The 70972-nt window shown below is 34.7% G+C and overlaps 8 protein-coding genes across 17 annotated transcripts; 4 read left to right on the plus strand and 4 right to left on the minus strand.

Moving 5' to 3' along the window:
- Window positions 1-8704: 8704 nt before the first annotated feature.
- LOC136776412 (putative nuclease HARBI1) lies at window positions 8705-9689 on the plus strand. Its single transcript, XM_066731923.1, has 2 exons — window positions 8705-8907; window positions 8986-9689. The coding sequence occupies exons 1-2, from the start codon at window positions 8772-8774 to the stop codon at window positions 9540-9542; spliced, it is 693 nt and encodes a 230-aa protein (XP_066588020.1). The 5' UTR covers window positions 8705-8771; the 3' UTR covers window positions 9543-9689.
- A 279-nt stretch (window positions 9690-9968) lies between these two features.
- LOC136776377 (uncharacterized) lies at window positions 9969-11774 on the minus strand. Of its 2 annotated transcripts, none has more exons than XM_066731848.1 (5): window positions 11640-11774; window positions 11177-11566; window positions 10777-11075; window positions 10453-10646; window positions 9969-10360 (listed from the first exon to the last, which is right to left on the minus strand). In XM_066731848.1, exons 3-5 carry the CDS (start codon window positions 11051-11053, stop codon window positions 10022-10024), a joined length of 810 nt encoding a protein of 269 aa, XP_066587945.1. In that variant the 5' UTR covers window positions 11054-11075; window positions 11177-11566; window positions 11640-11774; the 3' UTR covers window positions 9969-10021. The 2 variants fall into 2 exon arrangements, with proteins under 2 accessions (XP_066587945.1, XP_066587944.1); XM_066731847.1 differs by having other exon boundaries at window positions 9969-10372.
- A 1552-nt stretch (window positions 11775-13326) lies between these two features.
- LOC136776166 (uncharacterized) lies at window positions 13327-15023 on the minus strand. Its single transcript, XM_066731543.1, has 2 exons — window positions 14662-15023; window positions 13327-14591 (listed from the first exon to the last, which is right to left on the minus strand). The coding sequence occupies exons 1-2, from the start codon at window positions 14879-14881 to the stop codon at window positions 13327-13329; spliced, it is 1485 nt and encodes a 494-aa protein (XP_066587640.1). The 5' UTR covers window positions 14882-15023.
- An 854-nt stretch (window positions 15024-15877) lies between these two features.
- Window positions 15878-21377, minus strand: LOC136776272 (uncharacterized). Of its 7 annotated transcripts, XM_066731686.1 has the most exons (11): window positions 21245-21326; window positions 18604-18701; window positions 18483-18526; window positions 18321-18407; window positions 18123-18200; window positions 17562-17778; window positions 17359-17475; window positions 17209-17286; window positions 16951-17115; window positions 16371-16867; window positions 15878-16296 (listed from the first exon to the last, which is right to left on the minus strand). In XM_066731686.1, exons 3-9 carry the CDS (start codon window positions 18516-18518, stop codon window positions 17039-17041), a joined length of 690 nt encoding a protein of 229 aa, XP_066587783.1. In that variant the 5' UTR covers window positions 18519-18526; window positions 18604-18701; window positions 21245-21326; the 3' UTR covers window positions 15878-16296; window positions 16371-16867; window positions 16951-17038. The 7 variants fall into 7 exon arrangements, with proteins under 7 accessions (XP_066587783.1, XP_066587778.1, XP_066587776.1 ...); XM_066731681.1 differs by having other exon boundaries at window positions 18483-18701; window positions 21240-21377; XM_066731679.1 differs by having other exon boundaries at window positions 18483-18701; window positions 21300-21350.
- Window positions 21378-23809: 2432 nt separating this feature from the next.
- LOC136776167 (putative nuclease HARBI1) lies at window positions 23810-25021 on the minus strand. Its single transcript, XM_066731544.1, has 3 exons — window positions 24735-25021; window positions 24516-24662; window positions 23810-24371 (listed from the first exon to the last, which is right to left on the minus strand). The coding sequence occupies exons 1-3, from the start codon at window positions 25019-25021 to the stop codon at window positions 23810-23812; spliced, it is 996 nt and encodes a 331-aa protein (XP_066587641.1).
- A 2237-nt stretch (window positions 25022-27258) lies between these two features.
- On the plus strand, window positions 27259-28456 carry LOC136776168 (uncharacterized). Its single transcript, XM_066731546.1, has 3 exons — window positions 27259-27531; window positions 27638-27757; window positions 27869-28456. The coding sequence occupies exons 1-3, from the start codon at window positions 27259-27261 to the stop codon at window positions 28454-28456; spliced, it is 981 nt and encodes a 326-aa protein (XP_066587643.1).
- Window positions 28457-36288: 7832 nt separating this feature from the next.
- Window positions 36289-37624, plus strand: RpL19 (ribosomal protein L19). Its single transcript, XM_066732179.1, has 4 exons — window positions 36289-36340; window positions 36680-36786; window positions 36885-37048; window positions 37250-37624. The coding sequence occupies exons 1-4, from the start codon at window positions 36336-36338 to the stop codon at window positions 37574-37576; spliced, it is 603 nt and encodes a 200-aa protein (XP_066588276.1). The 5' UTR covers window positions 36289-36335; the 3' UTR covers window positions 37577-37624.
- A 150-nt stretch (window positions 37625-37774) lies between these two features.
- Prp8 (pre-mRNA processing factor 8) lies at window positions 37775-49779 on the plus strand. 3 transcript variants are annotated; one of them, XM_066732178.1, is made up of 11 exons: window positions 37775-40277; window positions 40373-40504; window positions 40660-41443; window positions 41682-42020; window positions 42240-42345; window positions 42413-45652; window positions 45780-45949; window positions 46192-46339; window positions 46414-48455; window positions 48536-48690; window positions 49384-49779. In XM_066732178.1, the coding sequence occupies exons 3-11, from the start codon at window positions 40674-40676 to the stop codon at window positions 49536-49538; spliced, it is 7125 nt and encodes a 2374-aa protein (XP_066588275.1). In that variant the 5' UTR covers window positions 37775-40277; window positions 40373-40504; window positions 40660-40673; the 3' UTR covers window positions 49539-49779. The 3 variants fall into 3 exon arrangements, with proteins under 3 accessions (XP_066588275.1, XP_066588274.1, XP_066588273.1); XM_066732177.1 differs by lacking the exon at window positions 40373-40504 and having other exon boundaries at window positions 37775-39845; window positions 40003-40277; XM_066732176.1 differs by lacking the exon at window positions 40373-40504.
- The last annotated feature ends 21193 nt before the right edge of the window (window positions 49780-70972 follow it).

The raw sequence follows: 70972 nt of genomic DNA on the forward strand, positions 1-70972 counted from the left end.
CCAGGAGCGTAAAGACTCGGTTGGGCACCCCCCAACTCTCATCCCAGGAGCGTCAAGATTCGCTTGGGCACCGCTCTTTAAGGAATTTAAGGTAAAAGGGGGAGGCCACATTTGTACCCCCCCACCAAAGGAGTCAGAGGGGGGATACACGCGACAACTATCGGTAGTTAGCGATACCGACAATCATCGATGGAATCTCTCTCTCTCTCTCTCTCTCTCTTTCTCTCTTTCTCTGCGTCCACTGCTTAACGTAAGAGTGGGCCCACGTGTGTACCCTACGAGTTTAACGTCGGGGGAGGAGGATGCGCATGCGCACAACCGCTCGAGGAGAGGGGGCAATTCCCCTACTTCCCTTGCCCCCGCGGGACCCCGACCCCCTCGTCACCCGGTCATAGAATCCCCTTAGCTACTCTACTCCAGTTGGATTTCCGGATGATCCCCTAACCAATCACGAGTGGCGTGTGAAGTGTGAACTGCAGAATTATCCTGCACTACACGGATTATTGGCATATCTTCGGCAGAATACACAGCACGAACACTTGGAAGAAGCACCTCTTCAAGGATCGTAATGTAGTCTGCAGAAGACATCTTAGGAGGAATCTCAACCAATTCACCTATCGTGCCTCCTGACACCCACCCCCAAACGCCACACGTGATTCGTCCAGAGCGATCACTCTGAACGACGTATTCGGGGTTCATCCGAGAATCGCTGGGCCTCCAGACGTGAAGAAAACGTCGGTCAACGGATGGTACAAAAACCTTTTCATCGGTCCAGATCACCCTTTCCCATGTTTCACAGCTGGTCGCTAAATTTTCTAATGCAAACGCGACTCTTTGTTCTCGGTGCTGAGGATTAAGAGTAATCTTGCGGGCTGGACGATAGCAATTAATGCCGGCCACGTTAAGTCGCCGCCTACCCGATCGTTCGGATAAAGGAAATCCCGTCTCAACAATTCCGTCAACTACGTTCCCGAAGGGGTCTCGCGAAATGTAGTCCACTAGGAGTTGGTCCTCTACCGGTTGTGAACCAGCAGGTCTATGATTATTTGCACGGTGATCAGGCAATGCGTTACCACCGCCGCGCTGAAAAGCGGTAATCCACCGGCGAACGGTTTTCACCGAAACACCTGTAAGCGCTGCAATTTCTAAATTAGATTTTCCAGCCTCCCAAAGGCCTACAATTCGCCCCCTCAACCAAACTTCGATATTCGGTGCCATTATACGCGAAAACTAATAGCAATGCGCGAGCTCTAACCACCTAGAGTGCAATGAAACAGTTTATCAAAAAGAAACAAGCTATTCAGTGGTTTGTTTACATGCACTTCCGATCAAAACAAATGCCGAAGAAGCGAGCTCCTGCTCATATGGATTAGATTACAAAAAAAGCATAAATATAACATTGTATATTTTAAGGTTTGCAAAAATATTTTTGGAGGCAGTAGCAATGCTTCCAAATAATTAACAAAAAGAGAAGATAATAATGCTTTTAAAACGAAAAAAAAAAAATATCTCCCGCGGGACTCGAACCACCGACAAAAGCGCTCTAACTAATCTTCGAGGCAAGCGACCTAGCCATTGAGCCACGAACTCTTCATGACCATTGATCAAGATTTCTTCAATGTAAATGATATTTTAAACTGAAGGATATTGAGATATATTATTATCAATGTGTAACGATTATAAAAATATTTCTCTAATAATAATTAGTTAAGTGTGCGCGTTTAGGATATTATTCTATACATGTTAAAATTTAAAAGAAATAACTCTTCTTAGTCTGATTAATAAACGAGTGAATTTTATTAATTAAAATTATGTTATACTTACAAGAAAAGTTACATAAGTGGAAACCAGTATATTCTTATATTTAAATGAGTTTCTTCTATAATGCCAATAACTTATTGGTTTAAAAAATTAAAAGTAAATTAACATATGTATATATATATATGTGCATTACAGAATATCACATAATAATCCAGACTTATAATGTTAATTGTACCAAACGCTGTAAGCGACAATAATCTTTCATACTGACGTTTGACAGTGACAGGTGCACAGTATTTTAAAATCCCCGCTGTAATCGCAGTCTTCAATGGTGTCGCCTGAGAAAATCTTCTTTAGAGAGTATCCATTGGCGTAGAACTGACCTAAACAAGGACGGACGAATGATTCTTACCGAGCGAGAGAGATAGCCATAGGCAATGGCACAGATAGAAATAAGCCTCGGGACGCCTGGCTTGCCCTGCTATGCCGTATAAAGCTCTCTCTCTCGCACTCACGCATTTAGAGCGAGATAAACTAACTACTATAGTTATCGCGTTCCATTCCCCTATCTCCGCCTAGCAGAATAGAGTATACAGTGAAGGATCCTAAAATGCGGTTCCTAAACGCATCAAGGGACGTCATTTCTGCCGGTCATTGTACTTTCGGTACTACCGTAGTACCCAAAAGCGACATATCCTATAGCGTAGTACTATTTTGGGTACTACGCTATAGTCGCTGCTGATACTATGTACTGGTCGGCGGAAATACGTCAGAGGGTAGAGACTGTAGAGGGACCGCAATATAGATATTTCTAATTACTAATTTCAAAATACATAATGCATGGTCCGTGAGCCAAGACAAATGTTAGTATTATTGTATCGTACATACATACCGCAAGTTATAAAGAAATAAAGTGACAGTGTTAATCTTACTGACAGCTGATATACTGATGGTATAAGTGAATAAATAAAGTGACGAAATTTGTAAAATGGACATAAAAATAATTTTTAAAAGTATATAAAGGACTGAACATTTTAGATAAATATAACAATAAATTTTATAATATAAAATGTAAGATATAAATATTTTGTGGTACTTTGTGGGATTTTATTTCAGATTAAATTATAGTAATGTGTTTACTATGTCACTACTGAGGATGGAGCTATGTGGATTGAACATTAAAATGAAAGGAATAGATTCACCATATTATGGTTACTGTGTCATCGCTGAGGATCAAACTGTGTTAATTGAGATGAATATTAAAATAAACAAGTCAACACATTGGGTAAATACGATACAAATAAAGAAGCTGACAGATTACATTTGTAATTTCAAATGTAAGATTTTATATAGTACTTTTTGGGATTTTGTTTCAGATTAAATTATTGTAAAGTGTTTACTATGTCAATGCTAAGAATGGAGCTATGTGGATTGAACATTAAAACAAAAAGAATAGATTCACCATAATGTTATTTCTGTGTCATCGCTGATGAGGATAAAACTGTGTTAATTGAGACAGATATTAAAATAAATGAGTCAGCAATTTAGGTAAATACAATAATAAATAAAGAAAATGACAGAATAGATATATAATATAAAATGTAAGATGTTTTATAGTACTTTGTGGGATTTTGTTTCAGATTAAATTATAGTAATGTACGTGTGTTTACTGTATCACTGCTGAGGATGAAGCTATGTGGATCGAACATTAAAAAAAAAGAATATATTCACCATAATGTGGTTACTGTGTCATCGCTGAGGATCAAACTGTGATAATTGAGATGAATAATAAAATAAAGAAGCTGACAGATTAGATATATAATATAACACGTAAGATATTTTACAGTACTTTGTGGGATTTTATTTAAAGTTAATATATGTAAAATAAAATTTTTCTTTTCTTTTTACAATTGTATCTATATTAATTACTATATGTTGCAATCTCTTAAAATTAAGCCTCTGCTTTTATTAGCAAACTAATAGTTCCACACGGCAGTGATGCCAGAATCAAGCTTTTAGCAACAAAAATGAAGATAAGCGCTAGCCAGCAGCAGTATAGAAAATTTAAAGGGAAGCGGTACAAACACAACTATGCCTGGAGAGCATAGGTGTGATTTGGACTTCAGGCAACATTGGCTTTAGAAGAAGAGCGACTACCGCTAACCGTGACATTTTTACGTGTCATCCGTGTGAAGTGGTGCTGCGTTTACCTAAAAACTCAAAGCAAATAAAAATGCTTTTCCTAAATTGATTTTTAATTTTGATAAAATGGTCAAATGTAGCCATTAATTAATTAGATTTGGTAATAAATACAGAAAATGCGTTTTAATATAGCAAATGAGTTGAGGTAAAATAAACTCAATGTTTTTATATTAATCTGTTAACAAATGCATTTTTTTATTTATTATTGAGTCCAATAAATTAATGGTTATTAAAAAAAAATGAAAAAATTTTAAACTTCACCAAGACTCGAACACGAGCCCACCGCATGATAAACGGCAACCTTACTGCCTGCGCTACAGCGCTCACTTGATGTACCAAGAGCAAAACAGCCTTTTAAAGACTGACTACAATTCTTTCACTAACTCGTCATAAACGATCAAGAATTAGCTGCAATAATAAATACATTTATCTCCACAGGATTATTGCACTAAATTTATTATGTTTTTAATTTGAAGCATATATTTTACATAAAGATACGATACTTTAAGGCCATGCAATACTCTAAATACAAAACTATTCATATGCTCGTTTATCATAGTTATTCGACTACATATAACAAATATTATAATATTACTTAATTAATTTATGATAGTTGAGCATATGAATAGTTTTTATATAAAGTACTGAATGGTTACCCTTAAATTATCATATCTTCATGCAAAATGTATGCTTCAAATTGAAAACAATAAATTTAGTACAATAATGCTATGTAGATAAATGTATTTATTATTACAGCTAATTCTTGATCATTTATGACGAATTAATAAAAGAATTGTAGTCAGTCTTTAAAAAGGCTGTTTTGCTCTTGGTAAATCATGTGAGCCCTGTAGCGCAGGCGGTAAGGTTGCCGTTTGTCATGCGGTGGGCTCGGGTTCGAGTCTTGGTGAAGTTTAAAATTTTTTCATTTTTTTTTTTCATTACAAAGAATTTTTTTTTTAATAACCATTAACTTATTGGACTCAATAATAAATAAAAAAATGCATTTGTTAACAAATTAATATAAAAACATTGAGTTTATTTTACCTCAACTCATTTGTTATAATAAAACGCTTTTATTGTATTTATTACCAAATCTAATTAATTAATGGCTACATTTGACCATTTTATCAAAATTAAAAATCAATTTAGGAAAAGCATTTTTATTTTATTTATTCACTTATACCATAAGTACATCAGCTGTCAGATAGATCAAAGCTGTCACTACTCCTTATTTCTTTATTACACTTCATTTTTCCGTATACTAACATTTGTCTTCGTTCACGCCGTTCACGGTGACAGGCTGTGAATATAATATACAGGGTGATTCTCTAACGGCGGAACATAGGAGATTCGTGTTAGTTGACTATAGCGCTCAGAATGATGGTATCTGAGTGCGCTGATTGGTCAATATCATGTAGTGCCAACATGAAATGGTCCGTTACCAATAGATGAATAAGAAAAATGAGACCCATTCGCCATTTTGGAGTGGAGAAGTATTTACATGCTAGTTGTAGCAGAAAGAGGTGTGAAATGGAAAAATGTCAAATAGTGAGGTTACTAAAGTAAAAATGGAAAATAATGAATGGAAAATTGTAATATTCTTATTTTCCATTCATTATTTTCCATTTTTACTTTAGTAACCTCACTATTTGACATTTTTCCATTTCACACCTCTTTCTGCTACAACTAGCATGTAAATACTTCTCCACTCCAAAATGGCGAATGGGTCTCATTTTTCTTATTCATCTATTGGTAACGGACCATTTCATGTTGGCACTACATGATATTGACCAATCAGCGCTCTCAGATACCATCATCCTGAGCGCTATAGTCAACTAACACGAATCTCCTATGTCCCGCCGTTAGAGAATCACCCTGTATATAATTTTGGATATATTACGTTCTGCATTTAAGATGGTTACTGACGTATTTCCGCTGGCAGTATACTTTGTGCAGTCTGCATTCCTTATATCAAAATTCACTTACTATAGAGCGTAGTACTATTCAAGATGGCGGACTTGGCAACCTTGCTTCTAACAAGCATCAGCGCCGCCTACCGGCAAGGATTATTTTAGGACAATGCCATGAGCAATCTCCCGTTTCATCTCTGCTCTCTACTAAAACGAACAGGAGTACCAATTACATACACTTTGTTTAAAACGAACGCTTTAGTGTACGCACTTTCGCAAAAAGTGCAGAAAGTGTAAAAAGTACAACCAAAACGAACAAACCTAATATAATAGGTCTGTTTTCGTTGTCTACACTTTTTACACTTTAGTGCAGCAAGTGTTACTGTACTTTATTTTGAGTATAGCTAAGTGTAGAAAGTGGATGCTTACGTTCAGTGATCTGATGCGGGTTAGGGTTAGACCCAGTTTCAGAGCTGCAACTTTCGAAAAAACTCTAGATGGATCCGAGTTTAGTGAGGAGGCTTCCGCGAGTGGATCTGATCGGATCCGGGTTAAAGGGGATTAAGGTAGGACGTACTCAGACGTGATCGAAATTCAAAACAGCATTGGTAAAATTTCAATAAGCAAATAAAGGTAAACTTAGTTATAAACTTTTATTATTAACATTTTATCACGTAGTTTTTTAATTTCATCAGGTAAAAATAAAAAATTAAGAAGAATTAAATTATATTTAAAATGATAACCTTAATCTTATGTTTATTGTATTTAAATGGCAATAAATTTTCTGTATATTTGCAATTAATTACTAAATTTTTTCAGAAATAAAGATGGATCAATACTACACTCACAATAGATATGTAGGTATGTAAAGTTTAAATGTAGTACAGAATACTAAAATAGTAAAGTATTCAGTTTTATTAATTATACTTTAATTTCCTGCACAACCCAAAACATTGGAGTGAAAAAAGTGTATTTGCATTAATTATTAAATCTTAATTTCATTAGACTTTATTAAAAGGAAATATTTTAATTAATACTTTCTTTTTTTTGGCAGATCTGAATAAATATTCCTGGACAATTGGAAGCACAAAATTGTTGTTGGAACATATAAGGAAAAATAAAAATATAATACAAAATAAAAATATTGGTCAACAAAAATTATGGGAGGTAATTGCTGCAGAATTAGGTAAAAAAGGATATTTAGTTAATGGCAAGCAGTGTTCAAATAAATGGAAATCCTTTAACTTGTTGGTAAAACCTATTGCTATTGGTCACTTGTCCATTTTTGACACTTCAATCACGTCGGAATACGTCCTACCTTAACCCCTTTAACCCAGACCCGATCAGATCCACACGCGGAAGCCTCCTCACCAAATCCGGGTTAATCTAGGGTTTTTTTCGAAAGTTGTATTACTGCGACTGTAGTAAACCCTAACCCGGATCAGATCACTGAACGTAAACATCCACTAAATGCAAATATGTATAGTAACGGGAATGCTAAAGTACATTTAGGCCCGGTGTCACAAGCCTTGATTAACTTAAGCTGTTGATTAAGAAGTGCTGACAATCGCTACAAAATTAAAATAAGATACACCGAGACATCAGTTTAAGTTGTCGGTACTGAGGTGTGAATTGTTAGAGAGTGGTTGGAACGAAGGAATACTGTGGAATATTGGAACAGTTAGGAGAAGGAAAAAGTAAATTGCAACAATTTAAATATAAATTTAATATTGAATTGCATGATATAAAGGTAAGCTTAGTTGTAAATATAAATTGAATTTTTTAAATAATAAACATTATATATATTTGCATTAAATTTATTTTTATCAAGAGTATTGAATTTTTACAAATTTTTATATTTTATAATATAAATGATAACTTAAAGAACATAGATAAACAAGAAAAAATTTGTGGAGTATATTTACAAGTAAATTTGAAGAAACATTTCGCACAATTATAATGTCAATTAAATACATGATATATATTTATTTGGCTACACAGTGTATTTTATGACGAAGTTTTTTTTGAAAAATATGATTCTCCACGACAAATTAATTTTTGTATATGACATTTAACAAGCAGAAGAAACATTAAGTAGTAATTTTGATATTGCTTCTTTTTATTGATACTTATTAATTTTGAAGATTATCATGAACAACAGTCTGACAGAGTTTATTTTGGAATGGATGGAAGATGAAGAAGAGGAAGATGAACAAGTGAACTTATATATTCAAGCTCAAAAAGAAGAAACACGAACTTTTAGACAACAAAAGAATTGGTTTGATATATTAAATAATGATGATTTTAGAGAAAGATTTCGTCTTACCAAAAATGAATTTATAATGGTTCTAAGAAAAATATATGGAGGTTTAATATACCAAAATGGAACAAGGTTAGTTTAATCCAATATTTTTGTTTTTAATTATACTATTATAGCTAGACTTTCAAAGTAAAACTTGTATGATGTAAAGGATGACAGATAATAATGTCATTAATTCATTGTGTAAATTAGTTTAAAGTTTACTTGAAATTTACCCTGAATAAATTTTCAAATATCTTATAGTTCATTCTGGAATAAAATATATTTTCTTTAATTTAATTTATTGTACTAATGCAATAGTCTATAATAAAATTATCTATAGCCAACAACCTCAATTTGAAAGATGTTTACTAAAATGTTCTTCTTACAAAATAAAGCTACACATAATTTTTTAAAGCAAGATTATTTATACCCTATTTTATTGCAGATCAACTAATATATTACCCATTAATCAATTACTTGCCTGCTTACGCTTTTATGCTACTGGATGTTATATGGTAACTTGTGCAGATTTTTGCGGCTTCAGTAAAAAATCTGCTCAGAGAATAATACACAGAGTTTCTCCACTTATTGCAAATATGCATTCTGAATTTATAAAATTCCCCGTAAATAATGATGAAATTTTGGGGATGCAGCAAGGAAATTTCCAAAAATCAGGATTTATAAGGGTTATAGGCGCTATTGATTGTACACATGTAAAAATTGAATCATATGGTAAGATGCATTTGTCAAATATTTTGTTCCAAAAAAAAAGTTGAGATTTTCTATCATTAACCAATGTTAATGAAACAGGTGGGGATGATTCTGAACTGTACCGAAACAGGAAAAGTATTTTTTCAATAAATGTACAGGTCATTGCAAACTCTAAATTAGAAATAATAGATTTTGTAGCACGTTGGCCTGGATCAGCACACGATTCGACTATATTTAATCACTCTACAATAAAAGCGCGATTTGAAGCTGGACAATTTGGGAACGCTCTATTGCTAGGAGATGCTGGTTACCCAAACTTACCGTACTTGATGACACCTTTGCAAAATCCTGTAACGCATGCTGAAAATTTATACAATGAATCACAAATTAGAACTCGTTCTATGGTAGAGCGTTGTTTTGGAACTTGGAAAAGAAGTTTTCCTGTTTTATCTATCGGAACACGTTTTAAAACAGTGCAAAGAACTCTTGCAGTTATAGGAGCTACAGCTGTTTTACATAATATATTAAGACATACATTAGATGTTGAAGATTTTGATCCTAATTTATATAATGCCATAATACAAGAACAAGGAAATGAATTTCTGCATAACGATGAAAGAAGATATTTAATAGATCACTATTTTCAAAATATTTAATGTTTTGCTTTAAGGAAATCCGAGGAGTTTGCTTTTAGACGTTAGTAAATAATATAATAACTGTAAAGTTAAATGGATATATAAATATAAAAAATATTGTAATTAGATAAATACGTCGCCTTAAAATTTTAGAACTGAACTGTTATGGTAAAGCTAAGGATAAACAATACGTTTTTAACGTATGATGTAAGAATTAAATTCATTTTATTAAACTTTTTAATTAAAACAAAAATATATTTCTTTTATTTCTCTATGATCTTAAACATAGCTAAATAATATTTTGTAATTAACACATTGGTACTATAAACTGGTTACAATACATATGTAAATCATATATCACATTGCACATATCACATTGATATAAATTAAAACAAAAATTATGTAATAACCCCGCTATACTATATTAATAAACTTTATATACTTCTTAATAAAATCTAAAATTTCTGAACTTTTGTTGTTTTCAAACTTTTATTGGGATTTCAGTTTGATAAGTCACTTGAAGCGAAGTCTTCCTCCTGTTGATTTAATTTCTTTAGCTCTGCTTTTAACAATCTTCCTTTTAACTTTTCATTTCGTAATTGCTCCTTTATGACATTTTTTTCTATTGCTTGTTTATGAATTAAATTCTCCTTCATCAAATTTGTTAATTCAATTTTAGAATTCAATAATATGTTTTGAGTTTCGGTCAGCATTTTGTGGTTATTCTTTTTTTTCACACCAGTTATAGAATCTCCCTTAACAATCATTTTTAAAGGATTACTAATAGGCTGTGATAACTTTCTTGGATTCCAATCTTTCCATTCATTAATTTCATTGTCCTTTAAAAGATACTGTTAATAAAAATAATATACTTAATAGAGAATGTGTAATCAAAACGATTATACAAAAGAAACAAGTTCAAGTATTTTACCTGATAAATTTCTTTTGGATCATCTGGATCATCGTTTTCATCTTTATGTACATTCATAATATTCCACACTGTGCCTGTACCTTCTATTGCATCAGAATCAAAACTATTGTTTAAACCGAAAACACTTGAATGCCCAATTATATTTAATACTTTTTCAAATATGATATTTGGTTTCACATTTGAACGTCCACCACCTATAATTTTAAATTGATTTTAATATGTTAAATGGTCTTTGAAACAAACCATTTAAGAAAATCACCACTTAATGTCCACTTTAAATAAATTAGTTATGCATATTATTTTTTATAATATATATGTAGTTACCTGTAAGATTTGTTTGCCTTTTTAATTCTGCAAAATGCTTTTTTGTGTTTGCTTTTAAATTAGTCCATAAATTTTTAATGGCTCTTTCATCTCTATTCTCTAAGTTCGAGATGCTGTTATATTCTGCTGCTATTTTCTTCCATGTTTCTGCTTTTTCTATTGGTTTAACTTCATCAGTTTTTTTATTTTCTACTATGCTAGCATATTTATCCACCAAATCTATTAAGGCTAATTTTTCAACGTTATTAAAATTTGTTTGTCTCTTAAAGACAGCCATGATATATAATATAAAACACAATCTGTGAAAACACAATACTCTTGATATAAATAAATTTAATACAAATATATATAATATATTTATTATTTAAAAAATTCAATTTATATTTACAACTAGGCTTACCGTTATATCATGCAATTCAATATTAAATTTATATTTAAATTGTTGCAATTTACTTTTTCCTTCTCCTAACTATTCCAATATTCCACAGTATTCCTTCGTTCCAACCACTCTCTAACAATTCACACCTCAGTACCGACAACTTAAACTGATGTCTCGGTGTATCTTATTTTAATTTTGTAGTGATTGTCAGTACTTCTTAATCAACAACTTAAGTTAATCAAGGCTTGTGACACCGGGCCTTAGTACATATATGTATGCAGTAGTATGTACATACATTCATACATACAAGTCAAACGTCACCTTATACCTGTTACCGACTACCGTCCATTTTTTTTTGCTCCAAAAGATATTCGGAGGTCCAAGTTCCACCAGAGAGTGCTGCAGTCACGCCTGAAAGTTATAAAAAGGTCACGTGATACGTGGCGGCAAGTCTGAACTTGCAAAGAAGTTAAGTATTGTTTACATTATTATTAGTTGTAAAATGTGGTTATACTAGTTATTAAAATGTCTCGTGCAATTGTCGAAATTTTTGAATTAATGAATTACGTTGGCGGAGGTAGTAGGCCATTCGAAGAAGGGTGTAATATTTTAAATTCAAATCACATTTTATTATGTGGAGCTTATAATACTTCAAATACTAAAATCAATAAATATTTCGCTCTTTGTTTAAAAACGTCTTTCATATCAAGTTGCCCACACGAGATCAATGTAGAAATACAAATAGTCGATAATAAAAAAATAATTAAAGTTCACTGTAGTTGCCAGGCTGGTAATTCTGGCCGGTGTAAACACAGTGTTGGAGTATTATTGCTTTTAAATAAGTAAGCACTATAATTAATATTATTAAATGTTAATGTGTTTAATTGTATTTTTTTATATAATTAGACATACTAAAGATACGATTGAAGAGCTAGGATGTACAGACTTACGACAACAGTGGGGTCAAATAAAGCAAAAAGTTAACGATGCTTATGCTGCAGAACCACTTTATAAGTTTTGCCATGGATCGCAAACTGAAACCAAGTTTACTAAACCTGCAGAAATAAAACAAGAAATTTTCAAGATCTTATGCGAGGCAGATATTGAATCTGAATTGAGTCAGCATACAAGATGTTACCGTTTGTCAAGAGGAATAACTTATGAAAATTTTACAGCTTCTCGACTTTCAAAAAGATTTTCAAAAACTTTAAATAACAGTAATGGTAAAAATAAAACGGCACCAGCTAAACCAATAACCATTTGTGATTTAAATACAATGTATGGTTTCAAGCTGGACAGTAATATTTGTAATGAGATAAGTAAATTTCTTAGTAATAACATTTGGGAAACATATTTGAATAATTTTAATCTAACAATAAATAGTCGACAAGATGCAATATTTTACAATAAGTGTGTAAGTATCACGGTTGAACGAGCCAAGAATATTTTATTTACAACAGTCAAGCAGAATTCGAATGTGTGGTATGAAGAAAGAAGTCGGAGGATAACCGGTTCAATTTGTTATAGTTTGTATACTTACATGAAACGATGGCACAGTAAAGATGATTGGATAAAAAAAATGAATAGCACTTTTAGTTCCTCTTTTAAAGGAAATAGTGATACTTTTCGAGGAAAAATAAGCGAAGATAAAGCCAAAGTTGTATATGAAAAGTCAACAGGATATAAAGTTCAAGAGCTAGGCTTAGTCATTTTACACACATCACCGTGGTTAGGATATAGCCCTGATGGAATTAGTAATCAAAATATTTTACTAGAAATTAAATCGCCCAAAAATGGCAAAAATCTTGATGTACAAAATTTACTGAAAACATTACCTTTCATACAATTTGTGGACAATAAACCTACTTTAAAGACTCATCATCCCTATTATGGGCAGGTGCAAATGGGATTATGTTTGTTGGCTTTGGAGAAATGTCATTTTGTAGTGTTTGATTCATTACATAACACAATTGCAACTGTCAATGTCCCTCGGAATGATAACTTTATAAAAGATTTAATTTTTACAATATCAAAATGTTATTTTGAGCATGTATTACCTTGGTTAAGCGCAAGAAAATCTGCATGTAACAAAGAAAATAAATAATTCATTTTTATGGAACAAATATTTTTAATTATTTATTTTTACTTAAAATTTAATGCATTATTAATGCTTAATAAGAATAATAATGTTGCTTGCTTATGATAGGTCTACTCAAATTTACAAGCCCACAAACAATAGTTACAATCTTATCCATATACTTAGCTAGCTCCCATGATACTATAGATTTCATAATTTTAAAGTTTTTCAACCTTTCCATTATTCTTTCGATGTGCACTCTTGCTGATGCTATCTCCCTTGTCTTTAGACTGTCATCCTTTGACATTTGTTCATTTTGGCCGCTAGTAAAAGGTGGTCGATACAATTTGACGTTATACTGTTGGCACTCTCTTTCAATCAAAAACCCTCTATCCGCCATAATCGCATCTTCACCAGGGGTAAGTTCCTCTAATATATTACTTTGAAGAAAAATGGCTTTATCTGATGCTCGTCCACCATAGCATTTGCTATGAAATATAATAAGACCAGATGGTGAAGTGCCAATAAGTATCTTGAAAGTTTGTCTTCCTTTATAATGAGAATAAGTTTTAAGACGACATTGAAGACATTTACTAGAATCCACAGGTATTTCCGTACAATCTAACACTATTCGTGTGTCTTCAAAGTTTTTAAAATATACTGGAATGTTTTCTTTGATTTCTTCTTTATTTGGAAAGTATATAATTTCTTCTAAAACACTAGCCAGCAATTGTATTGTTTCTACAAAATAATTACTAACTGTGCTTTGACTAATCCCAAATAAAATTGCAAGACATTTGAAAGATAAACAGAGTTTCAACTTGGAGAGTGTTAAAATTATTCTTTCAGTTAATGAGCATAAATGTTTATCATTTACATTCTTTAAAATTAAACGGATCGCTTTTGCTAATGATTCTAATGTATAAAAAGAAATTCCTGCAAAAGCTTGCAAATCATCATCAGTTTTTAATAAATTTAGAAGACTAAACTTTCCTGTCTGAACACTTCGATCTAAACAGATATTTCGTGAAATATCCATTGAATTTGTTTCTGTTTGAATTTCTTTATTCACTTTCAAGCATTCATTTGTACTTTCAATAACTTCATTAGCTTTTAATTGTTCAATGACAGAATCAACCAAAAATCCTTCATTCAGGTTTTCTAACTCTTCAATGTCACAAGCAATATCATGTTCCCTGTTACTATTACACGTTTCTTTAGAATCAATACAAGAGTGATCTTCGGCATTGTCAGTTTCTTCCTCTAATATATTCTCAAGAAAAATAAGTTCATCTTCTTGGTCAAGAAATAAATTCAACGATGGTATACTGTTTTTTTTTAACATTCTCTTCTTAGCATCTGTATAATAAATAATATTCTTTAAATACCTATTGATAAAATCATTGTATAAATATAATTTATCACTTACTAAGATTGATGTAATCAGAAGGCTTAAAATGTAAGCCACAAATTATAGTACTAAGTGATATGCAATTAAGTTTTGTAACTTCAATCCACTTTAAGAGAATACTTTCGTCCTTCGGAAAACGATGCATGGGAATTCCAATACCAAAAACAGTTAAACAACCTTTTACAGCACATTGCCTTGTTTCCCATATTTTATTATTTCTTTTAATTTGAAACTCCATTTTAAACAATTATTTTTCATTATGTTTATAAAAGGTTATGAGTATTATGACACATTGTTTACTTATAACTTTAAGCACTTCGAGATTCCGCTACCAGATGGGAGCTGCTTTGCTTGGACCTTCGAATAACCACCAAAATGCTCATTTTTCAGATTATTAATGTACTCATATGTAATGTATAACCCTCATGTACACAGTGGGAAATTGAATCGTGTGTGGTTCGGCTAGTTTCACTCTGTAATTTAACATGGAAAATGATATACTACACTATAGTTAAAAGCACACACGATTCAATTTCCCACTGTATATCATGCCCTTTCGAAAACGGTCAAGTGACTCAAGTGTAGTCAAGTGACTCAAGTGTAGTCAAGTGTTCAAACTTCAAATTGCTTCAAATATACGACCTTGTATTTGAAATTCCCTCTCTTCTCAACGATTACACTTCGTACACTTGCTCCAGACTAGGTGTAGATAGTGTAAGAAAATCTACACTAAAGTGTAAATGACCGCCACTAATGGCCTGCAAGATTTTTTGATGCGTCTAGGAACCATACTTCCCCATGGATTTTTCCCCGCCTGGACTGAGTGACTGGAAAGAGTATAGGATGTGTATGATAGGCTATCCTTGTTTAAATGCCTTAAAGAGAAAGAGAGAGCCTTATACCGCGTTCAACGTGGTTTCTCCAGGCCTTTGTTTCTTATTTTCCTATCTCGGACGTCGCCATTGCTCTTCTCTCTCTAACTCATAGATTTCTATCTGCGTCTTTGTCTAAAATAATTCTACGCCACTGGGTGATTTTTTGGTGAGTCTATACCACTGGACCTATCTGTGAGTCTTGTGAGAGTGTGAAAAGTGCAGAAATGTCAGTCTGGCAGCGCGGATTTTTAATCAAACGAGTGTTAGTATAAATTGTTAAAGAGTTTTAATTTGTTGGAAAATGTTAACCAGTTATAGTGAAGTTATAAAATTTTTAATGACTTTTCTGGATTATCGAAAAAAACAGGTATAATAAATTTTTTATACTTCTAAAAACTTACATTACGTATTAAGGAAAGATATTAAGTTAATTCTTGTCAAAATTAACTTAATATATAAATGTATGAAACAAATAGATTCATGAATTTAAATAAGAAATACATAATAAAAAATATTATTATAATTTTTTAAATAAAATGCAGATCCTAGTGTATTTATTATCATGTATAGTTAATTGGTAAAATTACTGCTAATTTTAATGTCTCTTTTTCCTAGGTGTAAATATACACAACTATTTATACACATAGATTGTGGTAAGATCAATCTTCTTTATTTTTGTTCTTATTTTTAACTCTTTGATTTGCATATCTAAAAAAGTCCATCGTCGTATTTTCCATTTGGATATTTGTCCCATTAGGAAACATCAATTTAACCATTTCTATAAATACAAATAATTAATGTAAATATTGGAGATAAGTTATTAATATTAGATTTAAAAAATGTTTTATTTACCCTTTAATTCGGCTATCAGTTTTAAATTTTCTATTCGAAAATTACCCTTTGCTCCGGTCCAAGAGCAATTTACCGATACTTCGTCCGTAAAAAGTTTAGAAAGGCACCGTCTTGTAAAATTAGAAACATTTTTACCACCAATAGTTCTTAAAACTTGTCGCTATATTATTTGGTTGAAAAAGAAGCAAATTATTCTATATTATATTAATGTTTATAAGATTCCAACTTTCAATTAAATATTTTAATAAGTTCAATTTGTTAGGACTATCAAAAATTAATTACAAGTTTCTTTCTTTCTTGTGAATTTTCTAGAGTCTTTTCTACTTCTTTAATTTGTTCAATACTGTTTAGTGGAAGCATAGAATTAAATAAATTATTTAGATTATCATTTCCCCAAAGTCCACTTGGCGAATTCTCCATATTAGCATTCATTTGCTGTAATTGAAAATTCATTTCCATAATTCGACGAGATAAAATACTTAATTCCTGTTGACATGCTGAAATACAGAAATAGTAATTTTTCATTGAATATTTTTTGCAATTATAAAAAGTTATACTATTTTATTAAATTAATACTAACCTTGGCAACATGTATGCTCATTTTGATTTATCGGAATGTCTTGTGAAGTAATAACTGCATGTTCCTTTCTATAATTTAAAATTACAATTTATGACCCTTGAAAATCAGTATTAGATATTGGTTCAGCATTTATAAGATCATTTTGACATAAATTATTACTGTTATCTGAAAAAAAATTAAATAATGTTCCTATCAAGTCCATGCATGGTATAAAATACATATCTGTAACTAAAGATAACACATAATAAGATTTTATACCTGCATCATTATCACTAAAAGTAAACAATTCAACATTTTCATCTTTGTCACTACTATTAGAGCTCTCATCCGCAAAATCTGAAAAACGAAAAATACAACAAATATAAAATGAAATACACTTAAAGTCATTGAACTATATAAAATAAATACCTGAAAAAATTTTAGGCTTGATTTTCCTTAGCCCCTTTCCCATTGGCTGACTTTCATTATCCGTAGCCTCGAGAGACGCAAATTGATGCTCATATTTACTAGCAGATTTAAAGTCAACTACAACAATTAAATTTAATAAAGTTAGGTATTTTAAAGTGTTCCTCCTCCTAAAAATTTAAGTTAAATTATATAAATCAACTAACCAAATGTTTTTATAATTTGACACGCATAAGTTTTCCATGAATTTTGAGGATCAGATAACCTTTTAATATGCAATTTAGAATCTTTTGACTTTGATGGCCATGTACAATATGATATATTGTTTTTAAAAAATGTCCATTTTAATGGTACAGTGGAAATCTCTTCACTGCTGTCATCTTGTACAAATTTAACTACTGCGTAGGCTTTTAAATTAGTTTCCTACAAGAAAAAAAACTGATTATTTTAAATCTTGTACGGTTAGAATATCTGGACAAAATTTTGTTTGTGTTATTATTAAGCTTAAAAATTACTGATATATTAATCAAATTCAAGACTGTTATAACCATGCTTGCAATAAAAAGTATATTACGCAAACAATTCAGCTGTGTCATTGACTATAAATCTATAATTTTATTATAAATTCACTATTAGCAAAGCATGAGTAATATTATTTGTATAAGTAATAACAGTTTAGATATTAATAATATATTAAAAATGATTAATGAAATTGATATGTTGCTTAAAAAGTATTATAAATATACGTATGTCTTGTTATTCCTTACTGTAGCATCATTAGCAGTTGAATTCGCATCTGACTGGTATTGACTCGTTGATGCTAATCGACTTTGAATATGCTGTATCTATTGAAGCAAACATTAAATACTTTTCATACTCATTTAAAATTAACAAATAAAACTATTAACAACTTTTTCTAAATATTTCATGTTTTTTGAAAGATTAAATTGTAAAATATAACATACACATGTATTGGTTCTTTTAGCATTCGAATCCACATTGAGTTTTGACTTGCTCCTTAACGAATGACTTTGAGGATCAGTATGTATATTCTATGAAACAAATATGATACATATTCATCTAAATTAATTCAATAAAACTGCAAAAGTAACAATTAATTTACATACTTGTTTTTCTTTCAGTACATTTGTTAAATGGCTCATTTTTAAGTCTGAAATTAATTAAAATTGCTCAGAAGTTTCTTTAACTAATTATCCTATTTGTATATATGCACACTTATGTATTAACAGTTTTAAGAATTCCTTTTTTTCATATTTCATCTGCTTTTCAGTCATTGAAACTCCCGCGATTCATGTGTGCGAAAACTGTTCCTTTATTAATTGCACCTAGCACAGGAGAATGTCATCAAAATTTAGCTCATATAAGGTTCTATGGAAGGTCCTACCAGGAGTAAAGTGCATAAGTCATACTGATTTCAACCAGAGGAATTAAGCAACGCTAAGGAATGGAACACAGATTCAGATCACGCAGCATGCTCTCCACATCTATAATAAGCCAACCTGTTTTCTTAGATAAGTAATATTACTGATAACCATATATAAAATGTATTCAAACATGATCCTTTGTGGTTTCCCTTATGTTTCGCAGGTCAAATGTTCTAATAAGGCTGATGAGCTGCATCCAATTGGTGAATAAAAATGAGGCCAGGCTATGTGTCAATTCTGCTGCTTCAAATTTGGAATCTCCATGCAGAAGCCAAATGGAAATATTAAAAAAAGATTTGTTATTCAGGTATTATTTAACAATGATCTAAATGCATCAAAATGGCTATTACTGGTAGTCATTTTTCAAATTTGTTTATATCTAAACTAATTTTCTTTGCTGGTTTAGGTCCAGTAAATATTAATAGATTTGGCTGTCAGTATTTGATCTCAATAACTGTCCTGCATTACAAATGGAGACTAGTAAAGCTGATGAACTGCAACCAAGTGGTGAATAAAAATGAGGCCAGGCTATTTGTAATGCTGCTGCTTCGAATCTGGAATCTCCATGCAGAAACGAAATTGGAAAGATTAAGAAAAGATTTGTTATTCAGGTATTATTTAAAAATGATCTAAATGCATCAATATGGCTATTACTGGTAGTCATTTTTGAAACTTGTTTATATCTAAACTTATTTTCTTTGCTGTTTTAGGTCCAGTAAATATTAATAGATTTGGCTATCAGTATTTGCTTTGAATAACTGTCCTAGATTATAAATGGAGATGAAAGAAAATCTTATATATAGAAAGTAGGGTACAGGATAATGAATTAATCTTTCAAAATATTTTTCTTTTCTTTATTTAGATTACGTTTATATATTATATTGTGAATTATAAAAGATTTATTCCAATGGATTCAAGAGCAATATACCTTTTTCTGACGATTTCAATTAGCTTCTTACTTTTTCTCCTTTTTATGTTTAAACGTCGTCATTTGTCATGAATCCCACAGATAAATCTATATTTTTACTTTCCTATGGGTAATTCTACTTTGCATATGTATTTGCATCCATGCTCAAAATAATTATAATCATAGTAAATGAATGTATTTATTGTGTTCGGGAAGTAAAGCTTTGTAGATTAAGGTAAAATGTATTAGTTTATTGAAATATTATTAATTGATAAATGAAATTATTGCTATTTTATAAGGTATTAACTATATGTAATTTTAATAAAATAAAATGCCTTGTATAAAGATTATTTCAATTTTATTTATTATAAATAATCGTTGTTTATTAGTGTATATTAATAAATTGTTTTTACAAATAATATTAATTAAAAGAGACTATCCATTCAGGGAATATCAATCATTTATTTCAAATTGAAAAGTGTAAAATAAAGAGGATAAGTTTTCTTAAATTTGTAAATGAAATTAGCCATATTGATGCATTTAGATCATTTTTAAATAATACCTGAATAACAAATCTTTTCTTAATCTTTCCAATTTTGTTTCTGCATGGAGATTCCAGATTCGAAGCAGCAGCATTACAAATAGCCTGGCCTCATTTTTATTCACCACTTGGTTGCAGTTCATTAGCTTTACTAGTCTCCATTTGTAATGCAGGACAGTTATTGAGACCAAATACTGACAGCCAAATCTATTAATATTTACTGGACCTAAAACAGCAAAGAAAATAAGTTTAGATATAAACAAGTTTGAAAAATGACTACCAGTAATAGCCATATTGATGCATTTAGATCATTTTTAAATATTACCTGAATAACAAATCTTTTTTTAATATTTCCATTTGGCTTCTGCATGGAGATTCCCAATTTGAACCAGCAGAATTGACACATAGCCTGGCCTCATTTTTATTCACCAATTGGATGCAGCTCATCAGCCTTATTAGAACATTTGACCTGCGAAACATAAGGGAAACCACAAAGGATCATGTTTGAATACATTTTATATATGGTTATCAGTAATATTACTTATCTAAGAAAACAGGTTGGCTTATTATAGATGTGGAGAGCATGCTGCGTGATCTGAAACTGTGTTCCATTCCTTAGCGTTGCTTAATTCCTCTGGTTGAAATCATTATGACGTATGCACTTTACTCCTGGTAGGACCTTCCATAGAACCTTTACGCCTAGGAAAAAGAGACATTATAATTAGCAGTAATTTTACCAATTAACTATACATGATAATAAATACACTAGGATCTGCATATTATTTAAAAAATTATAATAATATTTTTTATTATGTATTTCTTATTTAAATTCATGAATCTATTTGTTTCATACATTTATATATTAAGTTAATTTTGACAAGAATTAACTGAATATATATCCTTAATACTTAATGTAAGTTTTTAGAAGTATAAAAAATTTGTATACCTGTTTTTTTCGATAATCCAGAAAAGTCATTAAAAATTTTATAACTTCACTATAACTGGTTAACATTTTCCAACAAATTAAAACTCTTTAACAATTTATACTAACACTCGTTTGATTAAAAATCCGCGCTGCCAAACTGACATTTCTGCACTTTTCACACTCTCACAAGACTCCCAGATAGGTCCAGTGGTATAGACTCACCAAAAAATCACCCAGTGGCGTAGAATTATTTTAGACAAAGACGCAGATAGAAATCTATGAGTTAGAGAGAGAAGAGCAATGGCGACGTCCGAGATAGGAAAATAAGAAACGAAGGCCTGGAGAAACCAGGTTGAACGCGGTATAAGGCTCTCTCTTTCTCTTTAAGGCATTTAAACAAGGATAGCCTATCATACACATCATATACTCTTTCCAGTCACTCAGTCCAGGCGGGGAAAAATCCATGGGGAAGTATGGTTCCTAAACGCATCAAAAAAATCTTGCAGGCCATTAGTGGCGGTCATTGTACATAGTAAGAAGAACAGCATATCGCATGTCACTTCCAGAAAAGAAAACGCGTAAAGTGTAGAAAAGTGTACACTTTCTGTAAAAAGTGTGAAAAGTGTAGGCAACGAAAACAGACCTAATATCTAACACTTTTTACACTTAGGTGTAAAAAGTGTAACTATATAAAACGAACAAACCTTATAATTCATTAGCAAAAACAATCGATAGCCACCACTACTAGTTGAGTTCGGAAATAAACTCTTTTCACTCCGACGGAGCTTTCCCTAGAATTCCCTATTCACTCCGTCTAGTAATTCTGGGTGCGTTCCAAGTCACGCATAAAGCACTCAGAGCGCATACATATTCGTTCCGATTTGAGCAATATGTCCATAAAGAGCGCTTTGCTAGCGATTATATTTCCCTAGATTATACTATCCGAATAAATTCTTTGACTATTTCGAATGTACAGATATCGCATAAGCTGCCCCTAAATCAGACTTGAAGCAGTTGAAGCTTTCATTGCGTAAATAAATTTAACGCGCCATTTTTGAATGTTCTGTAAATATCGAATGTTGCAACCTGATTCTGAGGATTATTTTATTTTTCTAAATGGTGGAATTATATGAATTTCCTGTTCTTTTGGAAGAGACTAATGAATCAATCATATTATTAGAAAGTGAAGAAAATATAGAAAGAGCTGTTCGAGGTGAAAAGAATTATATTATACCTTTATATGAACTATAAATTCTATTTAAATATTACTAATTTAATTTATTATTTTAATCATATTAAATGTTAGATTTATCTAGGTATATAATTATTTGCAGACCCAGCATTTTTGTTAAGCCTCGTTAAGAAACATAAGAATTCCTTAAGAGACAGTACTAACACCACATCTGTAATTGATTGTGAATACGATGAAGAAAATTGTGATGAACCTGATCCAACACCAGGAACAAGTATCCAAGATGATAACAGTGATAATAAACCAGCATTTATATGGCCAGACAATGCTGTGTTACTTTTACTTGAGTTATACAGGGAAAAAGAACATGAATTTACAAACAGTTGCAAACGAAGCCATAAAATTTGGTCAGAAATTGCTGATCAAATAAGAGATATGAACCCAGCATATGCTGTTACAGCACAGCAATGTACATCTAAAATGTCAGGATTAAAACGGACATACAAAAGAATAATTGACATGAATAAGAAAAGTGGTAACCACAGGACTTCGTGGTCATTGTTTTCAGTATGTTTTTAATAAAATGTATTATTACACAGTTTATGTACTATTTATTAGTCTGTTGTTTATATACTTACTGTTTTTTGCAGACTATGGATTCCTTATTTGGAGATAAAGCATCCACTAAACCACTTTCGATTGCTACAAGTGATGGTCCATCAAATCCGGGAAAAATAGAAGCATCCAATTTAAACACTGATCCCAAAGTAATCCCAAAGAAAAGAAAGCGGATAGAGAACATCCTAGAAGAACATTTTCAAAATTCTGAGGAAGACAAGAAAAAAAGAAATTATGAAATTCAAGAGAGAGAGGCAAATAGAGAAAGAAGGCATCAAGAAAGACTGCAAGCAGCTGAAAAAAGACATAATGAAGGTATAAGTATGCAAAAGTCATTTATTGATATGATGACAAAATTTTTAGACAAAGTATAATTTACCTAATAAGCACATGTACCTAATATTAAACTTATTATATATATAAGTATATATAATGTAATAACTAAGATGAATCAAGGCTGAAACTTGTTTATTATATGAATATTTAATTAATACAAAATTTAAACCATTTCTTTAAAAAATATAAAACGAAGGTATAGACACAAATTATATTTGTTGTAATAAAGTGATGAGTTAAATTTTCTATATTGGAAAAACTATATATTTGCAAGTTTTATTTGTAATTCCCTCATTATCCTGTTTCTCTTCTCATTGCCTACATTATAATTATATTGAGGTGCTGCTTCAATTGACTCCTCACACGTAACACCAACCGTCATCTCATCGTTTTGTAATATACAGATGTTGTGTAGCACACAGCATGCTATAATGAACTCAGGAATTTTTCTAATATCTGTTAGTGGTAGGCAATCTAACAATATCCTGAATCATATTTTTAACAGCCCTATTGCTCGTTCGACTGCCATCCTTGTTGATGATAAACAAAAATTATAATTTTTTTGTCGAACTGTTAAATGGCCATTGTCTCTGAATGGAACTAATAAGTGATTGTGGTTGGCATAAGCTGCGTCTCCAATAATATGGGAGTCATTCAAAAAATATACATGTGGCTTCTCAAGAAATGATGCAACGGGAGAGTTTCTAAATACTCTAGCATCATGTAGTGAGCCTACTTCACCTGCATAGCAATGGGTAAATAGGCCATGCGAAATACATACCAATTGGACATTAAGTGAATGGAAGCCTTTTCGGTTCATATAGGAAGCTGCATCAGTTGGCGGAGCTCTTATTTTTATGTGCGTGCCATCGATTGCACCAATCACATTTGGAAAACCATTAGTTTTCTTGAAACTTTCCATAATATAAGTACAATTGTCTCCGTTAGGCCACTGTATAAATCTTGGTGCGATGCAATGTAATGCATAAGTTACCCTCCTAACAGCTCTAAAAGCAGTAGCCTTTCCAACACCAAATTTTATGCAAACTGACCTGTAATTATTCAGTAAAGAAATAATAGCTTCTTGTAAACTAACTTAAGAATTATTCATTACGCATGTGTGTTTATTCTATTATTATAATAATAAAACACATATCTTTGGTACAGAAATTATTATGTGCAATTCGCATACATACCTATATGAGTCAGGAGTAGCCATAAACCATAAAGCAATATATAATTGCTTTTCAGCAGAAATAGGTTTTTTTCCACAAATGGATGATGTAGCATTTAAGGCTGCTCCAATTAAAGAAAGTATCTTCTCGAAGGTAGCAGGATACATCCTAAATTGCAAGTTATAACGTAGCAAAATTAAATTTGGTTTATAAATTAATGTATATATACTAGAAATTTACCTAAAGTGTTGTTTAAACACAACGTCTTTATAGTTAGGAATTACACGTTCGATGTAATCACTGATTATAGGTAATTTCTCAGGTTCTCCACGCGAGTAATTAATCATAAGTCTTTGATACAAAATTTGTAAATCAATAAGAGGTACTTCATCCTCTTCATTCTCGCTATCACTAGATTCCAAACTATCACTATCATAATTTTTAAAAAATGATAAGGAAGTAATTGTCGCGAACATAAATTTTTTCAAATCTTTATTTCTGGAGCATCTCTCCTCAATGGACGTCATTTTTCATTTATTTTGCGTACCAAAACCGTTCCGAATAGCTTATATGCGGCTATGCAGTTCGAGCGGTCTGAGCGTGCAGTAATGAAAAGAAACGATTTCAAAGCGCTGTGCGACATAAATGCGCTGAAAGCGCCCCATGCGTGACTTGGAACGCACCCTCTGTGTCCGGGAGCAAGTTAGAGAGTGAATAGGGAATATGGAAGAGCTGTGATAGCTGATTGCTATTCTATCCCCACTTCTAAAAGGAAAATAGGGGTAAGGATAAATAAGAAATATTGGCACTAATTGGGAGCTCCGTCTGACTAGTTTAAGCGGGAAAGAAGCAAAATTGACAAATGTTGGTTTCATTATTTTGGAATTAAATTTCAAACGTTTGTTTATATAAATCTAAGGGCCTGATAAAGTAAGTGAAATAAAATTTAAAATAATCCAATATCGTGTATAGTTAAAAAAATTATTCTCCCCTATTTTCCTTTTAGAAGTGGGGATAGAATAGCAATCAGCTCTCACAGTTCTTCCATATTCCCTATTTACTCTCTAACTTAATTGCTCCCGGATACAGAGGACGTTTATTTTCAGGGATTAGATCCAGATCTCGGATCAGACTTACCGCAGTGTCGCAGCTTACGAAAAAAAAATACTAGATCACCCTAGACTAATCCGGATCTAGTGAGGAGGCTTTCGCGAGAGTGAATCTGGATCCAGATTTAAGTAGAGTAATTAGGGCCTATTCAGGTGTGGAAATTTTAGCTGTCATTAGTGGCATTATTCTAATCAACAAAAGGTAAATATTAAATGTCCAATTTGTTTTGCTAAAGATAAAGAAAGAAGTATAATAATCATTAATAATTTTCACCTTCTATATAATATATTAATTTTCTTACATAATTTCTCTTAATAACATATTATTTACAGATTAAACAATGGATTATATGAATTTATGGAATATTTTATTTGAAAATGATGAGGAGGAAGATGATGTATTATTATTTTCCTCCTCATCATTTTCAAATAAAATATTCCATAAATTCATATAATCCATTGTTTAATCTGTAAATAATATGTTATTAAGAGAAATTATGTAAGAAAATTAATATATTATATAAAAAGTGAAAATTATTAATGATTATTATACTTCTTTCTTTATCTTTAGCAAAACAAATTGGACATTTAATATTTACCTTTTGTTGATTATAATAATGCCACTAATGACAGCTAAAATTTCCACACCTGAATAGGCCCTAATTAAGCCTGCGGCACACTATGCTGGATTTCGTGCTAGTTTGCTTGCGGGCTACTGTGTTGGCTAGCTTGCTTGCTTAGAAGCTGGAAAATGACGTCACTTGATTGGAACAGTGCTTATTTTTCCGATGGATTTGTTGTTAGAACTGGTGCTATTTATCATGCTAGTTTAGTATTTTGGCAGGAGGATCATTATAATAAGGTGGTATACTATATGAGCCATGAGTTTCCCGACGTTTCATAATTTATCTCCTTCAAGCTCATGGCAGCCGGTTTTTTTAAAGAATTTTATTTAGTTATTGCAATTACAATACAATTATATTATAACAATAAGTGATAAATCATATTACACACGTGGTTTGTCCGCGGTATATTCAAACAAATACCTATACAGGGTGTATCTCTAACGGCGGCATATAGGAGATTCGTGTTAGTTGACTATAGCGCTCAGGACGATAGTAACTGAGAGCGCTGATTGGTCAATATCATGTAGTGCCAACTTGAAATGGTCCGTTACCAATAGATGAATACGAAAAATGAGACCCATCCGCCATTTTGGAGTGGAGAAGTGTTTACATGCTAGTTGTAGCAGAAAGAGGTGTGAAATGGAAAAATGTCAAATAGTGAGGTTACTAAAGTAAAAATGGAAAATAATGAATGGACAGTTCGAATATTCTTACTTTCTATTCATTATTTTCCATTTTTACTTTAGTAACCTCACTATTTGGCATTTTTACATTTCACACCTCTTTCTGCTACAACTAGCATGTAAACACTTCTCCACTCCAAAATGGCGGATGGGTCTCATTTTTCGTATTCATCTATTGGTAACGGACCATTTCAAGTTGGCACTACATGATATTGACCAATCAGCGCTCTCAGTTACCATCTTCCTGAGCGCTATAGTCAACTAACACGAATCTCCTATATGCCGCCGTTAGAGATACACCCTGTATACATATATAAAGCACGGAAAAATTAATTATAAAACGAAAATGACACAAAAGAAGTGGAATAATGAAGCTGTCTTATGCTTGATAGAGTCTTATAAAGATGAACCATGTTTGTATGCTACTAACTCTGTTCATTACCATAACAAGCATAAAAGAAGCGAAGCATTAAAAAGAATTTGTCTCAACGTTTCATCACAAAGACCAGGAACAACTGAAGTTGAATGCTCAACTAAACTTCATAATTTAAGGAACCAGTTTAATATTGAGAATCAGAAAGTTAAAGCTTCAATAAAATCAGGGACAGGATTTGATGATGTATGTATAATACACTCAAAAACTTATTTCAAATCATTAGATTTCTTACTCTTTTTTGATTATATTATTTGAATATTATATTAAAATATTTTCAATTTGTTTTAAGGTTTATAAGCCAACGTTGTGGTATTTTGATAATTTAAAATTTCTTGAAACTTATTTTATTCCACGAAAAAGTCATGACTCAACTAAAAGATATAGCATGTCAAGAGATACAGTTAAGTTTGTAAGTATATTTTAGTAACTTACTAATTGTGTAGCAATATGTTAATAAAACTGTAAAGTATTAATATTTTTTAATAATAATTTGTCAAAATTAAATAATTATTTTCTACAGTTAGATAATGTGCAAGAAAATCTTTTAAAAAGTAGTGAGAATGATAAAGAAGAATTATCAACAACAAATAATTATCACGATGAAGAACCTGAAGTCTGGTTAGATTTAAATATTCTCGATAGTCATCAAACAGCTGATTTAGAAGAGCAATCAATTGATGATCCAATAATTACAAATCATGTGTTTTCTCAGAAGGATGTACCTTTAACATCTTCTCGCTCAGTCAGTCCTACGATATCAATGGCATCTTCAGGAGTAGATAGTGATATGAATCCACCCAAATCTTTATCCAAAACAAATAAACGTAAACGTAAAGCTAATACTAATACTGAATATAATTTTAATGATGCCATAGAAAAACTAGCAGATTCAATGAAAGCGCCAGTAGTAATACAGTCGTCATTAGATATACCACAAAAAGATATTTCTTTGAAAGCATTACATCCTGTCAATGCTTGCATGTCATTTCTAGGATCTATTGTAGAAACAATAAATACTGAGGAGTTAAAATTTCATACTTTAAACATGTTGGTAAATGCTGTTATGGAAGCTAAAAGTAAAGACTTATTATTACAAGATGCTGTTTAACTATGACTATAATTAAAGCATAGTTCATATTGAAGTACACCTTGGTATGTACTTTGTTGTGTGGAAGCTGAAAGATAAGACTTATTATTTCAAGATTTTATTTAACGAAGTCTGTGATATATCTTTAGTTTTTATATTGAAGCATTAAAAATGTGAAACTTAGGTTATGATTTTATATTTATTAGAGTGTAAGCTTCCTTTTTAAGTTATGCGTATATAGTATATATAAAAAATATACTTTGTTCTCCTAAATAAAACAAAATGATTTAATTACAAAGGAAACAAAAATGTCGTTTACTATATAATAAAGCCAGCTAGCGTAGATGTATAGGCATATATTTGTTTTATTTTGTTATTTAAAATTGCTTAATGAATATTATTGTTTAAATAAGTTTTAAGATATTAAATGAAACATTTTCATTATTCAACGTTTGTATAACAAATTTTAATAAGTATGAATAAATTTTTGTTTGTGTTAAACTATACATGTCCTAAAGCTATAATTATAAAAAATCTTTCTATGAAATATTAATAATTTCCACCATTAACAGCATCTTCCTGCCAAAATACAGCACCAATATCATTAAAATATTCGAGGAATAAATTTCTTACATTTTGAGCCTCGCGAGAAGAATGATTCCCACTTTGCTGGCATACATTTCTTAACGAACATCTTGGTGCATCTGTATTTTCTTTCCTGTATTCAAATGGAATATATGATTTTTTAAGAATTTTGTTACCTAATATAAAATTATGTAAAAGTATACACACATATGTAATCATTTCTACTTTTTCAACAGATAATGGTATAGGATTTAACAGTATTCGAAATCTATTGGTAAGAATACCGAAAGCATTTTCTACTACCCTACGTGCTCGGCTTAAGCGATAATTAAAAATTTTTTTTTCGTGTGTTAGATTTCTTTCAGGGTACGGTTTCATTAAATTTACATGTAGTGAAAATGCATCATCTGCTATTATAACATATGGTAAATTATATGTACAGCCTGAAACTGCATTCGGTTCTGGTAAATGTAAAGATTTATTTTTAAGCTTTTCTCCTAAACAGCTATTACGAAATACTAATGAGTCATGTGTGCGGCCATTTTTTCCAACATCGACATATAAAAACTTATATTCTGCGTCAACTAAGGCCATAAGAATAATACTATCGGATCCTTTATAATTGCGATATTTCGATCCTTCAGAGCGAGGAGGACGAAAGGCAATATGCTTTCCATCCAAAGCACCTACGCAATGTGGAAATTGCCATAAAATGTTAAATTTCTCTGCTATGACTGTCCAATCATCTGCTTTCACTGGAAATGGTATGACCTTCTGTTCAAGAACCATAATAATAGCTTTTAGTGTTTCTGGAATTAGCTGCGATAATGTATTTGGAGCAATTCTTGTTGAATAAGATAAATCTTGAAAAGTACTACCCGTAGCTAGATACCTAAGAGTTGTAGCTAAGCGTATCTTTGGAGAAATTGCTTCTCTTAAAATGGTATTGTGTTTTTTAATGAATGGAGTAACCAAATCTATTAATTCGTTCATAATGCCTTCTTCTAAACGAATATAATTTGTAAATGACGTGGGATCTTCTAGTCTGATTGAAAAGACAATTTAATAATTAAATTATAATATACTATAAATATTACGATCTATAAATAATCGTACGCAATATTTACATTCAAAATATTTATATACCTAAGCTCATTAAATAACATCTTTAAAACATTATTGTTTTCATCTGTGTCACGACGTTGCAACCATTTTCGGCACCATAAACGTCGCCGACAGTTGTTTTGTTTTTTTAAATTATTAATTATTAACATTACAGTCGCTGCATTTATTCTACGACGTAATATTACATTAGTAGCAATAATATTTTCCATATTAATATTATTTTGTACTTGTTAATATTAACAAATATCTTTCACTGTTTTGGAGTTAAATTTAAATGCTACCCTTCCACGTATACTATACCAAGCAATGCAACCAATCACAATAGCCGTCCAGCACCGCACTCATCGCAGTATTAATATCTAGTGTGAAGCCAAACCAGCAGCACTACCAACATTTTAACCACCATAGTAACCGACAAGACAGGTAGCATCAAAATCCAACAAGAAATATAGCAAGCAAAAAAGCATAGTGTGCCGTAGGCTTTACTCTGGACGTTTATTTTCAGGGATTAGATCCAGATCTCGGATCAAACTTGCCGCAGTGTCGCAACTTATGAAAAAAAATACTAGATCACCCTAGACTAATCCGGATCTGGTGAGGAGGCTTTCGCGAGAGTGAATCCGGATCCAGATTTAAGTAGAGTAATTAGGGCCTATTCAGGTGTGGAAATTTTAGCTGTCATTAGTGGCATTATTCTAATCAACAAAAGATAAATATTAAATTTCCAATTTGTTTTGCTAAAGATAAAGAAAGAAGTATAATAATCATTAATAATTTTCACTTTTTATATAATATATTAATTTTCTTACATAATTTCTCTTAATAATATATTATTTACAGATTAAACAATGGATTTTATGAATTTATGGAATATTTTATTTGAAAATTATGAGGAGGAAGATGATGTATTATTATCTTCCTCCTCATCATTTTCAAATAAAATATTCCATAAATTCATAAAATCCATTGTTTAATCTGTAAATAATATGTTATTAAGAGAAATTATGTAAGAAAATTAATATATTATATAAAAAGTGAAAATTATTAATGATTATTATACTTCTTTCTTTATCTTTAGCAAAACAAATTGGAAATTTAATATTTACCTTTTGTTGATTAGAATAATGCCACTAATGACAGCTAAAATTTCCACACCTGAATAGGCCCTAATTACTCTACTTAAATCTGGATCCGGATTCACTCTCGCGAAAGCCCCCTCACCAGATCCGGATTAGTCTAGGGTGATCTAGTTTATTTTTTCGTAAGCTGCGACACTGCGGTAAGTCTGATCCGAGATCTGGATCTAATCCCTGAAAATAAACGTCCTCTATTTAAATCTGGATCCGGATTCACTCTCGCGAAAGCCTCCTCACTAGATCCGGATTAGTCTAGGGTGATCTAGTTTTTTTTTCTTAAGTTGCGACACTGCGTTAAGTTTGATCCGAGATCTGGATCTAAGGGCCGGTACCACTTCGCAAATCAGGCAAGCCTCATGTCCAACATGATGGATAAAAATCTGAGCACTGAAAATCAGGTTGGCATTAGTGAGAAAGTGACGTCATTTTTGAAGAGTCAATAAATTGTAAACTGATAGTACATATTACTACATATTGTTTTGACAGTTCGCGACATTAATTTGTTATTGAAGTGATTAATGTAAAATAATTCTAGAAATGTGTAAAAATATTAAAAAGGAAATAAATGTTTAATTAAAAAAGTTATAAGTATTGTTTAATTTAAGTAATTGTATAAAGTATACATTTATCTTTGCAGTTACTTCTTTATTATTGTTTGTACATAAATAAATTTGTGTGTATTGAATTAAATGTTATTATATATGCTACGATTAGCTAAATAAAGTATTATAATGAGAATATATGGTGAAATGTCTATATTTTCTTTAGGTATTTGAACATATTTTTAACAAAATTCAATATTAAACGATTAATGTGCATAAAATTCATTCATGGTAACAATGCGTAAGAATATTTTGCTGCTTTAAAATGTTCCAGTTTATTTTCAAAGTAAATACATCCTATATGCATAATTCTGTAATGTCGAACTTGCACTTGTTTAGTTTATTCCCATAATATGTCTCAATTTACGATTTCCTTTTACTTTTCATTCACGCGTAGCTGTACCAATTGAAGGAACTCTGTTACTCTAACGCAAAATTTTTAAAATTCATCAATCCGGTATCATAAATACTGTAAAGAAGAAACAAGTTTAAGCCATGATTCTATTTTTACTCAATACTTATTCTTAAATTTACCAACAATTATGTCCTAGAAAATCAGAATTTCTTCTTTCACTGCATAGGGATTGTTCGTGTAGTCCAAATATTTAATGATGTTTTTTTTTATTGCGAACACGGTCAGCTGAAGTAAACTATTCCTCACCACATTGTCAAATCATCTGAAAACAATAGAAAAGAAAGATATTAAGAATCGCTGGCTAAATATTTTTCTTTGAGTTTTTTATATTTACCTATATACAAAATTCTTCTCCTAAGCGCATGAGTCTAATAAACTTTTTCGATGCATTCATAGCACTTCAATGACGGAAAGCATGTTTACAACTATAATAAAAGAAACTACGATGAAAATATAGAGGCAAAACTTATGCTATATGTAAATGCGACAGTTTGTCTTACTTAAAAAGCTTCAGGTTTGACCAAGTTTGACTGCTAAAGAAGCGCACATAATTTTTAGATCGTTAATAGGAGGTAACGAGATATTATATTAATCTGTAAACAATACTGGACGTTATTTCCTATTAGCTTCGCATAAGAATGTTTAATTATAGGCGTATAACTACTTTGCAAAATAATTATCAATTAGATATTGGCGTTCATCTTCCGTTGGTGATGCAAATAAGACGTTTTCGTCAACACGCATATATGTTCGTAAGCCAGCTTTCTCTACCTTCTTATCTCTTCGCGTTATATTATATAACACGGCAGTGGCTAAAATCACATTGACTGTTCTTTGTGGTGTTTTAAACCGCGAACCTATAGTTAATACAGGGAACATTCTTCCCCAAACTCCGAAGCACCTTTCAACCTGAAGTAAAATTATACATAGACAAAATGAAATCAAATATATATAGTCTCACACATTTTATTATTATAATATTTATTATTCTCACCATGCATCGAGTTCTGATGTGTGATTCATTATATAATTGCTCGGCGGCTGTTCTAGGTTCAGCGAGTGGTGTCATTAAATATCGGTGGTTGCGGTAACCACGATCTCCCAGGAGTACACCATTTCCAAATTCGTAGTTATCGAATCTTGATTTCAAGCAGCTACTCTCAAAAATAGTGGAGTCATGTGTAGATCCCGGCCACTGCGCAACAATATCTAGTATCTCCAAATTACTATTGACGACGCACTGTACGTTTATACTGAAAAATCCCTTTCTATTTCGGAATATTTCAGCATCATCGCCTCCTATTAATAACATGAAATAACAAAAAAAATTAAATTGTATATTTTTTGGAATTTAAATATATTAATAAACTTACCATAAGACCGAATTCTCACGTGTACGCAATCTATGGCGCCAATTACTCGTACCATGCCAGAAATCATGAAATTGTTTTTGCTTGTGTTAATTATCTCATGATTTATTGCTGGGAGCTTAATATATCGGGGCAACAATTCTGAAATCACCTCAGAAACTTCATGGACGATACGATGAGCACTTATTTTACTAATTCCATTAAAATCTGCTATTACCATCAAAAAGCTCCCTGTGGCATAAAATCTTAGTGCTGCTTGTAATTTGACACTTAATGAAATAGAATCACTCCTAAAAAGAAATAATGATAGTTATATACTGTCATAGTTTACATACATCCTACAGAAAAACAAGCTTTGCCTGTAAAAAAAGGCTGCAAATACATAAAAAATACTAGCGAAAATAGTATCCTAATAGGAGATAGATAAAATAAGTAAATAATATTAGTCATTTTTTTACGAAACATATAAATAATTATTACCGCTGTCTATTTCGAAGCTTCGGCTCAATTTGTCTCAAAACCCTTAGAAATTGTGGTTTTGTTAAACGAAATCTCGCTCTAAACGCATTATTATTTAGTGTTACGAAATAATCGCATCGTTGTAAAAGAATACGAATCCGTTGTCGTCGTTGTCTTCGCTGATGATGTTCTTCCGAAACTTCGTGATCCATTATACGTTTTTAAATATGAATTCTTGCTTGAAAACTGCAGAAATCAATAAATTCAACTTGAAGTTTCTGTTTGTTACAAAAGCATTTGTTTGCAACTTCTATACATTTTGCTTCAAAATGGACACGGAATCAAAAGAGATATTCTTATCAATTATTGAAAAATATTTTCATATTATTGAAAATAAAAAAACAAATGGCACAACCTCAGGAGAAAAAGCAAAAGCTTGGGAAAAAATAGAAAACGAAGTAAAAGAGAAAATAAAAAGTAAATGGAGTAAAATATGTCCTAAAAGTACGTGGCAAAATTTGAAAATGCGTGCTAGAAAATATTCAGCAGCATGGAAATCTGAACTGTATAAAACTGGTAATATATAATACATAATTTTTTTTGTTAATATTATTTTTGTATCTAGATAAAAATACTATTATTCTTCCTTTAGGTGGTGGAACGTCAAAGGCCCCGGTTCATGATGATTTCTTAGAAAAGATAAGCTTTTTGTTAGGCAAATCGGCGGTCGGCATAGCCGGCATCAAAGACAGTAACTACTATTATGTCAGTCGAGGACCGTCTACTTCTACCTATATCCCACAACCATCAAGACGAGATTCTGTATGTACATATACCCCAAATACTGTTGGGTGTCTGTTGGAGGAATTAGAGGAAGATGCAGATGATCCTCAACCAATTTTGGATGTAATATTTATTATTAAATAACTAACATAAACACTTAAATTGCATTTGTAAATCTCATCTTTTCTATTTTAGGCAATGATCACCGAGGGCAGTATTACAAATTGGGGAAAAGGTGCTGGCCCCAAATTATTAACAAATCCCATAAGCAGACCTATACAAAATGTATTAAGGCAAGATATACCCCAAGAAGATAGTGAAGGACAAAGTGCAGGAGCCAGAAATTACAATCAGCTTATCCTCAAGCAAATAGAAACTGAGGAAATTAAGCAACAGTACTACAAATCTAAAATGCTACTTTTGGAAACAAAAATCAAAATATCTCAAGAAAAACTTCAAAGTTTACGAGATTACAGGTATGTTTTTAACATTCAAAAAAATGTTCTTATAATTATATTATGACTACCATCCTGCATTATCGATACCTGAAATTTTATGACTAAAAAACATTGATTTTTCTTTTTTACAGATCATAGGAGTTACGTAAATGTGATGTGGGATTAATTACTTTTTATTGGCTCACTTAAGGTGATCGTACCCAAAATATAGAAGTTCCATGATGCTCTTTTTCCGATTAATAACTTATTATATTGAGTTTTGTTAAAAACTTGTTCGACTGCTTAATAAAATAGACATTTCAACATATTGTCAGCACAATACTTTATTTGACAAATAATAGTACAATAACTTTTAATCAATATACAAATTTATTTATATACAATGAACTATGAGAAATCACTGCAGTAGATATAAATATATGCACCTTTCCTAATTAAATTATTTAAATTAGATACTACACACAATGCTTATTCTTAAAATTTTATTTTTAATATATTTCTATACTTCATCTCTTACAATCTTACATTAATCACTTCAATAACAAATTAATGTCGCGAACTGTCAAAACAATATGTACTATCAGTTTACAATTTATTGACTCTTCAAAAATGACGTCACTTTCTCACTAATGCCAACCTGATTTTCAGTGCTCAGATTTTTATCCATCATGTTGGACATGAGGCTTGCCTGATTTGCGAAGTGGTACCGGCCCTAATCCCTGAAAATAAACGTCCAGAATTACTAGACGGAGTGAATAGAGAATTCTAGGGAAAGCTCCGTCGGAGTGAAAAGAGTTTAATTCCGAACTCACCTACTATACATCGTATAATTCAAAATGGCGGAGTTGGCAACGCTGCTCAGTGCTGGCATTACATTAACGAACGCAGCCAAAGCTTCCTGTTCCAATAGGAAATTTATAAAACGCCATTTTGCATTTCTTTGTAAGAAAGAACTTGTGGAGTTGTCATGAGGTATTGGCTCTTATTCCAACTTTCTAAATTTTTCGTATATTTAACTAATAGATAATTTAAGTGTTACATCCTTAAAGTCAATAGAGGCTTAGTTCAAAATTTATGTTACTGAATCATTTAAGATTTATTTGTTTTAAATGTAAAACATTCATAGATATCGAGTGGCCACATGGCTTCTTTGATTTAACATGCTGTATTTAAAGTTAATTATCTTACAATTCGTTTATTTCAGTTATACAATTTAAATATTTTTAAATCTGGTTGAATATTATTTTAATTTTGTAATTAGGTAAAATGTGTCAATGCAAATTTTGTGCTAATATAACGTTTTCATTTCAGTTCTTTAAAGCTACAGAAGCGGCTTGCCGCGTCCGTTATGCGATGCGGGAAAAAGAAAGTTTGGCTGGATCCTAATGAAATTAATGAAATTGCAAACACAAATTCTCGTAAGTACAAATGTTATTTTTAAATAAATAATTGTGTTTTTTGTCAACTATTAAATATTCTTATTTAACTTAATTGCAATTTTTTATTTATTTTATAGGACAAAATATTCGTAAACTGATTAAAGATGGTCTTATCATAAAAAAACCAGTGGCTGTTCACTCTCGAGCACGTGTACGTAAAAACACAGAAGCACGACGTAAGGGACGTCACTGTGGATTTGGTAAGAGGAAAGGTACTGCCAATGCTCGTACTCCACAAAAGGTTAGCCTTTGAAAGCAAATAGCTTTTTATACTTTAGCCATTGTGGTTATTCTTATCTGAAGATAGAATGTCACACACATACTAGATTGCTGTTTTATATAATAATTACTTTTTTTTCTCTTTACTCATTCCAGGTTTTCTAAACAAAAATTACCTAAATTATTCACTTATTTAATATTAAAGTTGTTTCTTCTTTCACAGGATTTATGGATCCAGCGTATGAGAGTTCTTCGAAGGCTTTTGAAAAAGTATCGTGAAACAAAAAAAATTGACAGGCACCTGTATCATTCACTTTACATGAAAGCCAAGGGTAATGTGTTTAAAAACAAGAGGGTTTTAATGGAGTTCATCCATAAGAAAAAGGCAGAAAAAGCTAGGGCAGAAATGCTATCAGATCAAGCAGAAGCTCGTCGTACAAAAGTGCGGGAAGCACGTAAACGTAGAGCAGAACGTATTGCTACTAAAAAACAAGAATTATTGCAATCTTACCAACGTGAGGATGAAGCTGCTGCAGCACAGAAAAAGTAATATGATATCAAATTTTATTGTATTAATAAAATTTAATTAATTAAATAATGTTCTTATTTTCTTACAAAAAGTATATTATAAAATTTCAAATAGTTTAATTGCATATTAAATAAAATGCAATTTTTCGAATTAACTCTGGCAAAAGTGAAAGGTATAGCTTCAAATAAATCTTGAAAACCTAACTAATTTATCTACTGAGAATGAGTAAACTTAGACGATTAAGTAGCAGCAATATGCTCAAAAAGTGTTTAGAAATCCATGTTGCTGCAAACCATTTTGCTCTGTCAGAAATTTTTGTCTTTTATAATTTCTTACTGAAATAACTCAACCTATTTCTGAATAGGTTGTGATTGAGAGTCTAATGCCAATAGGTACATATTTTCAGCATAATTTTACATGTATTTACTACTAGTTGATAGTCAAAGAAAATGATATTGCAAGGATTACTGGCAATAAATTCCTGAATATTGCCACAGTAAGAAATTTTACGAGTACTGCATTACTATTATGACATTTCGATTAACTTGGACTAACTGCAGCAATGTTTTAAAAAAAGATGAAAGAAGTAAGTATGTACAAGTGTAGTATAGAAAATAAATTTTCTGAAAAAGAAGTGTACAGAATGGGATTAAAGTAATCAAATGGAGGTCAGTAAATTTACTGGACGATCTTACAATAGCATTCATATCAGCAATATGAGTTTACTGCATTTATATACTAGGTTTAGCTAATAAATCTGGTTCAAGCATTGTATTGGGTGAAGAAAATGATTTAACCATTGCTATTTAGATAAATATGATTAAATAAATATCTATAAAATGTAAGGAGAAATAATTATTTATAGTCTACTTTCTATTAAAAATACTTTATTTATTATAAAATTCAACAGAGAAGGATTATAAGAATGGGATGGAGAGCTATATGAATTTCCTAATATAGTGTGTCAAATAGTGGAGAAAATGGCATACAGTATTTGGTGAAAATTTACAGTTATGGAAAACAGATGAATAATTTTGTTATTAACACTAATATAGTAATGGAAATGTTAAATTTTTGTGATATATGTAAGGCTTATCCTCTCTAAATCTTGTAGAAAAAAGTCTATAAGAATATGAAAAAATGTGTGAATTCAATCTATAGTTTCTCATTTTAAAAGCAAAAATAATAATGGAAGTAAAATTAGTAATGTTTTAAATTAATATTACTATATTCTTTTTGCAGGATATATATCCAATAGTAATTGATAATGTTATTAATGTGTTTAGCATGATCACTCGATAAGTAAAGTGAACAAACAGGGCAGAATTAGTTATAATGGATCAGGAAAAACGTTGACAATAGTATGCTAACTGTCATGATTCCAAAAGTTATTAGGTATAAAATAAGAAAGTTCAAAGTAGGTAATATATATATCGTTATATAAACAATCAACATACAATGAAAGATTCTGATTTTGAATAAGTTAAATTATCCAATACTTAATTAAATATATGTAAATAAAACTCTAATTATTTGTAGTTGAAGGAATAGCAACAATACTAAAAATTACAAAAACTTTTAAAGAAATCTTTGAAAGATGGTCTACAAACACTGTAAAGACCATTGCTGCTGATACTAATGTTCAGATTTCAGAGGAGAATCCTTGTTAAAAATATTGTTGATGTATTTTTACAGTTTTAACTAAAGGGGAATGCTTTTAAAAAAATTACACACTTTGCATTATAAACAATATGTAATCGCAGTGGTAGGCAAGAAGAAACACGATTTAAAACAAATTATAGGAAAATATGTGTTGTGCTTCCCAAAGAAGTTACAACTATTTACAAAACTGCATTTTTTTTTAAAGCTTCATTTACCCTGGACCCTGGTACATACTTCATCAGAGACGTGACTCGAGCTCGACTCGAACTCGACTCAGGCAAAAATATATAGTATATGTAACGTAAACTATAGTATAAAAACTCGACTCGAGTTCGAGTCACGTCTATGAGTACGGCTATTAAACAGAAGATGAAATATGAGTTCATGGAGTATCCAGATAAGTGGGAGTGCCAACTGCCAGCACCCAGCCGCCAGGGCCGTTCGGAGCCGTTGCGTTGTAACTTGTAACGGAGCAGGCAAGCCTTATGTACAACATGGCGGACAAAACTCTGAACGCGGAAATTTTGGTTGGCAGCAGTGATCGTAAACCCCGTGAACGTCGTTTTTTGTAGAATCAGTGCATCGGATTCGGATCACGAACGTAAACGTTCGTCTAGGGTTGAGTGAGGTATTTTTTTGTAAGTTGCAGCTCTGCGACAAGCCTGATCCGTGATCGGAATCTGATCTTTGAAAATAAACGTTCTAAAATCAAATGAATCAAATTACCGAGTTCAAGATGGAGGACTTGGCAACTTTGGTGCTTTAACTTAAGTTTACTTCCACAGGGATCACTCCACCCCCACACTCCACTGCGTCGTTTTCGTTTGGTCCAGTGTCCAGCAGTGTCCAGTGTCCACTGCAGTCCACTGCGTGCAATCACTGACTGTCTCCAATCCCCATTGCCCAACACCCTCAATTTCCCGCAGTTGTTATGTGAGTGTATGTGCTACATATGCACATGAAGCTTTTACCTGCTTTGCCGTTTCGCCGGTCGGTTCGACTCTTACTTTTCGGAGCGTCCATTATGTGGTGATAAGCGCTTGGGTTTGTTTGGTTGAAGGTGAGAAAAATTGCAATTTCTACTTTTATTTATAAATAACGGTAATCAGCATATCTTTCGTCAAACAATATGAGATAAATGTAATTAAAAATTAGGTCTGTTCGTTTTATTGGAAAGCCGCTACGTCTTTTGCACTTTTTACGGTGTTGACTTATGCAACGGATAAAGACAGAAATACTAATTGTGTAGAAAGTATAAGAAATGTAGCTAAAACGAAAAAACCTATTGTAAGTATTGGAAGCTTTAATGCTTTTGTTTAAACTAGTTCGTTTTTTTGTGAGAAATTTTTTAAAAGTGATGCTATACTCATTGATTGGAAGTTCTAACCATCCAATTATGTTAAGTTGCAGGATTTTAATATATTATGTATGTATTTTTTTAGATAATTATAGAAAAATGTCAATACCACCATATTTATTGGGGCCAAACCCATGGGCCACTATGATGGCCCAGCAACAGGCGCATGTGCAGCTAGCTGCAGCTCAAGCGCATGCTCAAGCTGCTGCTCAAGCACAAGCTGCGCATCAAGCTCATTTTCAAGCTATGGCAGGCCCTCCTTTACCACAAATGCCTAAGCAACCTGAAGTACTATCAGAAGATAAATTACAAGAAAAAGCACAGAAATGGCAACAATTACAATCAAAGAGATTTGCAGAAAAACGAAAGTTTGGATTTGTAGATGCCCAAAAGGAAGATATGCCTCCAGAGCATATTAGAAAAATCATTCGTGACCATGGTGATATGAGCAGTCGCAAGTATCGACATGACAAGCGTGTATATCTGGGTGCTTTGAAATATATGCCGCACGCTGTAATGAAACTTTTAGAAAATATGCCAATGCCATGGGAGCAAATTAGAGATGTAAAAGTTTTATATCACATAACTGGTGCAATCACTTTTGTGAATGAGATACCATGGGTTATCGAACCAGTGTATATAGCACAATGGGGAACAATGTGGATTATGATGAGGCGTGAAAAACGGGATCGTAGACACTTTAAAAGAATGAGATTTCCACCTTTTGATGATGAGGAGCCTCCATTGGATTATGCTGATAATGTACTAGATGTAGAACCATTAGAAGCTATTCAAATTGAACTTGATTCTGAAGAAGATGAATCAGTAGCTGCATGGTTCTACGAGCACAAACCACTTGTAGGAACAAAGTAAGCAGCTTTTAATATCTGTTGTATTGTATAAGTTTAATATTTTCATGATGAAGTGCGTAGGGGTCCTGAAATCAACCATTATGTGAGTTGACAATTGCAGTATATTTGCTAAATTTGTCCGAGATGAATTTGTGAAATACTGCAATTGGATTAAACGCTAATCTGAAAAGTAATTAGAATAGGAATGCATTGTACTTTTATTGGTTAAAATTTTCCATAAGAAATTTTGTTGCAGATACGTGAATGGATCCACCTACAGGAGATGGAACTTGTCACTTCCACAAATGGCAACACTTTATCGTTTGGCAAATCAATTATTAACAGATTTAGTGGATCAAAATTTCTTTTACCTATTTGATCCAAAGTCTTTCTTTACTGCAAAAGCATTAAACATGGCTATTCCTGGTGGTCCTAAGTTTGAGCCTTTAGTGAAAGATTCAAATGCAGCTGATGAAGATTGGAATGAATTCAACGACATTAACAAAATTATCATCAGACAGCCAATTAGGACTGAATATAGAATTGCTTTCCCCTATTTATATAACAATATGCCACATTTTGTGCACCTCTCATGGTAAGTAATATTTTAATAAGTTCATTTTTCCACGCAAGTTTAAAGACTTATAGAACAGAGTATGTCAGTCTTACTAGCAGTGTGGTAAATTAAAATGGTGGCTGTTATTCGTATCCTTTACATAGATTAAAAGGAAACTGCTGATTTCACCAATAAATACTTTATAGATAAACCAATTAATTGAATTCTATTGTATGGTATAGTAATTATGTTTTACAGGTATCATGCGCCTAATGTAGTTTATATTAAAACTGAAGATCCTGATTTACCTGCATTTTATTTTGATCCGCTAATTAATCCAATCTCACATAGGAATTCCTTAAAGGTAAATAAAAGCAAGTTTATTTAATGACTTGAATTAGTTTTATTTGTTATAATTTTTTCCGTTTTAGACGGTGGAGCCACAGGTAGAAGATGATGAAGACTTTGTATTACCAGAAGAGGTTCAGCCATTCCTTCAAGAAACACCTCTCTATACTGATAACACAGCTAATGGTATAGCCCTGTTATGGGCACCAAGGCCATTTAATACAAGATCTGGACGAACAAGGCGCGCTATAGATATTCCCTTAGTGAAGTCTTGGTACAGAGAGCATTGTCCTCCTGGACAACCAGTGAAAGTTCGAGTCAGCTACCAAAAACTATTAAAGTATTTTGTGTTAAACGCTTTAAAGCACAGGTCACCAAAACCTCAGAAAAAACGCTATCTATTCAGATCGTTCAAGTCCACAAAGTTTTTTCAAACGACTACCATTGATTGGGTAGAAGCTGGATTACAAGTTTGTCGTCAAGGATATAACATGTTGAATTTGCTTATTCATCGAAAAAATTTGAATTATCTCCATCTTGATTATAATTTCAACTTAAAGCCAGTTAAGACTCTAACTACCAAGGAAAGAAAAAAGTCTCGTTTCGGAAATGCTTTTCATTTGTGTCGAGAAATTCTCCGCTTGACAAAATTAATTATTGACTCACATGTTCAGTATCGTTTGAATAATGTCGATGCCTTTCAGCTTGCTGATGGGCTACAGTACATTTTCGCTCACGTTGGCCAGTTAACCGGAATGTACCGATACAAGTATAAGCTTATGAGACAAATTAGAATGTGCAAAGATTTGAAGCACTTGATATATTATCGTTTCAACACTGGACCGGTCGGAAAAGGACCTGGTTGCGGATTTTGGGCGCCTGGTTGGAGAGTTTGGTTATTTTTCATGAGAGGTATTACACCCCTGTTAGAGCGATGGCTTGGAAATTTGCTGTCCCGACAATTTGAGGGTCGTCACTCAAAAGGCGTCGCTAAGACAGTTACGAAGCAACGGGTAGAGTCTCATTTTGATTTGGAGCTGAGAGCATCAGTGATGCACGACATTGTCGACATGATGCCGGAAGGGATCAAGCAGAACAAAGCGCGAACCATTCTTCAACATCTTAGTGAAGCCTGGAGATGCTGGAAAGCGAACATTCCTTGGAAAGTTCCGGGACTGCCTATTCCTATTGAAAATATGATTCTACGTTATGTCAAGATGAAAGCTGATTGGTGGACGAATACCGCGCATTACAATCGTGAACGTATCAGACGTGGTGCGACGGTTGATAAAACAGTTTGTAAGAAGAATTTAGGGCGTCTCACTCGTTTATATTTGAAGGCCGAGCAAGAAAGGCAACATAATTATCTTAAGGACGGTCCGTACATTTCCCCTGAAGAAGCTGTAGCAATTTACACCACTACTGTTCACTGGCTGGAATCTAGAAGATTCGCACCTATTCCTTTTCCACCTCTGTCCTACAAGCATGATACGAAACTTCTGATTTTAGCTTTGGAAAGATTGAAGGAAGCTTACAGTGTGAAATCTAGGCTAAACCAGAGTCAACGAGAAGAGCTCGGGTTAATCGAGCAAGCTTATGATAATCCTCATGAAGCTCTGTCGAGAATCAAGCGTCATCTTCTTACTCAGAGAGCATTCAAAGAAGTTGGCATTGAATTTATGGATCTCTATAGTCATTTGATTCCTGTTTATGATGTTGAGCCGTTAGAAAAGATCACCGATGCCTATCTAGATCAATATTTGTGGTACGAAGCGGATAAACGCAGATTATTCCCGCCCTGGGTAAAGCCATCCGATACAGAGCCACCACCTTTACTGGTGTACAAATGGTGCCAAGGAATCAATAATTTGCAAGACGTTTGGGACGTTAGTGATGGTGAATGTAACGTCCTGCTGGAATCAAAATTCGAGAAATTGTACGAAAAAATTGATCTTACTTTATTAAATAGACTGCTCAGGCTGATCGTCGATCATAATATTGCCGATTATATGACCGCGAAGAACAACGTGGTCATTAATTATAAAGATATGAATCACACGAACAGTTACGGCATCATTCGCGGTTTGCAGTTCGCTTCTTTTATCGCTCAATACTATGGATTGGTTTTGGATTTACTTGTTCTTGGATTACAGCGAGCTAGCGAAATGGCTGGGCCACCGCAAATGCCCAATGATTTCTTGACTTTCCAGGATGTTGCATCGGAGACGGCCCATCCAATTCGTTTGTACTGCAGATACGTCGATAGAATTCATTTATTCTTGAGATTCTCAGCCGATGAAGCAAGAGAACTCATTCAGAGATACCTGACTGAGCACCCCGATCCAAACAATGAAAATATTGTAGGGTATAATAATAAGAAATGCTGGCCACGCGACGCCCGGATGAGGTTGATGAAGCACGACGTTAATTTAGGTCGTGCTGTCTTTTGGGACATTAAAAATCGTTTGCCACGCTCGACAACTACTATCCAATGGGAAAATAGTTTCGTCAGCGTTTACAGCAAGGACAATCCTAATTTGTTGTTTAACATGAGTGGCTTTGAATGCAGAATCTTACCAAAGTGCAGAACTACTCATGAAGAATTTACTCACAGGGATGGCGTTTGGAATTTGCAAAACGAAATTACCAAGGAAAGAACTGCTCAATGCTTTTTACGGGTCGACGACGAGAGTCTTCAGAGATTCCATAACAGAGTCAGACAGATTCTCATGGCCTCTGGATCTACAACCTTTACCAAAATTGTCAATAAATGGAACACCGCTCTCATAGGGCTTATGACATATTTCAGGGAAGCAGTTGTAAATACACAGGAGCTGTTGGACCTTTTGGTAAAATGTGAGAATAAAATTCAAACGCGTATTAAGATTGGTTTAAATTCCAAAATGCCATCGAGATTCCCACCTGTTGTTTTCTACACGCCCAAAGAATTGGGAGGTCTAGGTATGCTTTCCATGGGTCACGTTCTTATCCCTCAGTCAGATTTGAGATGGTCAAAACAGACTGATGTTGGTATCACTCATTTCCGATCCGGTATGAGTCACGACGAGGATCAATTAATCCCTAACTTATACAGATACATTCAACCTTGGGAATCGGAATTCATAGATTCTCAGCGTGTTTGGGCAGAGTACGCTTTAAAACGTCAAGAGGCTAATGCGCAAAATCGACGTTTGACTTTGGAAGACCTCGAAGATAGCTGGGATCGAGGTATCCCCAGAATAAATACACTTTTCCAGAAAGATAGGCATACTCTGGCTTATGACAAAGGTTGGCGCATTAGAACGGAGTTCAAACAGTATCAGGTAAAATTGATCATTCATTTATAGCAAGCATGCCAAAGAATTTCGTAAAGGCATATTTATAAATTACGTGATACAATCATTAGTATATACTACAGAAAAATTTATATTAGCGTTCTTGAATTTTTAGGTTCTCAAACAAAATCCATTTTGGTGGACGCATCAACGTCACGATGGGAAATTATGGAATTTGAATAATTACAGAACAGATATGATTCAAGCTCTTGGCGGTGTAGAAGGTATTTTGGAACATACGCTATTTAAAGGAACCTATTTCCCAACATGGGAGGGTCTTTTCTGGTAAATCGCTTTTATTAAATTTTTAGAGCATTTTCTATCGAGTTTTTGGATATTAACATTTGAATTCTTAAAATGTTGGCCTATCGAAACTCGTAAATAATAGATCTATTTTGCCCTGTGTTAGTGCAGCCTATCTAATGCAGTTTCCTACAAGACAACAAAACTTTCATTTATCGAGAATACTTAAAAAAACTTATATTATTTGCTGCCATAGTTAATACCAGATCTTTCTTCTTATCTAGGGAGAAAGCTTCTGGATTCGAAGAATCTATGAAATATAAGAAATTGACAAACGCACAGAGATCTGGTTTAAATCAAATTCCGAACCGTAGATTCACACTGTGGTGGTCACCGACGATCAATAGAGCCAACGTGTACGTTGGTTTCCAGGTACACTACTGTTTTAAATATAAATAAATTATCCTTTTTTAACACACATAATTTGAACGTTACGTCTCATTTAGGTACAATTGGATTTGACCGGGATCTTCATGCATGGCAAAATTCCAACTTTGAAGATATCCCTCATACAAATTTTCCGTGCTCATTTATGGCAAAAAGTGCACGAATCAATTGTTATGGATCTATGCCAAGTATTCGACCAGGAATTGGATGCACTTGAAATTGAGACTGTGCAGAAAGAAACTATTCATCCAAGAAAATCGTACAAAATGAATTCCTCCTGCGCCGATATCCTGCTGTTCTCTGCATACAAGTGGAACGTATCCAGGCCATCTCTTTTGGCAGATTCTAAGGATTTAATGGATAACACAACAACTCAAAAATACTGGATCGATGTTCAATTGAGATGGGGAGATTATGACTCACACGACATTGAACGATACGCAAGAGCCAAATTTTTGGATTACACAACAGACAATATGTCCATTTATCCATCCCCTACTGGACTGTTGATAGCTATAGATTTAGCGTATAATTTACACAGTGCGTATGGTAATTGGTTTCCAGGGTGTAAGCCATTGATACAACAGGCAATGGCAAAAATAATGAAGGCAAATCCTGCATTATATGTGCTGCGAGAACGAATAAGAAAAGCGTTACAACTTTACTCATCTGAGCCCACCGAGCCTTATCTTTCATCTCAAAATTATGGAGAGCTGTTCTCCAATCAGATCATCTGGTTCGTAGACGATACTAATGTGTATCGAGTAACAATTCACAAAACCTTCGAAGGGAATTTGACGACAAAGCCAATCAATGGTGCCATATTTATCTTCAATCCACGAACCGGTCAATTATTCTTGAAAATCATCCACACTTCGGTTTGGGCTGGTCAGAAGCGTCTTGGTCAACTGGCGAAATGGAAGACAGCGGAGGAAGTAGCAGCTTTAATTCGTTCGTTGCCAGTTGAGGAGCAACCTAAGCAAATTATTGTAACAAGAAAAGGAATGCTGGATCCATTGGAAGTGCATCTTCTCGACTTTCCTAATATTGTCATCAAAGGGTCCGAATTGCAATTACCTTTCCAAGCTTGTCTTAAAGTAGAGAAATTCGGTGATTTAATCCTTAAAGCCACGGAGCCTCAGATGGTTCTATTTAATTTGTACGATGACTGGCTTAAGACTATTTCGTCTTATACTGCCTTCTCTCGTTTAATACTTATCCTTCGAGCACTCCATGTGAATACGGAGAGAACAAAGGTAGTCCTGAAGCCAGATAAAACGACTATTACGGAACCTCATCATATTTGGCCATCGCTTACGGATGACGAATGGATCAAAGTTGAAGTACAATTAAAAGACCTAATTTTGGCTGATTATGGTAAAAAGAACAACGTAAATGTTGCTTCTTTGACTCAATCTGAGATTCGTGACATTATACTTGGTATGGAGATCAGTGCCCCGTCTGCGCAACGTCAGCAAATTGCCGAAATCGAGAAACAAACTAAGGAGCAATCGCAGCTCACGGCAACAACAACAAGAACCGTCAATAAACATGGTGATGAAATTATCACAGCCACGACATCTAATTATGAAACACAGACTTTCAGCTCCAAGACGGAATGGCGTGTGAGAGCAATTTCAGCGACCAATCTTCATCTGAGAACAAATCACATTTACGTCTCATCGGACGATATTAAGGAAACTGGTTACACGTATATTTTACCTAAGAATGTTTTAAAGAAATTTGTCACAATTTCTGATTTACGCGCTCAAATCGCTGGTTACATGTATGGTGTTAGTCCTCCTGATAATCCACAAGTTAAGGAAATTAGGTGTATAGTGATGGCACCTCAATGGGGTACTCATCAAACAGTTCATTTACCGAATACCCTACCAAATCATCAATTCTTGAAAGAAATGGAACCACTTGGATGGATTCACACGCAACCTAATGAATTACCTCAATTGTCGCCTCAAGATATTTCTACACATGCGCGAATTATGGCTGAGAATCCAAACTGGGATGGGGAAAAAACTATTGTTATTACATGTAGCTTTACACCAGGTTCCTGCTCTCTTACGGCATACAAGCTCACGCCAAGGTGAGCAATTCTTTTTTTTTTACATTTTAATCATTGTTTTCTCGTGCAAAATGATATTAATGTATCATTTAACTTTCTAGTGGTTTTGAATGGGGAAAGCAAAACACGGACAAGGGAAATAATCCTAAAGGTTACTTACCCAGTCACTATGAAAAAGTACAAATGCTTCTATCCGACCGATTTCTCGGTTTCTTTATGGTACCTAGTCAAGGATCTTGGAATTATAATTTCATGGGTAAGTGGGGAGGGAGGGGGGAGCTTGTTTGTAAAAAAGATTGTATCAATCTTACGTGTTTGTATAGAAATATATATACAGGGTGTCCCATGAACGATGGCCATGTCAATACCATCCGATAGGGGACAAAAATCTAAGTAAAAAAGTTGTAAAAACTTTTTTGTTAGCATCCTTGGTTAAAAAGTTATTTGCAATTAAAGATTATCGATGACGTAGCCTTTCTTAAAGAGGATGATTGTTTTAATGGTCGTATTATAAGGCCAAAAATGCTAAGATTTTGTGAATTAAAATATTAAGAAAAACACAAAGCCAAACATCCACTTGAGCCTATTGAAATGGTTGAAGGCCGGTCGACAGTTTCGAGTGCTAGCCATCATAAAAACAATCAAAACATAAACACCAATTCACAAGCTCAAGTGGATGTTTGGCTTTATGTTTTTCTCAGTATTTTAATTCACAGAATCTTAGCACTTTTAGTCTTATAATGCGACCAAAACAATCTTCCTCTTTAAGAAAGGCTACTGTCATCGATAATCCTTAATTGCAAATAAATCTTTAACCAAGGGTGCTAGCAAAAAAATTTTTACAACTTTTTTCCTTAGAATTTTGTACCCTGTCCGATGGTATTGGCATGGCCATCGTTCGTGGGTCACTGTATATATACTGCTCAACGATATCCTTTACCTTTTGCAGGGGTGAGACACGATCCAAATATGAAATATGAACTTCAACTAGCAAATCCAAAAGAATTCTACCACGAAGTACACAGGCCAGCACATTTCTTAAACTTTTCAAGTTTAGAAGATGGTGATGGTGTTGGAGCAGATCGTGAAGATATGTTTGCTTAAGCTCAATGACATCCAAGAATTTGACATTTTTGACAGACATTTTATACGAGGAAGATGATCAGAATTATTATTTTTATTAAAACTGTACATTTATATTTTTGAAGATCAGCGCTTTGTATCAATCGCTGCTTTTTTTCATTCTTGATAGTTGTGTTAGACTATTTCTCTTGGCAATTCTTGCATTTAATTTAAGTAGTATAATTAGTCTGCCTTTCATGTATGTTTAGTAAATTACATTTTACCTACAATATATGTTGTAACGTTATTCCCGCCAGTGTGAGGGGCCACTCACTCTGCGGGTTTTCTGTTACCTTCGTCCATCCATGCTTAAGGTAACATGGCGCCTTAGTCAGTTGGGTAACCAACAACCCTACGTTATCATTTGGGCATTACCAGAGATGAAAAACGGGAGATTGCTCATATGGCAGGGTCAGGGTCCTAAAATAATCCTTGCCGGTAGGCGGCGCTGATGTTTGTTAGAAATCGAAAATTCCATAAAACCACTAACGCCATCTGACGGACGCGAATGGAAAGCACTTTGTTAGGCACATACACCATTACTGTGGTGCGAATGCGTGTGCAACCTCCTTCGGTTACCATCGCTCAGCTTCGGACATCTTCGCTATACATCGAGATCGAGAGAGAACGGCATAGTTTTATCGGATCTCTCTCTCCCTCTCGATCTAAATTTCGTTTAGCCGAAGAGCCGAGTAAAATTCCTTTTCGTCCTGCTTCAATCCTCCTCCATCTTTCAAACCTCAGATTCAAGTTCGATTCCATCCAATAAATTTTTTTTTTATTGTAGAATGTTTTTTTATTGCCATGAACATATTAGATTAAAAAATATGTAAAAATGGGGTTTTAATATTCCATAGTTACGCTTAAAATATTCTTATAAAAATTTAATTTTTATTTGTTATCAATTCAAATAAGTTATTAATGATTACTATAAATATTCTAAAATTATAAAAAATGAAAACAAAAGTGTCGAAGAGACCTCGAACCTGGACTCATCGGTTCCAAAAGTCGAGACCTTACTACATGCGCTATAAGAGACTTAAGAATATAGATGATAAACTTGCATAAACTTTATAGCTTCAAATTTGCGTATGTACTCTCCATGTTACACAGATTCAAGTATACTTTCTTTCGATACATTTATACTTTATACTGTGAAATTAAAGCAAATGTATGAAAATATTGTGCGAAACAATGTCCCAAGAGGCTCCGAACCTGTGGTCAGAAGGGAAGGTCTTATTCTAGAATAAAATATTCAAGCCAAGATAAGAGGTAAAAGGAGTTTTTATTTAAATAAATAAAATGTACAAAATTTTACAATATATTTACAAAGAACCGCTAGACTAAAATGATCGACTTCCTAGTGAATTTGTCGTCGTCAAATTCTAGGGAATTTCGGTAAACGAAGATTCCCAAGAACCCCAGAGACTAGAATTCCCCAGAAAGGAACGCGGACTTTTAAACTCCCGGACTGGACAATTTTCCCTAGGGTATTCCCTAGTAAAATCTCCAGCCACGGGAGGAAGCGGAGTTGGAGAAGGGGTTTTAGGGAAGGGGAAGTCCCCTTACCCTTCAGCCTCCTTCTCCAAGAGCTATGGTGTCTTCGAGCCACCCCAACCCCTAGGGTGATTCTACCCCTCCCCCTACCCGACTCTGTCGAGAGCCCTGGATTTTAGGGTCGGAACACTGGGTCCGAGGTAGTCCTCGGAGGCAGTGTGGAGGGGAAGGAGAGGGTTTAACTTCTCCCGGGAAGTCCCCGGAGAAATCTCCCTTAGGAGGGAGGAAAATGCCGCAGAGGGGAAGTCCCCTCTTGGTAGGCAGTGGGTGGTGGGTGATACTTACCAAAGTATGGTACCCAATGAGTTCGCCGGTGGAGGCGCTGGTGACCAAGTGGAGGCGCTGCCGTGGAGGCGTCAAAAGTGGGCCGTGGAGGCGAGAAAAGCTGCTTCTGTTGCTGCGGTTGCTGCTGATTGGGCAGGCTGTCGAGCAAGGCTGAGGTGCGATAAGTCCTTATCAAGGACCCATCTATATAATTTCGCGGCACGAAACTTGCCAGCGAGAGAGCTGCTCGTGGCGCTGGCCACCTAGTGGTCAGGCGCGCAAGCCGTGCCGCGGCCGCGACGCGCCAGGGCCAGTAGACGCGCAAGCGCGCCGCGGTGCGAGATAGAGAGAGACAGCTGGAGCGGCTACACGCTGTTGGTCTAGCCGTCCCCTGTGAACGCAATAGAGACAGGGAGATATAGCAAAAATGTGGAATCTACTTCTCAGCATTTTTGCTCCTCCCGATCTGGAACAAACTCCCCCCGTTGATGCGATGGCGTCAAGACAAGGAAGAAGAAAGTTAACTCAGTTTAAACCAATTTATTTACAAAAAAAAATAAAAATAAAAAGATATAAAACAGATAGGGACGACAGCTATTTTTTGGGCTTCACTTGGAGCTTGGCGAAGTGAAGCTCCAGAGCGGGGGACCACCTCAGGGTGATCTTGCCCTGGGGGGCCCAGGCCTTCCAGCGCCTCAGTTTGAGGGCCGTGTAGAGGGGCACCTCTATTATTTGACCGAATGCCCCTACGATGATTTTTTGGTACCCGGACATTCTGCCGAAAAAATTTTGGGATAGGCGTATCTTCTCTCTATAATTATATGAATGTGGCTATAGTTTGGGCAGCACTATTATCCCCCTAGCGGACAATATTAAAAACGAAATTCCTAATCCGGCAACATTGGACTGAATTGACAGAAGTGACAGATACAGGTTATTATTTTATTTTGGTGACACATGAATGTCAGGTTTGTAATAAATTTCTTATTAATTTATATATTATTTATTATATGAAGAAGTGTGATGCTTTGTGTTTTATTTATTGTAGATGGGTATTAATTTCAAAGAATCCATATTGTTATTCAGAGCATCTTTGAAAGAAAAGAATATTATATACAATGGATACAGTATGGTCATGCGGAGTGGCTGTCAGTATACTATTTTGTGAGGAAATATTTCAATTATATTGCAGCTACTTTTGCCAAAAATGTTAACCAGTAAGGAAGAATATATCAAATCAGAAGATGTGCAAAGTGTGTATCCTGTAATTTGTATATAAACTAAAATATTAGTAGTTTTCCTGCAATAGCGATGGTATGATAATTTATATTATTTCTTTCATGTAAAGTCTTTTGGAAAATAGGCCAACCAGCTTTGCTCAGAGCAATTCATCACCAAATGTTATCATGAAGTTACCTTGTCAGAAAAGAGTATCATAATGTGACCACCAACATACCAGCATAGTAATGGTAACTTATGGATTGAAATATCACTTAAGTTAAATCATGTATGTCATATAACTTTAAGAGATTTGTTTTACACAGCGTTAACTTTATGAAACCTTTTTTTTCATTGCTCTGCGCAATAATGTTTGGAAAACTGCTATAAATTCTACTTGTAGTTTATAAATTTTTGTTACAGATATGCAATATGGTTATGGAAAGCTAGAAACATATTCAGGAATTTCACTTGCCAACTGTGTGATTAAATGTATTAAGTTTTATATATTTCACAAATCGCTTATGATTTGAACCTATAGCTAATAGCTATACCTGTAAGTAAATCATGAAAAATAGTTCCTTGGGATTCTCAAGAATCCGTGCTCTTAAAATTTGTATTGTACTTTCACTCAGTTTCAATAACTGCAGATGGAAATGAGCTACAAAAAGTACATAAAAGAGTGTTTTATATAAATGATGAGTGGCATGACACACTACTAATAGATAATGAATTCATACTATTTGTAAAGAAAAGTCCAAATTGTTTTAATATACTCATTAGTATTAAGTTATAATGTATCTGGTAAAAATGGAGTTTCAAATATAGACATAAATCAATAAATTTTGAAATAACAAATATATTATTTATAACTATGCTAGGAGTTTTTCGTGTAGAATATGCCAGAATTTGATTCAAATCATAAACGCATTCAATTAAACTTTGGAATTACAGAATACATTAATTCTTTGTATACACATTTTTCCGAAGGTTTTTCCAATTTGCAATCAAAAAAGTTCTATACCAAACCAGAAGTAACATTTACACACGCACGATTCAATAGTCTCAACTTCCTTTACTGAGATTTAATTCTATTATCAGTTAAGATTTAAGTATTGTCAAATGTAACAGTTATAAAGTAATATCTGAAGCATTATTTGAAACTATAATAATTCTATTTTCTGGGATTTTTATATTAATTCCAATATTTTATGTTTCTTGAGGATGACTATATAAAAAGTAAAGAGTTACGAGATTAATGAAAGAAGGTAAAAGTTTGAAATAGTGTACAGTAAAAGCCAGAATATGTCGTCGAATTATACCTAAGACATTTTAAACTATATATAGGCTCTTTCTTCAAAATATCTTCGTAGGGGGGCTGATCTAAATATATGTCGCTGATTTATTACAAATGTTATACAAAATACGTATTTATTTATTTAATTTATTGTAAATCTGTATAAAATTATTGAAGGTAGCTTTATGTGGATCCATTATAAAGGTTAAAACGTTGACGTTTATTATAGGTGCGTTTACTTCCATTCATTAGGTACTCCTGGTTTAGCTGTTTTGAGTTCGAGGCAAATCTTTTAAATAAATTGCGCCACTTCACTTTTTCATTAGCAGTTTTTAAATAAAGAAGTTTACTAAGCATGTTAATTAAATTTCTTAAAGTGGACATTTCAAAATTCATTTTGTCAATTTCAAAATATTTTTTGATTCATTCTTTACTAGTGTTTAGTCATTTAAACTATGCTTATATATTCATAATTTGTCGAAGTACTACTTTTTTCGAAAAAGAGATATATGAAATTCATGCAAATTTCTGCAACAGTTAAATGATATTTATCTTAGCATCGAGCTCAGATATACTGGTCAACATTTGGAATGTGTTTTTTAATTTAGGCTTTATTTCAACTGCTCTACACCTTTCTCTCGATCAAATAAAATTATATGGTTAACGCAGTCGATCGTAACTATTGTAAATAGGAAAAAGAAATTGGAGCATATATGCAGCTAGAACTATTCGTCTTATCTCAATAGTACAATAATGCATTAGGTCTGTTTGTTTTAGCAGAAAGTCGCTACACTTTTCGCTTTTTGTGCACTTATTACGGTGTCAACTTATACAATAGATAAAGACAGAAATATAATAAGTGTAGAAAGTGTAAGAAGCATATACAGCTAAAACAAAATAAACCTATTATATATGCAGTAAGAGAAGCATACATTTTTTAACAAGTTTGAAATTTGTTATACGAGGGTAGCGACACAAGTTAAAAACACAACATCTCGCAGGTGTTGCACTTATTATTGTTTGAAACAGCAAGAAGTTCGACTTCTCAAGCACGATTAGCATTCATATAGCAACTTTTGTAAGCACTCTTTACATAAAGTACGAAAAGTATAGAAATTAGGAAAAGCAATCACTTCTCACACACAAATGCTTCTGGTAAGTTATAGTGTTGTATGAAAGATCCAGCTTATCGCTAGTGTTTAAAAATATACATTTAGTTTTTGTTGGCCCTATACTACAATATTCCTTAAAATCAATTCCATCACACATTGATAATTTTCTTAACTCATATATTTTTGTATCATCTCCTTAACATAAAGAATACTTGAATTAAAATTGTTTAAAGTGGAAATTAAAACTAAATTGTAATTATACGAACTATTAGATGATGGGACACATAAAAGAAAAATTACGTCAGGATACCACAAATTAATTTTTTTCCGGAATATTTTTTAACCAGGAAGATTTAAATTAAATATTAATCAGGATCTGCATTAAGGATAATGCTAAAGGAAAATAGTAAAAATTCCATTTCAATAAAACAAACAGTTCTATGACCTCATTACTAAGGGGTAGAATTAGTTACTCCTACAACTTTAAAGTTATTCAGTTTGAGCCGCATGTAGTGATGACCCAATAACCACCCTTACTGACCCTCCTTCTTTGTAATACAATATGTATAACATTGTTTTTACTATATAGCCTTAAGCTTTCTATTAGCCCATTTATTGGTCAAAGTTATTCTAAAGTTCTTGAAAAAATTATACTAATGTGACGCGTTTACAATGGTTTAATATACAGGGTGTAACGAAACGACCGCCTTTTCTCGTAACTGGAGGTTCGGGGTGACAAACTGAGTGCACGTGTAAAATTTCGTTCGAATCGTTCAAGAGGTTTAAAAGTTATTTCTATTTAAAAATCACCCTTTTTCAGTCCTTTTCGAACGACTTTAACTGCATAATGGAAAGTGGAGAAAGTGAAAAACAATTGATGAACACCCAGCTAGAATGTAAAAATTATCGATCGCGTGCGGTAATACTTTTGCTTTTTAATTCTTTAATCTGGCTATTAGATTAATTTTAAAAATAACAAAATCCTTTATATTACAATTCCAATTCAATTCAGTACAAGCATCATTGACTGATTTGATGGAAAGAGCGAGTTGACGCAATGTAAAGGAAAGTATCAAAAGCTAAGATATCGCGCGAGCGCAATGATAACTTAATAGACAATGCATGAGGGCATTCTCTTTCTACTAACGAAGCTAAAGGGAATGATTCAAAATCAATACATTGATGAAGGAGAAAAATAAACTCACCCATTAAATGTTCTGCAAGTTCCTTTAAATCGAAGTTTTTGAAAAAGCTTCAAACTGGCTCCTCGATGATTTCCAGAAAGCACACTATCACTGATTTTGCATTTAAACACTTGTGAATTTAAACAAATTAGGTATTAACCTACGTTTCTTCAAAACACTGGAGAATTTGACACTTTTGAACTGTTTGAAGTAGGGTGATTAAGAGTGGTCGAAACGAATTATTGATTATTCTATCTCTCTGTGTCTCTCTTTTCAGCCTACTTCAAACAGTTCAAAAAGTGTCAAATTAACCGGTGTTTTGAAGAAACGTAGGTTAACACCTAATTTGCTTAAATTCGCGAGTTCTTAAATGCAAAATCAATGAAAGTGTGCATTCTGGAAATCATCGAGGAGCCAGTTTGAAGCTTTTTTCAAAAACTTCGGTGTAAAGGAACTTGGAGAACAATAATGGATAAGTTTAATTTTTTCTATCATCAATGAATTGATTTTAAATAATTCTTTTTACCTTCGTTTGTAGAAAGAAAATGCCTTGATGTGTTTCCTATTAAATTATCAGTGCAGTCGCGTGACATCTTAACTTTTGATACTTTCCTTTTCATTCTATCTTCTCCCTCTTTCCATCAATTCAGTCAATGATACTTGTATTGAATTGATTTGGAATTGTAATGAAAAGGATTTTGCTATTTTTAAAATTAATCTAATAGCCAAATTAATGAAATAAATAGCAAATGTATTATCGCGCGCGATCGATAATTTTTACATTCTAGTGGGGTGTTCGTCAATTGTTTTTTCACTTTCTCCACTTTATTATGCACAGTTAAAGTCGTTCGAAAAGGACCGAAAAAGGGTGAGTTTTAAATGGAAATAACTTTTAAACCCCTTGAACGATTCGAACAAAATTTTACACGTGCATTTGGATGGTCACCCCGAACCTCCAGTTACGAGAAAAGGCGGTCGTTTCGTTACACCCTGTATACTTGGTTTAACTACTCATCTCGAGTTAGCACGGATCTGCTATTTGCCTTTCTAATTAATATAAGAAAATATATTAAATCTTTTGATGCTTATCCTTCCTATAAAATTTAAATTATTAATTATATGAGATTTTAATAATGGCTCATATTATCAGTTTGCGGCGGAAAATGAAAGAATTTTGTATGTAAAGAAACATACTTTACGATCTATTGAACAGTATCAAAACAAGCTTTGGCGGTCCTTCCGCGGTGTTTTCGCGACACACACATCAAAGGTACTAGGCTCAGTAAGTAGAATAGCGGCACTCGTCAAATGTTTTTCGCAGAAAATAAAAGCTTTTAACAGATTGCGACCAACTCATTTATTCTCAGTTTCAAAATAGAAAGGCACACATATCGTTCTTCGTGCAAGTTACAAATTATCAAAATGACCGATTTTAAAGATTTCCCTGACGGATTTTTTTATCATAAAGTTAAAGATTACGAAAGAACGGATGCTTCTTCCATAACGTAAGAAATATTAAATCTAATATCATTTATGTAACTTATTATACAGGTCCGGAAAAATGCCCCGTTACGCCAAATTATTTTAACACTAGATTTACGGACTGAGCCAATTTGACTCATTCAAAGGTATTTCAAAATCATAATTTATATGTAAAAAATGTTTTCAATAAATTTTTTAATAATAAATCTTTCATTTAATTTAAAGTAAAACTAATTTCTATATATAAAACTTCAATTTTCGTGTATTATTCAAATTATCTCACTTTGGTAAAAATAGGTCTAATCAACGTCCGTAAATCTAGTGTTAATAATTAAAAAATTTAAAACGCAGCTTATCTCCAGAATTTTTCGAACCACTATATTGGCGTATTATTTCATTTAAACTTTCATGAGACATTTTCAATTGAAAATATATGTATTTGATTGAATGTGCATGTGTATGAGTTAAATTTCTCACACTACATAAAGTTTGAAATCCAAATATATGTGAAATAATTCAATAAAGTGGTAAATAACCTGTTATTTCGGAAAGCTCTTGAAATAATAAAGAGGGATGTGTGCAATAAGAAACAGAAGGAAAAAAATACTTGCGTATGACCTTTAGTGCTTTACGCAAGATTCTACAAATAAAATCATATAATGGATTTCTAAAAGTAGTAGTAATTAATCCGACAGATTTTCCTTGTACAATTACTTTTTTAAAAATTTTGTCATCACTCTTTATTCGATAAAACATATAACTTCAATAAAAAATTGTTTGCAGATACTTACGGTGTGCTTTAAGAAACTTATGTCCTGGCAGGGCAAAAATTATAAAAAGAAATGGACAGTGTGAATTTCGAGCCGTCAAGACCCATAATCATTTAATAAAAAGTGAAGAAGTAACGGGGAAGAAATTTAAACATGAGGTACAGGAAATGGTGCGGTCTGATACAATTAAGCCCTCTACATCAGGAAAAGATATTTATAATAAATGTATGAAACAGTAAGTATATATGGAGGTGTTAAAATTGGTACATATGAGGTATGGTGCTAAATTTATTTTCCAGTATATTCTTTTTGTCGCATATTGCCTTTAGGAATCCAGTAGGAGCAGAAATCACTCCTTATTCTAGCATTGATAGAAATATCAGGAGATGGAAAAGGGCTAAATATCCAAATGTAAAATTGGACTTTACAAAATTAGAAGAGGGATTAAGCAACGAAGCGTTTAAAAAACAATTCTTATTTCAAATACAAGGGAAACAGCACAAATTAGACTTCGTTCAGTTTGTTGACGACAATATTAATTTTTTTTATTTTTTATGATAAAAAATTGTTAGCAGAAATAAAAAATTGTAAAATATTTTATATCGATGGAACATTCGAGACAACGCCGAAGCTAACAGGCATATACCAAATTATAACCATTCTTACTGTGTTGAATGGAAAGGTATATATATATATATACATATAAGGTGGAGAGAAGAAAGAAGACGATTTCAGAAGGAAACCTAAATCCAGAAATACCGTTTCCCGCCAAACCACTACAACCCTGTCTCTCCCCTTCCTCAATAATCTGAATCCCATAGGAGCGGACGCAAGGGAACCAATTAATACACAAAGACACAAGAATCTCTTTTGATTTGCTATATATTGTTACAGGTTTTTCTCTTTACACACATATATTTCTTAATTCCTAAACTTAACCTACGCCAGCCCGTGCCGCTCCCACACCTTTTAGAACCTACACCGTCTCTACCTGTTAAGACACACTCCAAGCAAATCTAGACGCAGAACGCTGTTCCCTACTAAATTTCCCCCCCCCCCCCTACCTCCTCCAACGGGAACCTCATAGGATTGGATGGAATAGGATAACTCAATTACGCCAAATTAACTTTAACCTCTATATATATTGTTACATTATTTTTAGATCCTTAACCTATCACTACAATTATAATTTTCCTTAAATCCTAAAATCCGTGAATGCCGAGGACCTCCTCGTCCGTCAGCTCCGGTTCGTCATTGGACCACCTGTCCTCCACCTGAGGATTCGGCCGCAACCAGCGAGAGTCCTGCAGCCACCGAACCCCCAGGAAATCGAAGTCCTCACGCAGGGACCACTCCTCCCCCAGCCGGTCCAGGAACCAATCGTTGGCAGCCCGGGAGGACCGCCTCTCCTCCCTTATCCACTGGATCTCCTCCAGATCGAGGACCACCACTAAAGGAAAAAGGGGGGATAAATAATAACTCCCTCAATAACACCCATCCCACCTAATAGTCACGTTACTTACCGGAACGGGTATGCACCGATACCCCTCCTGCGAACCTCCTTCCTCCAAAACTCAGTAGACTGGGGAATCTTCCTCGAGCCATTGCTCTCCTATTCTTTTTCCTTTTTTTTCTCCTGTCCTCTTATCTTCCCCGACTTCGGCCAACATTATTTCTGTCGTGACGGTTAATCAGAGTACAATATCGTTCCCTACCAAAAACCTCGCTTTTATACCAAATTTCCCACTCCGCTCGCGATTGCAACACCAACTTTGTGACGCACGAGATTCACTGCACTACACAACCGATATCACCATGACTACCATTATAAGTATATTATTTATAATGATGCTAAGCCTTACGCAGATCTCCTGGACCCACGCATACAACATCACTCACCTGAAACACAACCCCGGCATCTTCTTTGAAAAAATCGCAACCCTACAGTACTATCCTGTGCTATGGAAGGTAGCCACAACCATTGACACCGCCAATTTGACCAGTCAAGCCCCTAATCTCGGAAAATTCTATGACACGCTCTTCTATGTGTGCAAGGGCAACATCTCTTGCATCAACGATAGTAAACTTGAAGAGATCGGACGAAAAATTGTTGACACCGAACGTTTTGCTTCAATCCTTCGCCGAGGCGTACATCCTACGGACCTTAATCGGAACCGTAGAAGCGCTCCCCTAGGATTCGTAGGAGGACTCTCTAAAACCCTTTTTGGTATCTTGACCGAAGAAGATGGCGAATACTACACCAGCGAAATATTAAAGCTACAAGAGAAAGGAGCACACACCACTCATCTATTGGAAAAACAGACGCATGTGGTACAATCGGAATTCTCCGCCCTGCACCTTTCTATCACTAACTTAAACAACCATACCCAAGAGCTTCAAGAACAAACCAAGGCTTTGGCCGACGCTATCGCTCTCACCGATGATGCCCTTGAACAGGAAAAACACGCAAGGGTACATCGAGATTACATCCGACAAATGGAAATGTATGCCGATCAATACAAGACCAGTATTCTATTCCTTGTGGATGCTGTTCTTTTCGCTCGTCGTGGAATTTTGCACCCCATGATACTCATGCCTACACGGCTACAACAGGCCATGCAGGAAGCCACCCTCAGGACCGGATTTTCCTTGCCTTTCGACGAAGAGGAAGTACTGATGGAAGACATTCAAGAACTCTCTCACTTACACGTTAATTATTACAAGGGACAATTGGTGGTCGTGATCGAAATCCCTTTACTCAACCAGGAAAAATACCATCTGTATAAAACTTATCCTTACCCAACCCACCATAATCGTCCCGATAACCAAACTATCACCACCTTTATTCAACCCACCCATCCCTATCTAGCAGTCTCCTCTTCCCAACGCTTCTACACCCCCATCCCTTCCGAGTCCCTATCCCATTGCCTTCATCACCTGAAAACATACTACTGCGCTCCTGGCGCACCTCTTCATAAGATCGCGTATAATCAAGAATGCGAGTTATCCATCCTCCAGCACCATGACACTACCCAATGGACTGGTTGCGACATCAGGGTTGCCTCTTTCACCGGTCCCTTCTGGACCCCTTTGGTTCAACCCCGAACCTGGCTATACTCTCTCCCAAAACCGGAACAAATCACCCTCATCTGCCAAGAAAACGTACGGGGAACTGAAACCATCCTTGGAGATGGAATTATCCAATTAGAAGCAGGATGCTTCGCGGACACTACATCTACTCAGCTACGATCACTGCAAACCCTGATGGTGTCCGATGTTACTCACTTCGAAGCCCTAGAGCCGATGCCTCTCCCTGAACTTCTACCCGAAGGTCACATACCAGCTCTACAAAAATTAATAAAAATACAGCCTATTAAGAGTAAACCATTGGAGGACTGGAATCTATCCAAAAACAGCGTAGCCCTCAAGGACATAGCCCGAGAAGCAAAGGACCTACAGAAACAAGATTCCACTACCCTTAGAGCATCCATCATCTCATATGCTTCATCCGGATCTCTTTTTATCTTCATTATATTAATCGCTGCGGCCCTGTGGTTTAAACGAAATCCGACACCTGCGCATACCAGCCCGACGTCAACCACCTCTATAAGAGTTCAAAGCACTCCAACGATAGCAGCCGAAAGCATGCCAATGCTTCCGGTATGCACCGTCAGCATGCCATTTCAACAACCTATTCGACATGTGCAGAGTATGCCGTACCTGGAACCAATAGCGATGCCACGGAACTCGCTACCCTTTAGTTAATAAGTACCGAATTCCTTTAGAAACTGTTGGCAGTTGGCCTGACCCATACTTCTCATCCTGGAAACATTGACCTCCACAGGACAATGTTTCATCTAAGGGGGGAGGTGTAACGTAGGGGTCAGCCACCTCGCCGAACCAATCTAGATCGCACGCGTCCGTGTGCAATACCGGTAGTATTGCACATTGCTGACACCCGGAATTCTTTTCCGGAAATGCGTCAAACCTTGGGCGTCGGCCGTGGATGTGGAGACTTTTTGGTCGTCATGTGTCGAAAGATCATGGCGCTACTGACGACACATGACCTATTAAGCCTCCTACATATATGCGAGTTCCGCGACCCTCAAGACGAGTTTTATTCTGTGCAAGCTTAGCCGCTGCCGCATCATCCGCGTTCCAAGGTCGTAACTCTAGTGTTCGTTCCACGGGAGCAGAGTACTCCACCATATTCTAACAAATCTCTTGCCCAGTCGCCGTGTACTGGTAGTCAAGTCTAGTATAATTCAATCCGAACCAAGTCGTGTAGAAATTGTCGCGAGTGTGCATCTTTCAGTCGTGCCTAACATGTACCGTTCTGGAAGACAACACATACTACCATGAACTGATCATAATTAATTAAGTGCGAGTAATCCACAACCATAGGAGAGTCTAGTCTCTCCAATAGTCGTGACGAATAGTAAATAATCCTGCGAATGCTGATGCAGCATATTTAGTGTTTACTGTAAGTACATTTGTAATATCTGAAAATACATAGTTTTGTGTCAAATCTGCTGTTCCAACGTGTGTTTATACCCACTATCATTCACCCCGAACCCTGCCAATTCATTACATTCTTACCGCTCGGAGTGTAATACTTAGTTCATTGTACTGTTAGTCGCAAAGCTCGATCGGCGTTTCTACTGACCCAGACTGTAGTGTCGAGTCAGCGCGAAACACGACCGATAGGCGGCCACGACTACTCGGTACGTAACAGCGTCTATGAATGTCGGAGGTTGTCGCTGGAGTGAGCTAGGTCTGTTCCGCTAGCTCCGATAACCCGCTCACGGTAGGTCGCCCCACCCGTGGCTTGGGTGCGCGCGCAATAGTCGAGGACGGTGGCGCCCTCACTCGAACTATTCGCTTGTCACCCGTGCTGCCCTCTTTGATTGATCTATCCATCGATAATCAATCACCAACGATCCAGTTCCAACAGTTACCACCAGATGGCAGTGCTTGCATAGATCTAGTCGCCGATAACCAATGATCAATGGCCTATTTCCTTTAATCGCCGCTAGATGGCAACACTCGTATCGATTATCGATCGGTGGCTCTATCGGTCACTGTTAGGTGGCAGTACCGTTAACATTTTTGGCAGAGAGTCTGTTTACAGCCTCAATCTGCCCATCCATTTCCACGCGAAAATTGTTTTTGTTTATTTGGGAAGGAAGGAAAATAAGGAAAGGAAATTTGGATAGGTAGGAAAACTGAGGATTTGCGGTATCCTAAACGATATCATAAACGGTAGCATGTGCGGTATCCTAAACGATATCATAAACGGTAGCATGTGCGGTATCTTAAACGATAGCTTTAAGGAGGAGCTTCTTTAAGGTTCCACGAGCTGTGAAACCCTGTCGAGGCTTACCTCCTTTTTCGCCGCCTTCTTCTTTGAAGGCTTGGATGGCCCCGCTTTCGGCTGTGAAGCCTTCCACGATGCCATCTTCGCCTTCTCCGAAGGCCACGGTTTAGGCCTGGACGCCTTCCGCATCTGCTTCAGGACGTCCCACGGTACGTTCGTACCGGCCTTCGCCACGTACGGTTCGCGTGTCTGCCACGTCGGACTGCAGGCGATGCAGGTCCGCAAGGTTTTACCCTTGCGACCACACCCTTTGCAGAAATCTTCCACAACGGGTGTGGGACACTGGCTGAACCTGTGGCCCCTGCCTTTGCAGTTCCAGCAATACCAATTACTGGGACCGCCGATACCGCTGGCCGCCGGTTTGAGAGTCACGCTGGAATCCAGCTCTGGCCTCTTTGCCGGCGGGACCTCTGCCTCCTTCGGCGGCAGGGGTTTCTTGGCCTTTGCGGCCTTGCCTGACACCACACTTGCGTATGATGCAGGTTTCGGCTACGGCCTTGAAACCTCTGTCTCCGGACGAGGTCGCTTCCCCTTGCCACGTCCCTTGCGGGGTGGAGCTTGGGGGGGCTTCCTCGTCGCAGGACGCGAGGCCCCCTCGACCGCTTTCACCACTCGGTGAAAGAGGTCAAGGTCCCGGAGGAAAAACGCCACCAGGTCCTTCTCCGTGTAAGACACCGAAGGCTCCGGCAGCGGCTTCTCCTCGGAGGAACGAGAGGCTGTGCTCATTCCTCGAAACTGCTGGGAGAGCTCAGTCACCTTTGCAGGTGTCCTGGGGCTCTCCCTACGCAATTTCGGGGAAGAGTTCAGCAACTCTTCCTCGAGTTCGAAATCGAGCGAGCCGAGGCTCGCTCCGGTAATCTCCGATGGTGAACCGAAGTCCACCACCAGGAGGTCGAGGGGATCGAAATCCGCCTCGACGAATGAGATCGGTGACCCACAAGGGGACTCCGATCCCACGGTGAGTGGCCTTACCACTGAAAGTGGTAAGGTCACCGGGACCCGCGGAGCGGATGGAGGCGGCTCGGCCGCAGGGGGCATCGGAGCTGCAGGAGGCAGCGGTGCTGCTGGGAGCGGCTGGGCCGCGGAGGCAACGGCTTGGCCGTCGGCGGAGGTGAGGGGGGCTTGTGAAGCCATGGTGAGTCGGAGGAGGTCTGTTCGGATCCAAGGAAGGATTAGATATGAGCTCCTGCCGGCTCGCTCACCGCTCGCTAGGCGATATCCGATGTTGCCGAATTTCTAATTAACTGGATTAATCCGGTTAATTGAATTGACAACATCGCGGTAACTAGGCTGATAGTTCAGCCGCGGCGCGAGGACCGACGATTGTTGTCAGCCGCCTCGGCCTTGGCTAGCGCTTGGCTGTGTTTACAAACACGCGCTAGGCAGAATCCTGCCTGTACTAAGAGCCTTTACGATAGCATTGCTATTTAACACGGCGAGTATAATAATAAATTATATTCTCGACCGTGATTCTCATTTATCATGATTTTCGTTATCTTGCACTGATTGCTCGAGTTCCATGGGGCTGCATGAACCCGGTTGAGCAATTTACTACCTATGAGTAAATTCCCTTGACAATCACGTGCAGTATGTTTTTCAGTATTTTACTGACGATATCTATGCTCGGACACATGGCTTATTTAGATTATTAAAATCCACAATAATTTAATTTACATAAAACCACGTTGGGCGCCATTTGTAATGGATTCTTCTACCACGATGGGCTGATCGTGATAGTTATCTTCCTATTACCTTCGGCCGTCCTTACATTCGGTACTTTCAGGGCGCCAGTTGGTCGTGTGGGTGACCAACAACCCAGCGTTAACATAGGGGTCTTACCCCGCCATTCCAATCGTATGCATTTTCCAATGGGCTGATTGGTAGTGCATAGAGGACGGTACGGAAGCCTGGTTTGCTCAGTGTGCTAGGTCGTGGAGAGAGGGGAGGGTCCCTTACAGGTAGCCCGAGCCTCGCGACAATAGACACACTCTCCCACCCACCCACTCACACATGTGAGGGGAGGTGAGGAGACGAGAACATTATCGAGATCTTTTCTCATAGGGGACTGTCAGGGTGGTGCATCCCCGCAATGCCCAAGTCCGCGGTGCCATGCGCGTTGCCATGGACTTAGCGGCGGCACCCGGCATGCAGCAGAAACCTACTACTATATGTTGCAATCTCTTAAAATTAAGCCTCTGCTTTTATTAACAAACTAATAGTTCCACACGGCAGTGATGCCAGAATCAAGCTTTTAGCAACAAAAATGAAGATAAGCGCTAGCCAGCAGCAGTATAGAAAATTTGAAGGGAAGCGGTACAAACACAGCTATGCCTGGTCAGCATAGGTGTGATTTGGACTTCAGGCAACATTGGCTTTAGAAGAATAGCGACTACCGCTAACCGTGACATTTTTACGTGTCATCCGTGTGAAGTGGTGCTGCGTTTACCTAAAAACTCAAAGCAAATAAAAACGCTTTTCCTAAATTGATTTTTAATTTTTATAAAATAGTCAAATGTAGCCATTAATTAATTAGATTTGGTAATAAATAGAGAAAATGCGTTTTATTATAACAAATGAGTTGAGGTAAAATAAACTCAATGTTATTATATTAATCTGTTAACAAATGCTTTTTTTTTTATTATTGAGTCCAATAAATTAATGGTTATTAAAAAAAAAATCCTTGTAATAAAAAAAAATGAAAAAATTTTAAACTTCACCAAGACTCGAACCCGAGCCCACCGCATGACAAACGGCAACCTTACCGCCTGCGCTACAGCGCTCACTTGATGTACCAAGAGCAAAACAGCCTTATAATGACTGACTACAATTCTTTCATTAATTCGTCATAATGATCAAGAATTAGCTGTAATAATAAATACATCTATCTACACAGCATTATTGTTCTAAATTTATTGTTTTTAATTTGAAGCATACATTTTGCATGAAGATATGATAATTTAACGGGATCCCTCACGCGTGCTTTACCGACAGTACAAGTCAATAAACATTTCGTTTAATAAAAGTCAAATGCGAAGCAAATTGCAAAAACGGGCTTCTTTATGACAAGGTGCCAATTCTAACGAGTCAATCAAGCTTAAAAAAACTCAAATCGGATGAAGAATAACGCTGTAACACTGTCCCGCGTTCTTGAAGTGGAAATAACCAAAAGTAACCTCTTTTCAAGAACGCGGCATAATGGTACAGCGTTATTTTTCAACTAATTTGAGTGTTTTTAAGTTCGTTTGACTCGTTAGGACTGGCACATTATCCAACAAACGCCCGATTGTTCAATTTGCTTCGCATTTGAATTTTATTAAACGAATTGTTTATTGACTTGTACTGTCGGTAAAGCACGCGTGAGGGATCCCGTTAAGGGTAACCATTCAGTGCTCTAAATACATTAAACCTTTTATATGCTCATGTATCATAAATTATACCATTACACGTGTAACATATATTATAATATTATTTAATAATTTATGACAATGGAGCATATGAACAGCTTAACGGGATCCCTCAAGCCCTCTGTAGCCAATATTACGGAACGAAAAACGATGGAGAATTATCCAGCGCTATTTTTCAACCGATTTCAATGTTTTTGGGCTTGTTGGAATCGTTAGGAATCGCACTTTGTCATAAATAAAGCCGTATTTTCCAAAAAACGTAAAAAAAATAGAATTGTTTAAAAATTCGCATTAATATTATTTAAACGCAAAACAAATAGAAAAATCGGGCTTCTTTATGACGAGGTGACAGACCTAACGATTCCAAAAAGCCCAAAAACATTGAGATCGGTTGAGAAATAGAGCCGTACCATTGTCCCGCGTTTTTGAGGTGGACGAAAAACAAAAATTTTTAGGAAGAAAGCTAGGCTTCCACCCCTCTCACGGCTTACGCTAACGTGTTCCCCCACTCCAGCATCGAAACTTACTGCGAAGCTTTCCTCATATTTACGCTATTCCCCTATCTGTAGCTATACACATATAAATACCGCTAAAATAATGTTGAGAACATTTCATTTCACCGATATAATGAAATTGCTGAAAATGCAATTATCATTTTGAAATAAAACTGTAGAAAAGGAGGTTTCGTAATGCTTGAAATATAGGGCATACGGCGAAACGCGGGACAATGGTACAGTCGTATTTTTCAACAGAATTTGATGAGACTAGTAATAATTAAAGCCATTCTTCATGTAGATTGTCCTAAAGAGCTCGCATTTTCGATAAAGCTTATAGTTCTTTAGCTATGAACGTTTGAAGTTGCACGGCGCACAAATACATATTTCTTCTCTCGCTTAGATCAGCTGTTGCGCACGTCCATCTTCAATCGTTCATAACTGGAAAACTATAGGCTTTATCGAAAATGCGAGCTCTTTAGGACAATCTACATGAAGAACGGCTTTAGTTATGACTAGTCTCATCAAATTCTATTGAGAAATACGCCTGTACCATTGTCCCGCGTTTTGCCGGAATTTCAGGTCTTCAAGTGTCACTGACTCGTTCATTCTGCTATTTATTCCGAGCAAAGTAAAAATGCACCAACAATTTGGGTAGCATCATTGAATAGAGCATGAAAGGGGAGACGCTTTTATGATATTTTCATAATTTTGCAACGCTTCTTTTGGTCATTATAATGCAAACTGTAACAAGATGCGTACTCGGAGTAAATAAAGTTGGCTTCCCCTTTCCCCTCTACAACTTGTTGCCTTGTCCAGCGTATTTAAACCAGCATAGTAGGCCTACATACATACGGGTGCGACTGTGTTAGTGACTCGTGGAGTGTACTGTAAACAAACACACATAGCGTTAACCATGTATGTACGTGGGTCTTATTTTCAATCGCGAAATTGCCCTTCTAAATTAGTTGCATTGCACCTTCTACGACAAGCTTCATAAGATTAAGAAATACTCATAGTAACATGTACATTATCGAGAGCTTCTAATATAATTTCTCAATGTGCAATCGTACTTTTATTTGTTCCGAAATAAATAGCAGAATGAACGAGTCAGTGACGCTTGAAGACCTGAAATTACGGTAAAACGCGGGACAATGGTACAGGCGTATTTCTCAATAGAATTTGATGAGACTAGTCATAACTAAAGCCGTTCTGCATGTAGATTGTCCTAAAGAGCTCGCGTTTTCGATAAAGCCTATAGTTTTCCAGTTATGAACGATTGGAGATGGACGTGCGCAACAGCTGATCTACGCGAGAGAAGAAATATGTATTTGTGTGCCGTGCAACTTCAAACGTTCAAAGCTCAAAAACTATAATCTTTATCGAAAATGCGAGCTCTTTAGGACAATCTACATGAAGAATGGCTTTAATTATTACTAGTCTCATCAAATTCTGTTGAAAAATACGAATGTACCTTTGTCCCGCGTTTCGCCGTATGCCCTATATTTCAAGCATTACGAAATCTCCTTTTCTACAGTTTTATTCAAAATGATAATTGCATTTTCAGCAATTTCATTATATCGGTGAAATGAAATGTTCTCAACATTATTTTAGCGGTATTTATATGTGTATAGCTACAGATAGGGGAATAGCGTAAATATGAGGAAAGCTTCGCAGTAAGTTTCGATGCTGGAGTGGGGGAACACGTTAGCGTGAGCCGCGAGAGGGGTGGAAGCATAGCTTTCTTCCTAAAAATTTTTGTTTTTCGTCCACCTCAAAAACGCGGGACAATGGTACGGCTCTATTTCTCAACCGATTTCAATGTTTGTGGGCTTGTTGGAATCGTTAGGTCTGGCACCTCGTCATAAAGAAGCCCGATTTTTCGATTTGTTTTGCGTTTAAATAATATTAATGCGAATTTTTAAACAATTTTATTTTTATTAGGTTTTTTGGAAAATACGGCTTTACTTATGACAAAGTGCGAGTCCTAATGATTCCAACCAGCCCAAAAACATTGAAATCGGTTGAAAAATAGCGCTGGACAATTCTCCCTCGTTTTTCGTTCCGTAATATTGGCTACAGAGGGCTTGAGGGATCCCGTTAATATATTTAGAGTACTGAGTGGTTACCCTTAAACTATCCTATCTGCATGCAAAATGTATGCTTCAAATTAAAAACATAATAAATTTAGTGCAATAATGCTGTGTATATAAATGTATTTATTATTACAGCCAAATCTTGATCGTTTATGACGAGTTAATGAAAGAATTGTATTCAGTCTTTAAAAGGCTGTTTTGCTCTTGGTATAGCAAGCGAGCGCTGTAGCGCAGGCGGTAAGGTTTCCGTTTGTCATGCGGTGGGCTCGGGTTCGAGTCTTGGTGAAGTTTAAAATTTTTTCATTATTTTTTTCATTGCAAGGATTTTTTTTTAATAACCATTAATTTATTGGACTCAATAATAAAAAAAAAGCATTTGTTAACAGATTAATATAAAAACATTGAGTTTATTTTACCTCAACTCATTTGTTATAATAAAACGCATTTTTTTTATTTATTACCAAATCTAATTAATTAATGGCTACATTTGACCATTTTATAAAAATTAAAAATCAGTTTAGGAAAAGCATTTTTATTTTATTTATTCACTTATACCATAAGTACCTCAGCTGTCAGATAGATCAAAGCTGTCACTACGCTTTATTTCTTTATTACACTTTATTTTCCGTATAGTAACATTTGTCTTCGTTCACGCCGTTCACGGTGACAGGCTGTGAATATAATATATATAATTTTTTATATATTACGTTCTGCATTTAAGATGGCGACTGACGCATTTCCGCTGGCAGTATACTTTGTGCAGCCTGCATTCCTTATATCAAAATTCACTTACTATAGAGCGTAGTACTATTCAAGATGGCGGACTTGGCAACGCTGGTGCAGGAGGGTGCGGTAGGGTCCCATTTGACCTAAAATATTTTTCATATGCGTGTTCCACTCAGGATAATCGACTGAATATGGCGGTCACTGACAGATAGGTACAGGCTGTGTAAAAATGTGATAAAGTAAATATTGAAACTATTGGAGTGAGGTGAAATTGCTAATTCAATTAGAAAAAAATAATTTGAGAAAAACTGTGCAGGTTGGATAATATTAATGTAAAATACTTTAGGATGTATCAGATAAGTATTTTTATGAAAGAAGTGCAAAGTTTAATTATATATAAACAAGAATAAAAAACTTTGTGAATTTTTATCATTA

This window comes from Prorops nasuta, unplaced genomic scaffold (assembly GCF_024137725.1).
Source record: "Prorops nasuta isolate Cenicafe-Biocafe unplaced genomic scaffold, Cenicafe_Pnas_1.2 PNAS00009, whole genome shotgun sequence".
Classification (NCBI taxonomy): domain Eukaryota; kingdom Metazoa; phylum Arthropoda; class Insecta; order Hymenoptera; family Bethylidae; genus Prorops; species Prorops nasuta.

Bases quoted from the DNA above. Each gene is read 5' to 3' on its own strand.
- LOC136776167 (XM_066731544.1), bottom strand. From the start codon at position 25,021: ATGACGTCCATTGAGGAGAGATGCTCCAGAAATAAAGATTTGAAAAAA. The intron at 24,663-24,734 runs GTAAATTTCTAG...CTTGCAATTTAG, and splicing joins GTGTTTAAACAACACTTTAG to GATGTATCCTGCTACCTTCG. The intron at 24,372-24,515 runs GTATGTATGCGA...GAATAATTACAG, and splicing joins GCTACTCCTGACTCATATAG to GTCAGTTTGCATAAAATTTG.
- RpL19 (XM_066732179.1), top strand. The intron at 36,787-36,884 runs GTAAGTACAAAT...TTTATTTTATAG, and splicing joins AATTGCAAACACAAATTCTC to GACAAAATATTCGTAAACTG. The intron at 37,049-37,249 runs GTTAGCCTTTGA...CTTCTTTCACAG, and splicing joins ATGCTCGTACTCCACAAAAG to GATTTATGGATCCAGCGTAT.
- LOC136776272 (XM_066731681.1), bottom strand. From the start codon at position 18,518: ATGAGCCATTTAACAAATGTACTGAAAGAAAAACAA. The intron at 18,408-18,482 runs GTATGTAAATTA...TTTGTTTCATAG, and splicing joins ATGTACTGAAAGAAAAACAA to AATATACATACTGATCCTCA. The intron at 17,116-17,208 runs GTATAAAATCTT...ATTTTTTTTCAG, and splicing joins TTTTAGTGATAATGATGCAG to ATAACAGTAATAATTTATGT.
- LOC136776377 (XM_066731847.1), bottom strand. From the start codon at position 11,053: ATGGCTGTCTTTAAGAGACAAACAAATTTTAATAACGTTGAAAAATTA. The intron at 10,647-10,776 runs GTAACTACATAT...TTAAAATTATAG, and splicing joins AAGGCAAACAAATCTTACAG to GTGGTGGACGTTCAAATGTG. The intron at 10,373-10,452 runs GTAAAATACTTG...TTTTATTAACAG, and splicing joins ATCCAAAAGAAATTTATCAG to TATCTTTTAAAGGACAATGA.
- Prp8 (XM_066732178.1), top strand. From the start codon at position 40,674: ATGTCAATACCACCATATTTATTGGGGCCAAACCCATGGGCCACTATG. The intron at 46,340-46,413 runs GTACACTACTGT...CGTCTCATTTAG, and splicing joins ACGTGTACGTTGGTTTCCAG to GTACAATTGGATTTGACCGG. The intron at 48,691-49,383 runs GTAAGTGGGGAG...TACCTTTTGCAG, and splicing joins TTGGAATTATAATTTCATGG to GGGTGAGACACGATCCAAAT.
- LOC136776168 (XM_066731546.1), top strand. From the start codon at position 27,259: ATGACACAAAAGAAGTGGAATAATGAAGCTGTCTTATGCTTGATAGAG. The intron at 27,532-27,637 runs GTATGTATAATA...ATTTGTTTTAAG, and splicing joins CAGGGACAGGATTTGATGAT to GTTTATAAGCCAACGTTGTG. The intron at 27,758-27,868 runs GTAAGTATATTT...TATTTTCTACAG, and splicing joins CAAGAGATACAGTTAAGTTT to TTAGATAATGTGCAAGAAAA.
- LOC136776166 (XM_066731543.1), bottom strand. From the start codon at position 14,881: ATGGAGTTTCAAATTAAAAGAAATAATAAAATATGGGAAACAAGGCAA. The intron at 14,592-14,661 runs GTAAGTGATAAA...TTTATTATACAG, and splicing joins TTCTGATTACATCAATCTTA to ATGCTAAGAAGAGAATGTTA.
- LOC136776412 (XM_066731923.1), top strand. From the start codon at position 8,772: ATGCATTCTGAATTTATAAAATTCCCCGTAAATAATGATGAAATTTTG. The intron at 8,908-8,985 runs GTAAGATGCATT...TTAATGAAACAG, and splicing joins TGTAAAAATTGAATCATATG to GTGGGGATGATTCTGAACTG.